We start from the raw sequence: 52,949 nt of genomic DNA on the forward strand, positions 1-52,949 counted from the left end.
CCGAGCTTGTTCATTGCAGACAAGGCGATGGTAGAGGTGCTACAAAAGGCCTCAGTGTCCCTGAGCTAGGGAGGAGGGGAAAACATCAGCCAGGGTTTCCACCCCAGATCAATATCCAGTGACTCCTTTATGTGGAAGTCGGATGAAGACTGGATTGGACTTGGTTGTGATGCTGTCGCCCTCCATTGTTCAATTGCCTTCCAATACACTGCTTAAACTCACACGTCCAGAGCAGCAACATGGATGAGATATGGGAGGTTTCACAGCAGCCAGCTACATAATCAAGCAACAAATCAACATCTCCCAGGGAGAAATTTGGAGGGGTATTTTTTCCACAGTGATGGAGGATACTGTGTTTTTGAATTAAGTTACAGGTACAGGACTAATCAGGAGTTTACAACTTGCCAAGGCTTCTTCGACTGCACCTCCCAAACACTCGACCTCCACCACCTAGAAGGACAAGGGCAGCAGGTACATGGGAACAACACCTCCAAGTTCCCTCTGGGTCACACACCATCCCGACTTGTGCATATACCGGACGTTCCTTCATGGTCGTTGGGTCAAAATTCTGGAGCTCCCTACCTAACAGCATTATGGGAGAACCTTCACCACACGGACTGCAGCGGTTCAGGAAGAAGGCGGCTCATCACCACCTTCTCAAGGGGCAACTAGGGATGGGCAAAAAATGCCAACCTTTCCAGCAACGCCCATATCCCGAAAATGAATCTAAAAAAGCATTAAAGCAATATCACTACTAGTGCAATACTCTTACCCTTGAATTATTTGTGACACTTTTACCCTAACATCTTACCTCAAAAGAAAAGCAATCCCATCACTGGTTGAATTCTTTCTTCTGCTGCTTTGCTTTCCACAGTTACCACGATTATTGATCCACCCACGTGACCTGCATTTTGCAAACATTGCAATCCATGCCATAAGGCTAAAGGGCTGAAGCCTTTGGCATCTTAAATTGAATTTGGGAGTGAGTGGTTATGAATAATCAATGGCTGGTTGATGTCATTCTTTTCTCCTGCATTAACTAGAAGGTCTAGCCTCACGACTTCCTGCCAGTGTTGTTTTGTTGGGCCCTGTGACATTTCCAGTAGGCTTTCTTACTCATTCCTTAGAGCATGAAGTAAATTGAGAATCGAAGGAATGGCCTACGCCCAAGTAAATTTCAGCTTATTAAATAGAGTCAAAGGGATCCCAGGTGGGCTTGTAAAACACCACTCAGGAAATTAGTGGGTTACCACTGTCCACCTGTCTCAAGGATGCATTGCCCAGGCCGACCTTAAAAAAGATAAACGGGTTGAAATTGGTCTCAAGCAATAGTGCAAAACGGGCAATAGTGAATCGGCAGCCTCGAAGTCAATGGTGTATAAATCAGGCTGCCGATTCACGATAGGCCATTTTGCGCTATCCCTGAAGCCAATTTCACTCAACTAACAATTTGCGTTTATATGGCACCTTTAACGTAGTAAAACACCCCAAGGGGCATCACAGGAGCGATTATCAAACAAAATTTGACACCGAGCCACATAAGGAAATATTAGGACAGGTGACCAAAAGCATGGTCAAAGAGGTAGGTTTTAAGGAGCATCTTAAAGGTGGAGAGAGAGGTGGAGAGGCGGAGAGGTCTAGGGAGGGAATTCCGGAGCTTAGGGCCTAGGCAGCTGAAGGCATGGCCGCCAATGGTGGAGGGAAGAAAATCGGAGGGATGCACAAGAGCCCAGAATTGGAGGAGCGCAGAGATCTCGGAGGGTTGCAGGCTTCTAACAAAAGTTAACTGGGGGGGGACAGTTGTTGCCCCAGAAAACTAGTGGTATAAATTCATCCTGGGCGATAGATAATCGGCAGCCGGTTTTGCACTCAATGGAAAATAAATTTGAAGTCAATGGAAAAGAAAACCAGACAGAGTGTAAAACACCCTCACTCCCCGGACAGATTTATACCCTCTCAGAGCAAGGGTAGGCTCAAAATTGCCCAAGCTGACCCAATGCTTCATCTGGTATATACTGTGGTACTGAACCGTACTAGCCAGGACGTTCTTAGGTTCAGTCCCTGATCTGCCGTGAGTTAGCTGGTCTCATCCAGGGTAATATAGGGGATGCTACAATTGTCATCAGTCCCTGGGCTGGGAGGGAGAGAAATCAATCTAATTGCTGTACGGCGAGCCCTGCTGGAAAGTGTACATGGGTAGATTATCGATTAACCTGAAACTGTCAAACAAATTTCTGGAATATGGATACTGGAGTGAAATTACATCATCGCTGCTTTGGTCTAAGCTCTCATACTCCTCAGCTCCACAATCAGACCATGATATCATTTTTCTGCTCGGGGAGTGGTGCTAATTAACACTGTGGTTTGATTCTGGGGAATTGAAAGTCTTCTCTCACCAAGCATTAATCACTAATCAAACAGATTTTTCAGCCAGCTGATGGGTTTGTTCACTTCTTAATGGGCCAGAATCTGCTGTCAAAATAACGGTGAGGCCAATGGTGCTCACTGTTATTTTTGCGTAAACGGTACAGCAACTTCGGGGAGGAGCAGATGCGCAGTTAAATGCGAATATACAAACGTTACTGTCCGAGTTGCGCCGCTCCACCGTTAGTTTTGCAAAAACGGTATCTCGCTGCCTGCTTCACCATTGAATGGCGTGAAGTTGCTGTATTTGCACGGTAGATATGAACTAAACCCGCCGCAGATATTCAGGGCTAGTAATTAGTTGCATAAGTACCCTTTTAACGTTGTGTTAATTGTCCATTACTGCCAAACAACCTCTCTGGCACCGAAAATTAACTATTTCAAGTGTGGAGTCTCATTCCTTCAGGTTTTGAATTTTTCGGAGAGATTTTAAAAATGTCAAATTTTAAATTAAAATATTTTTTTCCTTATTTTTCCTTTCTATCTCTTTTCTCTCTCTCTCTTAATCCAATCTTTCTTTCCCTCTCTTTATTTCTCTTTCTGTACCTGATTTGACATTGAATTCACCCCCTTTAATTCACCCTCCTTCTCTGTCCTTCCTGTGTTTATTTCCCAATCCGTGAATCTCACTGGTTAAGGAGGTTGCCCTGTTCACTCAGGTCCCAGATATCTTGTTTCCCTCGCTGCGCCGTTATCAGCTCATACCTTCAACAATTTTGTCGACAACATTCGTTTGAGCTGAAGGGTGCAGGGGCAAGTCTAACTAACGGCAGACACCATTAGATGCTCTGCTACAACAAAATCTGGCCCAATGCTTTTTTTCTTGTGTGATTTTTTTCCCTGTTTGAGTTTGATGTCCAATTTAGTGCCATTTAGAAGCAGTTGTGTGCTGTGGGCTCATTGCCCAGTAGGAATTGGGTTGAGCAGAACCCAAATTTATTTCACATTGGGGATTTTCAAACGTGGAACGTTTTTGTCCCATCAGTTTAGGCTGCATTTGACACCAGATCCCCAGAGGTGAAAGGTTAAAAATCTAACCTGCAACACCACCAATGGACTCGTACAGAACCCAGAGCTGAAAAGTTCAAAATCAAGAATGTGCAGCCCGCACACATTAAAATTACAACATTCCCCTCTCTCCACGCACACTGGTTCATGGGGTGATGTTGGACAGATAATGCAAGGGACTTGGCTGAGACTGAATGAGTAACAATGATGTAACTCCCCTCTGGTACCAGGGCAAAGCAATTCAGCGTTAAATTGGAAATCGGACACAGGATGCCTGGTGTGGGCGATGGTGACATTGGTGCAGTAGGATGCTTATCTGAGCTCCAAACTGAGGTGAATTATGGGGGCAAAGTAGAGGGAGCTTTACTGTACCTGCCCTAGGAGTGTTTGATGGGACAGTGTAGCGGGAGCTTTACTCTGTATCTAACCCGTGCTGCACCTGCCCTGGGAGTGTTTGATGGGACAGTGTAGAGGGAACTTTACTCTGTATCTAACCCGTGCTGCACCTGCCCTGGGAGTGTTTGATGGGATGGTGTAGAGAGAACTTTACTCTGTATCTAACCCGTGCTGTACCTGGCCTGGGAGTGTTTGATGGGACAATATAGAGGGAGCTTTATTCCGTACCTGCCCTGAGAATATTTGATGGAGCAGTGTAGTGGGAGCTTTACTGTGTATCTCACCTGTGCTGTACCTGCCCTGGGAGTGTTTGATGGGACAATATAGAGGGAGCTTTACTCTGTACCTGCCCTGAGAATATTTGATGGGGCAGTGTAGTGGGAGCTTTACTCTGTATCTCACCTGTGCTGTACCTGCCCTGGGAGTGTTTGATGGGACAATATAGAGGGAGCTTTACTCTGTATCTAACTTGTGCTGTACCTGACGTGTGAGTGCTTAATGCTGACTGGGGTGCCCAAAATGTTGCATTCCCCAGCACTGATATCCCTCACCCTTCATTCTTGTCTCTCCAGTTTTCCCTTCTATTTTCTCTCCCCCACTCCTGAAGGCGTTAACTCTCACTAGGAGCTGGGAGTCCTCTGGTATCTCACCCCAGTAGCCATTAGTCATTGTGAGTCTCGACAGGAGAAATCAGGTAACTACCCATCAGTTTAACATCAATTGTGGGGAAGTTAGTAGAATCTATCATCAGAGACACTGAGCACTTGGACAAGTATCAGCATGGATTTGTGAAGGGTAGGTCATGTCTGACTAGTTCAATTTTTTGAGGAGATCATTAGCATGGTGGATAGGAGAATGTCGACGGATGTTTTCTATATGAAAGCAGTCAGAATTTGTTTTAATGGTGAGAGACTAGGAACTGTGGGGGAGCAAAGGCATTTAGATGTCCATGTACATGAATCGCAAAATGTTAGAGCACACAGGTACAAAAAGTAATCAAAAAAGCTGATAGAATGTTGGCCTTTATCTTAAGGGGGTTGGAATACAAAAGTGAGGAAGTGATGCTTCAGTTGTACAGAGCCTCGGTCAGACCCCACCTGGAGACTGCATTCAGCTTTGGGCACCGCACTTCAGGAGAAATAGATTGACCTTGAAGGACGTGCTGCGCAGATTCACCAGAATAATACTGGGATTAAAGGGTTAAATTATGAGGACAGATTGCATAAACTTGGCTTGTTTCCCCTTGAGCTTAGAAGGTTGAGAGGTGATCAAATTGAGGTGTTTAAAATCATTCAATGGGGTGGATACAGAAAAACGATTTCATCTGGTGGGGGAATCCAGAACAAGGGGGCACAAACTTAAAATAGAGGTAGGCCATTTAGGAGTGAAATCAGGAAGCATTTTGTCGCACAAAGGCTAGTGGAAATCTGGAACTCTCTCCCGCAAAAGATTGTGGATGCTGGTGGTCAGTTGGAGCTTTCAAGACTGAGATGATATTTGTTAGGTGAGGGGTATCAAGGGATATGAGCAAAGGTGGGTAAATGGGGAGTAGAGGTAAAGATCAGCCATTATCTAATTGATTGGCAGAACTGGCTTAAGAGACTGAATGGCCTACACCTGTCCGTAAGTTCCTCTCACAGTGAGTGCCGGCAAACAATTTGATTATGTTTGGGGAGTAGAATTGTGGCACATGTAAACTTCCAGTCGGGATTGCTATGTAATTCTATGTAAAGGAGCAGACTTTATACTAAAGGTCTACGTGCCAGGTTGAGGGTAACCCAGCAGTGAATGATAAGAGCAGAGTGTGAATAATACAACTCTGGATGAAAATGGCAATAAATTGATTCAAAGACAAAAATTAATTCAGAAAATTCTAGCAGGTTCGGTGTTTATTAATGCCAGATGTACAGGTTGAGGTGCTGGTTTATTTTTCTCTTTCTTCCTCCTTTTCCTCATTGCTTTCCCCCGACCTCCTTCCAGCCTCCCTTCAGCCAGTGCAGAGAGCGATTTGAGATGGCCCAGGCCAACAAAGGTGCCAGTTGTGTTGACCATGAATGAGGGGCCGATGCCAATATTTTACCCCCACCTCTTTGCGATGGAGCATGTTGGTTTCGCTTGGTGAGGTCCAACTAGAAAACAAAGCAGAAAAAAAAGCCGCTTCAGTAGGGTTGCCAACTCTGGTTGGACGTATTCCTGGAGGTTTCATCACATGACCTTCCACCTCCAATTGCCGCGTCCAGTAAAACAGCCTTTCCCCCGTCTCCAATATTATTTATAACATATAAATGAAAGCGTTCAAAGAAAATGAAACAAACACACCATTGTTTTAATGCCCCTATGATTTTTCTCCCTGAGGTTGCTCGCAGCAATGTCCTGAGATTAATCTTTAATTCCTGGAGACTCCAGGGCAATCCTGGAAGATTGGCAATCCTACTCTTCAGAGACAAATTAAAATGACAGACAGGTCTGGGACTTTAACCCACAGCCATCTGGTTGGGATTAAGATGTTTAAGTGAACTCATCTTTTAAACTAATAATGATTGGTAACGCTGTGTGTTCGCTTCCGATAATCCAGCAGCATTTTATCTCAAATCCTTCCCTGCTGGTCTAATAAACCGAGACAGGAAGCTGCTGATTGCTAGGATGTGTTTTATTTGTGTGTGCCAGGCATACAGTCCTTCAGATCACCTCATTACTGTTCTAAAATTGAGGAAGATTATTGCAAAATCAGAATCTTCAGTCAGCAGCACCAGGTCTACTCACTGTGGCCTAGCAGTTCCTCCCTTTTACACTAATCGCATCGTATCCTAACTTGCACTAAGTCCCATTCACCCATCACCCCTGTGCTCGCTGACCTACATTGGCTCCCGGTCTGGCAACGTCGCAATCTTAAAATTCTTTTCCTTGAGTTCTAATCCCTCCATGGCCTCGCCCCTCCCTATCTCTGTAACCTCCTCCAGCCCTACAACCCTCCAAGATCTCTGTGCTCTCCAATTCTGGCCTCTTGTGTAGCCCTGATTTTTATCGCTTCACCATTGGCAGCCGTGCCTTCAGCTGCGTCGGGCCTAAGTTCTAGAATTCCCTCCTAAATCTTTCCATCTCTCTACCTCTCTCTCCTCCTTTAAGATGCTCCTTAACAGCTACCTCTTTGACCAAGCTTTTGGTCACCTGTCCTAATATCTCCTTATGTGGCTTGCTGTCAAATTTTGTTTGATAATCACTCCTGTGAAATGCCTTTGGACATTTTACTACATTAAAGGCGCTATATAAATGCAAGTTGTTGTTGTCGTTACTGGTGCGCAGCTGGTACCCAGGCAGACTGCAAAGTCACTCCAGAAATTTTAGATCTGACAGAACGAGCCACACCAGTTGGGCCCGATGGCTTTGCCTTGTTCTTGAAAACTCTTATTTAAGGGTAGGAGAAAGATAAATAAAATGAAAAAAAACAAACCTAAGCTTGGGAGAGAAAAATAATCTGCCAGGATACCCATTCCTAGTCTTTCCCGTTACAAAAACCACGTGTGTGGGCAGGTGCAGTCTCGGCTGTGATGTCCATCATGGTCAAATAATTTGCCGTTACTCACTGTGTAAGCTCACACATGAAGAAAGGCCATTTTGGCAACGTACTGGCATTGGGCATCACCGGTGGCAAGGTACCCCAGCAAGACCCAGCACCATCGGAGTGGGGTGGGAGGGGGGTGGGGGGTGTAGGTGGAGGAGGAGATTGCCCAGATAAAGGAACAAGACACTAAGTAAAAATAGAGAATAACTGGCTTTCTGATACCCGGTTAGTGTTGGTAAAGGGTGAGAACCTGTGGTTACCAAAGTGACAGCAGCATTGTGCACAGGGAGCAGCGAGTGGTTTTAAACAGGAACTGTGTCGTTATCTCATGCTCAACAAATGGAAAAATAACTGTCCCTCAGGGAAGGCAGCCTGCCGTCCTCACCCGGTCTGGCCCTGCATGTGACTCCAGTCCCACACTGACGTGGTTGACTTTTAACTGCCCTCTGTAGTGGCCCAGCAGGCCACCCAGTTGTATCAAACCTCTACCAGCGGTTCAAGAAGGCCCACCAGCACCGCTCAGGGCAACTGGGGATGGGCAATAAATGCCGGCCTTGCCAGCCATCTTGAGAATGCATTAAAAAAAACTCACTAATTGTTTAAACATACTTCTTTTTGAAACCAGATACATACTTCCTGAAGAAGGTTTTGAGTGCAGGCACCTCAGGGAGTAATTTAATTTCTATTTACTGATTAATTTTCCCTCTTCTCTTCTGAAGGCACTGACTCTTTCTGGTTGATGGTTCCACGAGTATCCGCTCGGTGCCTCATCCGAGTAGCCAGTCTTCACACGCGAGCCTGGACCATGCGCGCCAGCAGGCTATTCCACTATATGGGGCATTGCAGCTGAACTCAATCTTTTTCTCTGTGACAAAGAACAAGGTATTTTTGGTTATGTTAGAATTAGTCTCTTGATGGTCACAAGGTTATGGGCAGTTACTGCTAGCTGTTTCTGCAAGTTGCAGAGCAATATACATTACAGTCTGAAAAACATTCCTTGCCACCTTTAGGCTTATTCAGTTTGGTCAGCTCGATAGTTTGGTTGGGGATGGACAAACAGACTGAGAGACATCTTTGAACTTTACTGTAAATGGCAGCTGTACTTGTGGGGACAAACATCCTACATAATTGATGACCCCCCCCTCATGTAATTATGAATGATTCAGTTTTCAAAGGTCTATGTTTCTATGTGTCTTCAAAGGTTTGTAAATGATATACCTGCTGCTGACAATCTGAAATCATCGGGGGCACAAATCTATGGTGGTGAGTAACCATATTAGAAGCAAGTGAGCGCGTTTTAATGTACGATGTCAGTCTTCTGCACGGTGTTAATGCAGGAGAGGTACTTTTGTTGTTTTGACATTTTGAGGAGAATAGTAAAACTTTGTAAGTGTGTCGTTTGCACTGGGTTCTGTTCACTTACTTGTTTAATGTTAAATGTCGGCTTTAGGTGTCAGTTGTGGCTCAGTGGTGGCAATCTCGCCTCTGAGTCAGAAGATTGTGGGTTCAAGCCCCACTCTTGAGCACAAAAGCTAAGCCGGCACTCTCAGTGCGGTACTGAGGGAGTGCACCCCTTTCAAGGCCAATATTTCCTTCCTGAGGTTCGGTGCCCAGAACAGCACGCAGTACTCCAGATATATCAGGTCCACGTACTGAGGCCCATTGTAGTGTCTCAAACTGAGATAGGAACTTCAGCACAGACTGATAACCGAGCGTGGGACCTTTTGATCTGTATGGCTCAGTCTGCACTGGGTCTGGCTTCACCCACCAAGGCCTCCAGGGAGAAAAGCTTCAATTTCTAACAAACTAAGGAGATGGCAGCTCACACATAGCTGACAAGACCATCGTGAAGTGTGATTACAGCTCTGCCGTGTTGCCATGGTCACAGCTATTAGTTAGGCCTCCCTTCACCCAGTCCACAGCAGAACTTATCCCTTTTCCTGCTCCCTGGGATAAGTGACTTTAATCCCTAGCACGTTCATTCATTGCTTGATTTACACTTTCTTTGTTAGCCACGAGCAAAAAGCAGCTTACACTGATGCCAATCACAAGCTCCAGTCTCCAACACGGTCAATTAGTCTGAAAGGCCTCCATCTGTCGGTGGGTCCCCGACTTGGCACTGAGAGCCTTCTGTTGAAAGATGGCAGGCGTTTATTCTTTTCTTTACAATGACCTTCAGGTCCGTCTCTTCCCCATGCCTTGTATCCCATCAAGAATCGACGCCTTTAAGAGAGGAGGGAGAGAATGAATAGGGTTTGAAAGTTATTTTCTGCTGTAATTCATGACAGGTTGAATTCTATACACAAGTGCCCTAGCCCAATCTTCTAAATGTCTGTATGTTTTGACAGAGATTGAACTGTCGGCAGCTTCTCTCGAGTACAGGCCTCCTTTCCCGGCTGTGCCCGATGTCTGTGAGCTGCTGTGTTTTAATGAGGCACATTAGCCTTTTAAAAAAATTTATTCACGGCTGGCATTTATTGCCCATCCCTAGTTGCTTACTTTGTAGTGGTTTGATACAACTGACTGTTTTGCTCGGCCACTTCAGAGGGCAGTTAAGAGTCAACCGCGTTGGTGTGGGACTGGAGTCACATATAGGCCCAGACTGGGTAAGGACGGCAGGTTTCCTTCCCTAAAGGACATTAGTGAACCAGTTGGGTTTTTACGACAATCTGACAGCTTCATGGTCACTTTTCTTTAATAACTTTGAACAAAGCAAAGGGAAACTCTAAACTAAATTATAATATTATTTCCGATATCCACAAAACACTCTACTTATACCGGCTTTTTATTTCCAGACTTTTTTTTTTAACTGAATTCAAGTTCTCAAACTGCCATGGTGGGGTTTGAACTCACATTCTCTGGATTACTAGTCCAGTAACACAACCTGTAATACTGTCCTTTCAAAATAGTTTGAAACTTCCATTGCCCACAGCACTCTATGTGACTCTGATTAAAAATGGCTGCAGTTTTTGGAGCTGGCACACATCTGGCTGGCACACACCTGGCTTCCCTCAGGGCTCACGACTGAGCCAGCAGACTCAGGGAGATAGATCTTGACTTTGAGCGATAGTGTAAATCGGGTGATAGTGAGTCGGCAGCCCGTTTCACATCTCTCCCCATTGAAGTCAGCGGCAATAAAAATGGTGGACAGATGTGAAACGTGCTGCCGACTCACTACTACCCGTTTTACACTATCGCATAAAGTCAAGATCTACCCCAGTGTATGCTCCTCCAAATTGACAATTAAGCGATCATGCCGACTCAGAAAATACCTGTGTCAGATTCTGAAGAGAAAGAAGAGATAAACACAACAAGCTCTAGCCTCCTGTAGCTTAGACCAAGACCCATTTATTCATATCAATTATTTAGACAAGTGCGATACATTTCTATTTAAAGAAGAATGCAGCTGACGCATATCGATGGGGACTGGGCTGCGTGTCCACTGATGGTTTAATAATAGATCTGACAACCCACTCACACAGCAAACATTGATGTGTACAAGGAACCCATCCAGTTTGAACCATCCCACAGCAATCTGATACCTTCACTGGGACGGACCTTGGATTTTAGCTATAGACCTCACACAGATCCGGTCTCCAGCGAAAACTTGACGAGCTGAGGAGGGATCAGGGAGGTTTCCGAAATCCTAAAATTCCTAGGACCTTAAAAATGTGCAAGTCCTTAGCTTCCTCAGTCTTACCTTTTACCTACAAAACAACAGTGACTACACTTCAAAAAGTTGATGGGGTTAGATGAAGAAGGGTGGAAGGAGGCTCATGTGGAGCATAAACACCAACATGGACCTGTTGGGCCAAATGGTCCATTTCTGGGCTGTACATTCTAGGTAATTCTATGTAGTCTGGTCATTTATTTGCCATTTGTGGGATCTTGCTGTGCACAAATTGGCTGCCGTGTTTCCTACATTACAACAGTGACTACACTTCAAAAGTACTTGATTGGCTGCGAAGCGCTTTGGGACGTCCCGAGGACATGAAAGACATGAAATGCAAATTCTCTCTTTCTTTTCCTGTAATCTAATAGTTTTCAAGACTCAAGCTTGGTGTCAGCTAATCATTACATCATGATTTGCTTTGTCTTTTCTCCTACTTTTTTCAAACTTGGTGTTGTCATTCATCCAGGTCAATTACCCCCCCCCCCCATACCCCGCACACACACCCCCCTTCCCAATGTAGGTAGCAGATGGTTGCCAGATTTCCGACTACATTGACCCGACCCAGGCCCGCACTCCATGTGAATCTTTAATTCTTCATCCACTTCAGACTGTGTCTGACTAATAACACCATCTGCTCTGCTGTTTCCCAGTTTCTAGGGCTTATGGTCAAAAAGCTTGCACCAATTTGCATTGAACAACAACTTGCATTTATATAGTGCCTTTAACTTAGTAAAATGTCCCAAGGCGCTTCACAGGAGCGATTATCAAACAAGATTTGACACCGAGCCACATAAGGAGATATTAGGACAGGTGACCAAAAGCTTGGTCAAAGAGGTAGGTTTTAAGGAGGCCCTTCAAGGAGGGGAGAGAGGAAGAGAGACGGAGAGGTTTAGGGAGGGAATTCCAGAGCTTAGGGCCTAGGCAGCTGAAGGCATGGCCGCCAATGGTGGAGCGATGAAAATCAGGGATGCGCAAGAGGCCAGAATTGGAGGAGCGCAGAGATCTCGGAGAGTTTTAGGGCTGGAGGAGGTTACAGAGATAGGGTGGGGTGAGGCCATGGAGGGATTTGAACATGAAGATGAGGATTTTAAATTCGAGGACTGGGAGCTAATGTAGGTCAGCGAGCACTGCGGGTAATGGGTGAACAGGGCTTGGTGCGAGTTAGGATACAGGCAGCCGAATTTTGGATGAGTTCAAGTTTACGGAGGGTAGAAGGTGGGAGGTTGGCCAGGAGAGTATTGGAATAGTCGAGCCTGGAGGTAAGAAAGCATGGATGAGGGTTTCTAGCTAATCTCAGCCAAGACAGGATATGGTGTGCTACCATTGGCTTCAGTGCATCCTGCTGTGAAGTGCGTTCGTATGAGTGTCAGGTGATGACAGAATTGGGCCCATCAGCCCTCGAATCCCTGCCTCTATGCTGCAGACTCACTGCAAGGAAAACAACCACCACCTGAGACCAGAAACGAAACCACCAGCTCCACAGCCAGACGCCCACTGCCGGTCTGTGCAGAGTCTCTGTGTTTATCTGCAGGTTTCTGTGTTTTGTAACCACACCCTCGGCACAGAGAGACGTGAATAACACGTGTGCAGGAAATAGAAACATTCAGCAAACAAACGATGTAAATGGCGCACAACTGAATCCATATTAACCCTTTGAGGGCTGCAGGCACAAATGGTAAAGTTTTAAATGGAATAGAGAGACATGGGGGGTAAAATTCATAGAATCATAGAACCTTACAGCCAGTGTTAGTGACTGTATCTCTGCTAATGTTAATCTAGCTCCCTCACACTGTCACTCGGTAACCCCCTCCCCCAGGACCCATTACAACCAATGATGTACTTTTTGAAGTGTAGTCACTGTTGCAATGTAGGAAACGTGGCAGCCAATTTGCGCACAGCAAGATCCCACAAACAGTAATGTGATAATGACCGGATCATCTGTTTTTAGGTGTTGGTTGAGGGATAAATATTGGCCAGAACACTGGGGAGAACTCCCCTGCTCTTCGAAATAGTGCCGTGGGATCGTTTACATCCACCCACATGAAGCCACATCCCACACCACCTACAATATACCGACACCTCACTGCCCTAGTTTTAAATCTTCTAACCATTTAATTTTGGTGATGCAACTCTGTAGATTTCTTTTAGATTGTGTGAGCTTGAATTAAATTAAAAAGTGATGTTATTAGTGCCTCAAAGAAATTCACAAATATTTTCCTGTTGACATTTGAGTGGAATTTTCTCAGAGAATGGATATGTTGATAAGTCATGCACTAAAATCCTAAAGGTGGTGACATCTTATCAAGGAATGGGAAATGTGCTGTCAGATGTCAACAGTAGCAGGCATCCAACAAGGCTAGTCTCGTGTATATTAAAGAGGCAGACGTTTGTAGAATCTGTAAGAATTAATTCTCTCTTTATCTAGTGAATATTGAGTTACATGGAGCAAAAAGATCGCAGGTTCAAACCCTGAATGGTCCAGAGTTGGCTGGTCTCACCCAGGGTGTTATAATTAGCCCCAGTGCCCCGGGCAATGGAGTGAAAAACTGGCCTGAGTTTCCACTCCTGATTGTTGTACAAACGGCGTGAGTGTGGACATTGGATAACAACAGGATTGAGCCTTGGCGATGATGCTTTCCACAGTAGAATTGCCCACTAAGACTCACTTTCAAGGCCAACACACAAAGAGCAGCCAATTGGAAGAGATGTCATTGGGCAACCAGCCCAATCAGTAATTTACACCGTCACAAATTTGACAAAATGATTCCCGTCCTCCAACTGCTTCACTGAAAAGGTACAGAAGTGGAGTTGGTGTTGGGTACTCATGGACCAGCACTCAGTACCAGGGAGTGGAGGATGCAGCTTTGGTTCCATGGGAATTGTTCTCCTTAGATCAGAGAAGGTTAAGGGAAGATTTAATAGAGGTGTTCAAAACCATGAAGGGTTTTGACAGAGAAAATAAGGCAAAGTTCTTTCCAGTGGCAGAAGGGTCGGTAACCAGAGGACACAGATTTAAACTAATTGGTAAAAGAACCAGAAGCGATATGAGGAAAAAAATTTTTATGCAGCGAGTTGTTATGATCTGGAATGCGCTGCCTGAAAGGGCGGTGGAAGCAGATTCAATGATAACTTTCGAAAGGGAATTGGATAAATACTTGAAGGGGAAAAAATTGCCGGGCTATGGGGAAAGAGCAGGGGCATGGGACTAATTGGATGGCTCTTTCAAAGAGCAGGCACAGGTACAATGGGCTGAATGGCCTCCTTCTGTATCATTCTATGATTCTATGATTCTGTAGCAGATGTGAATAGTGTGACTCTGCTCCTGGCATGGAACCTCGCTCGACAAGAGCACAGCCCACTGAATCAGGTGTGGATTAAAACTAATGGCTGGAAAGCAAAGAGCAGTGCAAATTGAGGGACTTCAGCACAAAATCTAGGCTGACACTCCCAGTGCAGTACTGAGGGAGTGCTGCACTGTTGGAAATGCTGTCTTTCAGATGAGACGTTAAATCGAGGCACCGTGTGCCCTCTCAGGTGGACGTAAAAGATCCCACGGCACTATTTCGAAGAAGAGCAGGGGAGTTCTTCCTGGTGTCCTGGCCAATATTTATCCCTCAGCCAACATCACTAAAACAGATTATCTGATCATTTATCACATTGCTATTTGTGGGATCTTGCTGTGCGCAAATTGGCTGTCGCGTTTCCTACATTACAACAGTGACTACACTTCAAAAGTATTTCATTGGCTGTAAAGCGCTTTTGGACATCCTGAGGTCATAAAAGGCACCGAATAAGTGCAAATTCATTAATTCATCATATGTGCTTTACGCCCTGATCCCAGTGAGCCTCTATGCTGGGAATGGAGTCACAGAATTTCAGAGCTGTGTCGTTTTATGGTGGGAGGGGAATGTTGTTCTATGTTTTTTCTGCTAGTCGAGGAGATGTAAGGAATGGGTGTTATGGTTGAGTATCCAACAATTTATACAGACCTAACTTGGCAGCATAATTGCATGAAACAATTGACAACAGGGAAAGAAGGGGTGGGAGAACATGATCTGTCTAACAACAGCAGACAACACTGTTCTCAACCCTTGGGATCTGGGCTTCAATCCAGCCAAGCCAGATGGGATGAAAGTCTGTACCTATCACCTTACTGTAAAGTGCGAGCAGGGTTAATGATAGTTTCAAGACAAACCCCTGCCTCTCGTCTAGTTTTCAATGCGTCGTGTAACCATGATTCATTATGAATTCTTTGAGTACTGTTGCACCCAGCTAGGATGATAAGAACACCAACTGCTTGTGTGAGTATAAATCATGAAAGCATTAGGATTTTTTAAAAAAATGTTCAATCTCGGGATGTGGGCATTGCTGGCAAGGCCGGCATTTTTTGCCCCTTGAGAAGATGGTGGTGGGCTTTCTTCTTGAACTGCTGCAGTCCATGTGGTGAAGGTGCTCCCACAGTGCTGTTAAGCAGGGAGTTCCAGGATTTTGATCCAGTGACCCCATTGACTTTCACTGTCCAGGCTCACACTTGAAGAATGGGCACCTCAGTGAGATACCAGGAAACTCTAGTCCCAGCCAGAGTCCGCACCTTCTGGAAGACAATTGGAGGGAAGGGGGAAGGGAGACCAAATATATCAATTTTTTGTGGAGAGGGTTTCTACTCTACAGTTGAAAAAGAACTGACTAAGTCCCCTCCTCCTGTATGTGCAATCGATTCATGCTCTACGAGGCCAGTTATTTGAGTATCTGCTGCTGGTTGGGGCCTCATCCATTGCCTCCGGAGATCAGACAGTTGCGCCCCTATCTCCCAATATTCATGGGCAGTGGGGGAGGCTGGTAGCAGAAGTTGGCCCTTATGGGTAAACCCATACATGAAGATGGAGCACAAAGATTATCTTAAAATTTTCTTACAAGAAATTTGCTTCTTTGCAATGTTTTTTTGCTCTATGAGTTTCACAAAAAAAAACCAAGGTGAGCAGAATCCTTCAACAAGGCCCGAGGCCCTGTTACTAACTTTTATTCACAATTCCAGCTGACGTTTTTCTCAAAAGTCTCTCTCTGGAAAGCGGTGGGACAGATTGACAGGACATGGGTCAGACGCTGTGATTCCCCAACACATTCATAGAACCTTAGAATCATAGAATGATACAGCAGAGAAGGAGGCCATTCGGCCCATCGTGCCTGTGCCAGTTCTTTTAACGAGCTATCCAATTAGTCCCACTCCCCTGTTCTTTCCCCATAGCCCTGAATATTTTTCCCTTTCAAGTATTTATCCAATACCCTTTTGAAAGTTATTACTGAATCTGCTTCCACCGCCCTTTGATAAAGGCAGTGCATTCCAGATCATTGCAGCTTGCTGCGTAAAACATTTTTTCCTCATGTCGCCTCTGGCCTTTTGCCAATTATCTTAAATCTGTGTCCTCTGGTTACCGACCCTTCTACCACTAGAAACAATTTCTCCTTATTTACTCTATCAAAACCCTTCATGATTTTGAACACCTCTATTAAATCTCCCCTTAACCATCTCTGCTCTACGGAGAATCTCAGCTCTCCAGTTTCTCCACATAACTGAAGTCCCTCATCCTTGGTACCATTCTAGTAAATCTCCTCTGCACCCTCTCTAAGGCCTTGACAACCTTTCTAAAGTGTGGTGCCCAGAATTGGCCTCAATACTCCAGCTGGGACCTAACCAGTATAAAGGTTTAGCATAACTTCCTTGCTTTTGTACTCGATGCCTCTATTAATAAAGCCAAGGATCCCGTATGCCTTTTTTAACAGCCTTCTCAACTTGTCCTGCCACCTTCAAAGATATGTGTACGTACACCCCCAGGTCTCTCTGTTCCTGCACCCCCTTTAAATTTGTACCATTTAGTTTATATTGCCTCTCCTCATTCTTCCTACCAAAATGAATCACTTCACATTTCTCTGCGTTAAATTTCATCTGCTATGTGTCTGCCCATTTCACCAGTTTGTTTATGTCCTTCAGAAGTCTGTTACTATCCTCCTCACTGTTTACTACATTTCTGAGTTTCATCTGCAAACTTTGAACTTATGCCCTGTATACCCAAGTTCAAGAAATTAATATATATCAAAAAGAGCAGTGGTCCTAATATGGCCCTTGGGGGACACCACTGTACACTTCCCTCCAGTCTGAAAAACAACCGTTCACCACTACTCTCTGCTTTCTGTCCCTTAGCCAATTTCGTATCCATGCAACCACTGCCCCTTTAATCCCATGGGCTTTAATTTTGCTAATAAGTCCATTATGTGATACTTTATCAAACATTTTTTGAAAGTCCATATACACAACATCAACCACACTACCCTCATCAACCTCTCCATTACTTTGTGATTTCAATGATGATGGTTTGGAGAGTTGCCAATCAGAGGCTGGTTACACAGGAAGAGGGGGGAGAATGTATGGGGCCAATATTGTGCTCAAAATTATGAGGGGTTGTGATAGAATAAATAATGAGGAACTATTTCCACTGGTGGGAGGATCGGTAACCAGAGGACACAGATTTAAGATAATTGGCAAAAGAACCAGAGGGAACATGAGGAGAATCTTTTTTATGCAGCGAGTTGTTATGATCTGGAATGCGCTGCCTGAAAGGGCGGTGGAAGCAGATTCAACAGTAACTTTCGCAAGGGAATTGGATAAATACTTAAAAAGGAAAAATTTGCAGGGCTATGGGGAAAGAGCAGGGGAGTGGGACTAATTGGACAGCTCTTTTGAAGAGCCGGCACAAGCACGATGGGCTGAATGGCCTCTTCCTGTGCTGTAAGATTCTATGATAATAGTTGTGTTTTGTACACCAGCCGAGCTACCCCTGCCTCCTAACAGTATTCTCCTGCCTTCTTTTGCTGGAGAGCAACAAAAGGAGAGAGATCTGAGTCCCAGTTCAGGCAATGTCCCACAGCAGGGCAAGTATGGATAGCACCAAGTCTACCCAGCATCACCTGTGAAGAGGAGGTGGGTGGCAATCGGTCCCCCAGTCATATTCTGGTCTAGAGTGGTCTAGAGTGTGACCAGGAGATGGAAGGTGCACTCATGCTGGCAAACGCCACTTTTTTTTATGAATTCCTCCTCTTATTGAAGGTTCCCTATTGCACCAACAACATGGACATACACAGCATCTTTAACATAGCAAAACAGACCAAGAGGCTTCACAAAGAGGAACCTACAACAACAGCTTGCATTTATATTGTACCTTAAGCGTAGTAAAACATCCCAAGGCACATTGCAAAAGCGTTATCAGACAAAAATTGTCACTGAGCCAAAGGAGGAGATATTAGGACAGGTGACCAAAAGCTTTGTCCAAAAGGTAGATTTTAAGGACCGTCTTAAAGGAAGAAAGAGAGGTACAGAGGCGGAGAGGTTTAGGGAGGGAATTCCAGAGCTTAGGGCCTAAGCAACTGAAGGCACGGCCACTAATAGTTTGGCAGAGGAAATGGGGAATGGACAAGAGGGCACAGTTGGAGGAGCGCAGAGATCTCGGAGGGTTGTAGGGCTGGAGAAGGTTACAGAGTTAGGGAGGGGCGAGGCCGTGGAAGGTTTGAACACAAGGATGAGAATTGTAAAATTGAGGTGTTGCCGGACTGGACATCGTGTGGAGTTTGGGATGGTCAGGGGAGATAACTCAAGCTGTGGGTTGACAAGGCCTTTGAAAGTGGGGCGAGGTGCCGCAAGGCAGAAAGTTTTGGGGATGGGCGTGATGGCTGAACCAAATCCCAACCGGCAACCTGATGGAGAAGCTCCTCACAGCTCAGGTGACAGGCAGCCTTGGGATTCGATCTCGTATCCATCTGGCAGGGTAACGCTCTGTGTCACTACCAGTGAAGATTTCTAAAGCAGCTTGAACAAAGGCTTTCTGCAGCCGGAAGTCCCAACCTCCACCCCCCCCCCCCTCAATCCCCCCTTCCATGCATCACAAACAGCTCCATGGCAGACCCTGGACTGGTTCCAGCAGGAAATGGAGCCAGTTCCTCTAATTGTGATTCGGCAAATGTGACCAGGCTTTGAGATTTGTGATTTTATAAACACTTCGGCTAACAGCTAGAATATGTGTAGAGAGAGAGAGAGGAACAGCAGTAATCTGTGCAGATATACAACAGAGAGGGGAAGGAGAGAGAAAAATGATTATAATTTGTGCACCGATATACATGAGAGGGAGGAGCGAGAAAGGGAGAGGAGGGGGGAGAAAAGAGGGAGAGAGAGAGACGGTTTGAGAAAAACATCTATAATCTGTTCACTGATAGAGGAGAGAGAGGAAAATAACGGGAGTGACTGATCACAGGAAAATCTCATCAGCTTCTCAATCCAGTGATTTTTTTTTGGGACCAATTTTCTCCCCTCCTGTCCCTAAGGGAACTGACTCCCAGGTCCCAGTCCCACAGGTGCCAATACGAGCAGGCGTTCTTCAGCACCCAGCTCCGAACCCTGAACCATGCGAATCTCTGTCAGTAATGCTCACAGAGGCAGATGCATAATTATGTCCCTCAGTCTTCCCTTCCTCCTACGATCTTCATGCTTTTAAATGCCAAGCTTGCCGTCATCGAATCACTAACTCTTGATTTACCCTGTTTTCTTTCCTATTCTTTACATCTTTAATCTTTATGGTGTCTTGTATTGTGTGTTTTGGACCTTCACCTGGGTTAGTACTTTTGTCCTTCTTTGCACGGAATTACATAGAATTTACAGCACAGAAACAGGCCATTTGGCCCATCTGGTCTATGCTCCACACGAGCCTCCTCTCAACCCTCTTCATCTCACCCTACCTGCATAACCTTCCATTCCTTTCTCCCTCATTTGCTTATCTAGCTTCCCCTTAAATGCATCTACGCTATTTGCCTCAACTACTCCTTGTGGGGAGTGAGCAGGAGGAGCCCGGGGAGGAGGCTGAGGAAGGAGAAGGAGGAGGCCGGGGAGGAGGCTGGGGAGAGAGAAGGAGGAGGCTGGTGAGAAGGCTGAGGAGAGAGGAGGAGCCCGGGGAGGAGGCTGAGGAAGGAGAAGGAGGAGGCCGGGGAGGAGGCTGGGGAGAGAGAAGGAGGAGGCTGGTGAGAAGGCTGAGGAGAGAGGAGGAGCCCGGGGAGGAGGCTGAGGAAGGAGAAGGAGGAGGCCGGGGAGGAGGCTGGGGAAGGAGAAGGAGGAGGCCGGGGAGGAGGCTGAGGAAGGAGAAGGAGGAGGCTGGGGAGGAGGCTGGGGAGAGAGAAGGAGGAGGCCGGTGAGAAGGCTGGGGAGAGAGGAGGAGCCCGGGGAGGAGGCTGAGGAAGGAAAAAGAGGAGGCCGGGGAGGAGGCTGAGGAAGGAGAAGGAGGAGGCCGGGGAGGAGGCTGGGGAGAGAGAAGGAGGAGGCCGGTGAGGGAGAGGGAAGAGACTGGGGAGGGAGAAAGAAGAAGTCGGGGAGGGAGAAAGAGGAAGTCGGGAAGGAGGCCAGGGAGGGAGAAGGATGAGGTCGGAGAGGGAGAGGGAGGAGGCTGGGGAGAAGGAGGAGGCGGCTGGGGAGAAGGGTGGGGAGGGAGAAGGAGGAGGCCGGGTAGGGAGCAGGAGGAAGTCGTGGAGGGAGAAGAAGGAAGGCAGGAAGGAGGCTGGGGAAGGAGAAGGAGGAGGTCTGGGAGAGAGAGGGTGGAGGCCAGGGAGAAGGAGGAGGCTGGGGAAAAGGAGGAGGAGGCTGGGGAGGAGGCCGGGGAGAGAGAGGGAAGAGGCTGGGGAGGGGGAGGGAGGAGGCTGGGGAGAAGGAGGAGGAGGCCAGATGAAGCATGGGGCAGAACATGGTGGCGAGATGCTGTGGTACTTGGTAGAGCAAGGTGAGGGGAAGATGGGGATGGGGCTGCATGTTAGTAATGGTGTGTGAGGGTCTGAATACTTGAGCTGAGAGTGTTTAGGACATAAAACAGCACCAGGGACCAATGGGAACAGTGAGGAAGCCGAAATAACACTGACTTGTTCAAGTTACATTGTAATTGTTCGTCATTTTTGTTTCGCTTCAAATACAAGAATGAGGGATTAATTCCCACACAACACATTCACTGAGTAATTATATTTACACGGAGATTGGTATATACCATGCAGCTAATAATGGTTTTATTGGATTAAAAAGGGTCCCTGGCCAATGTCCCAAGGGGGAAACTGAGTGTAAAGTGAAGGATGGCAGGAAGCTGAACTAATTATAAAAGATTATTTAATGCCCAGAGTCTCCCCTCCTTTATTGAACAATATCCTGGAAATAACTCTACACAGATGGTCCTTTTTTTTTAATATAGAAAGAATCCTGTTCTGAGGGAAACATTTAACCCAAAATGAGACCCTAACGGTTTCAGAATAGAAAGTTCAATTTTGCCTCCCCGACCTCCTCCTGGAAATTTCTGGAATCCGACTTTAATGTTGATTTTTCTAACAAAAGTAATTTTTTCCTCTCTTTATTTCCCAGTCTTATTATGAGGTGATATTAGCTATTTAAGATTTTCAATGAATTTCCATCAAGAACAAACCTTAATCCCACCGCACCCTTGTTCTCCCCTCTGGTGAAATGTGACTTGTGCTAATTTTTTGATGTGTCCCTTTAAGGAGCGTGCAGAGCGAGCAGACAAAGAAACTGCTTGTCTTTGTCTCTGTGCTGGCTCTCAGCTTTCTCCTGGTGCTGCACACTCACACCAATTACAAGCCCAACAGCAAGTTGCCATGGTGATTGAGGGGTCAGTCATAACTCTGAAGGCTTCACAAAGAGAGAAAACGGCACGTGTGAGCCCGTGCACTCGCGTGTCTGCTGCATGTCAATCACATGTATGTGTTTGTATGTTTGCATGTGTCTATGTGCATCTGTGTCCCTCTGTCTGTGTCCATGCCTGTTCAAGTGTGGGTGTCTGGGCAGGTGTGAGTCTCTTTATTTATCTGTGTTCATCTGTGTATTTCTGAGTGTGTGTGTCTTTCTCAGAACGTGTGCATCTGTGTATCTCTCCGTGTCTAAGTGTGTCTCTCTGTGTCTGAGTGTGTCTCTGTTTATGTATCTCCTGTGTATGTCTAACTGTCTCTCTCCCTCTGTTTAAGTATTGTGTGTCCCCCTCTGTTTGTCTGAGTGTGTGCCTGCCTCTCTTTCTCTCTCTCCCTTTGTTTATGTATGTATGTCCCTCTTTGTTTGTCTGAATGTGTGTCTCTCTGTGTGTCTGTCTTTCTCTCTCTTTGTGTGTGTCTCTCTCTCTCTTTGTCCCTCTGTTCATGTATGTGTGTCCCTCTCTTTGTTTGTCTGACGCTCTCTGTTTATGGGTCTCTCTGTGTGTCTGTCTCTCTCTATTTGTGTGTCTCTCTCTGTGGCCCTCTTCCCCTCTGTTTATGTATGTGTCCCACTCTTCGTTTGTCTGAATGTGTGTTTCTCTCTGTTTATCTGTCTGAGTGTGTGCCTCTCCTGTGTATGTCTGAGCTTGTGTCTGCTGGAAAGCTAATGACTGTGCAATATTCCAGGGAGGGTTTGTCACAGACGGCAGCTCAAGAATGGGTAGGAACGGTAGGAATCGGAGATCAAACGTGTTGCATTCTTGTTTATGACAGATCCAGCCGAGAGCGACAGGATTAACCCAGGGAACGGTTATGTTCTGTACTTTTAATCCTTTGGGAACTTTAAGCTAATTAGCTTCCTGGCAGAGGAAAAAATTACTAAGGTATTAATATTTTCATTTTGTTTTACTAAAATGGCACCAATTAAAAATGCAAATTATAAAAATGCAGAAGTACAGACTATGTACAATAAATCTCAATCCAAATTAGGACTAGTGTTGCATTGCTGCAGTTGCAAAGCAAAGGGTTTAATATCCTTTAAATTTATTGTCTCCAATCAAAAATAAATGTCATCTTCAGCACTGTGGAGGGGACTTAAAAAAAATCCATCTCCAGTTATCTCCTGAAGATGCTGACGTCTTGCTTGAGTATGGCACCGCGTCCTTTGGTACCTCATCCAAAAGTGTTTGTTCTGCAGACATGAACCTAGACATCGAGCCTCCGCAGGCTATTCAACCATGGACAGCACCACCGCCGCGCCTGATCCCACCCTTCCCCGACATCCACACGCGAAGCACTTTCCAGCCGGGGACACTCATCAGCGAGCAGCAGTGAGAACCCCAGGATGATCCCCCACCCCACATCACTAGGCAAAGAGACCCAAGGCCAATTTTACCACCCATCTGAGATTAGAACTTGGGACCTATCTGCTCTGTGCCACATTGGCAAAAAATTTACCCAGTTTGGGGGGGGGGGCAAAAAGAGGGTAGGAAGCAACAAAAAATTTTTAAGAAAGAACTTGTATTTATATAGCACCTTTCAAGACATCCCAAAGTGTTTTACAACCAAAGTACTTTTGAAGTTTAGTCACTGTTGTAATGTAGGAAATGCGGCAGCCATTTTGAGCACAGCAAGGTCCCACAAACAGCAATGAGATAAATGACCAAATCATCTGTTTTAGCGATGTTGGTTGAGGGATAAATATTGGCCGGGAAATTGGGGAGAACTCCCCTGCTCTTCTTCAAAATAATGCCAAGGGATCTTTTATGTCCACCTGAGAGGGCAGACGGAGCCTCGGTTTAACATCCATCTGAAAGACATCTGACAGTGCAGCACTCCCTCAGCACTGCACCGGGAGTGTCAGCCTTTTCTAGAGATAGAACAGTAATCAGAAGGTACAACAGTTAAGTTGGGGAGGGGGGGGGGGGGGGAAACTGAAGAGTTTTTAAAAGGGTGAGGGGTAGCTAGATGGAGTGGTTTGGGGAGTGTGTGCTAACTAGGGTATAGTGACGAGATAGTGTAAGACGTCTCCTGAGTCTTTCATCACCTCCAACAGCCCCGCCCCCACCACGTCCATCCTCACAACGCACCCCCCTTCCCACGGCCAATTGGAATGCGATCTGACTCTTCATTACCTGATTGGAGGATTCTTGACTTAGTCAAAGAGCAATTTTTCCCCCATTTCCAACATTTTAGAACAAAAGTGTCCTAAGAAAATTAAAACTTTTTTTTAATGCCCCAATGATTTTTTTTCCCAAGGTTGCTCGCAGCAGTGTCCGGGAGATTAATCTTTAATCAAAATCCTGGAACTCAGAATCCTGGAACTCTCTCCCTAACAGCATTGTGACGAACCTTCATCACACGGACTGCAGCGGTTCAAGAAGGCGGCTCACCACCACCTTCTCAAGGGCAATTAGGGATGGGCAATAAATGCCGGCCTCGCCAGCGACGCCCACATCCCATGAATAAAAAGAATTAATTCCCGAATCCCTTGATTAGATTCCAGTCTGTAACTCACTCCCGGGTTCCTGTTATTCTATATATAAACCACCCGACGCCCTTGATTAGATTCCAGCCTGTAACTCACTCCTGATATCAAACAACAACAACTTGCATTTATACAGCGCCTTTAACGTAGTAAAACATCCCAACACTTCACAGGGGCGTAATCAGACAAAATTTGACACCGAGCCACATAAGGACTGGTGACCAAAAGCTTGGTCAAAGAGGTAGGTTTTAAATTCCATCCTGTAGCTCACTCCTTGGTATCCGTTATTCCATGTTCATATCCCAGTTAAGTTTCGGAGCAGGTTTGTAACGAATTCCAGCAGAGTCCAGAAAGCAGAATAACTGCAGCAAAAAAAAAAGCAGCATATTCACTGCTGTTGCTAATTGGCCAGGTTCAGTTTACAGGTAGGCAGCATGTGAGCTGCCTGGAAGTGAGGAAGAGTGGAGACAAACAGAAATGTCCCTGCCCAATAATTCCAAACACCACCCCCAGGTTACTACTGAAATCTCAACACAACCAATGAGATAACTTGGTTGAACACACAGTTAATGAACACCCCAAGGGCCAAGGTTAGTTTTAACCAGTAGTATATAGCGCCACCTTAGGGTGTGCATTTTTCTGCAGGATGAAATTAAAGGGGGAAGTGTATTGCACTGAACTGTCCCAACGGCAAGGTCTCATGTATTGTAAAGGGAGATTTCTGTACACTTAACCAAGGTGTCTCACTCACCCCTAGGCTGAGAGTGTTTCAAATTATCTTGACATGGTCACTTGCACCACTTATCCTAACTTGCACCAAGTCCCATTCACCCATCACCCATGTGCTCGCTGACCTACATTAGCTCCTGGTCTGGCAACTTTTAAAATTCTCATCCTTGTTTCCAAATCTCTCCACTGCCATGCCCATCCTGATCCCTGTAACCTCCTCTGGCCCTACAACCCTCCGAGATCTCTGCGCTCCTCCAATTCTGGCCTCTTGTGCATCTCCGATTTTCTTTACTCCACCATTGGCGGCCATGCCTTCAGCTGCCTAGGCCCTAAGCTCTGGAATTCCCTCCCTAAACCTCTCCGCCTCTCTCTCCCCCCTCCTTTAAGACACTCCTTAAAATCTACCTCTTTGCCCAAGCTTTTGGTCACCTGTCCGTTGAGAATTTGAATTCGGTTTAAAAAAAAAATCTGGAAATAAAAAGCTGGTATAAGTTCAAGTGACCTTGAAGGTGTCGGACTGTCGTAAAAACCCAACTGGTTCACTAATGTCCTTACCCGGTCTGGGCCTATATGTGACTCCAGTACCAAATCGATGTGACTGATTCTTAATTGCCCTGAAGTGGCCTAGCAAGCCTCTCAGTTGCATTAAAAAGTTAACAGCAGTTTAAGAAGGAGGCCCACCGCCATCTTCTCAGGGTTACTAGGGATGGGCAATAAATGACAGCCTTGCCAGTGATACCCACACCCTGAGAATGAATAAATAAAAGTCTCACCAGGTCACATTGGAGAATCTAATTCGATAAGTCTGGTACACAACCATGAAAGCTGCCAGATGGTTGTAAAAAACCCAACTGGTTCACTGATGTCCTGCAGGGAAGGGAACCTGCCGCCATTACCCAGTCTGGCCTACATGTGACTCTAATCCCACACTAGTGATTGACCTTTAATGCTCTCTGAAGAAGCCACTGAGTTGTATAGTCACTGAAAAAGGTCACCATTTCCTCATGGTAACCAGGAGTCAAGTCCCCTCCTCTCCCTCCCCAACCTCCCCTCTCAAGGTAAGCTGGGATCGAACCCCTGGGGCCTGGTTTTGCTCAGAAGTTTCAAACCATTAAAATACAGATATCCAACTTCAGAATTTCCAGCATTAAAATTACATTTAATCAAATGTTAGTAAAAGCAGCCATCAGGTGCAGTTCTTGTGTAGAAGCAGCAGGCTGCGCAGTTCTGTCCCAGTCACTGCCGGAGGGAGCAGTGAAATCCCAACAGTACTTGAGAAATCTGCAAACGATACTCCGATAAAACACAGGTTGGGGTTATATCTCCCTACCTTCCCTCAAAGCACCAGGTGGGGCCACTCTCTGTTCCGGGCCTTAGTTTCCATTTCCAAAGACCCACCAGAGATCCTTTCCATAAATATGCAGTTTTCTACTGTAACCATGGGCCAATGAAAGCACAGGAAGATTATATTCCTCCCCAGCCTCCAACACACTGACTGTTCCTGGGCTCAGGTCCTCGAGTATCAACTCCCCTCCAGTGCCTGCATTAGCCTGGTCTGGTCTGGTCCGGTCCTGCTCATGTCCATGCATGCCAACATTAGCCTGGTCTAGTCTGAACCAGCTCAGGTCCATGGCAGGACATTGTGTGGGGGGGCAGGGTAAAAAGGATCTGATTATTCTATAGTACCTAACCCAAGGTATGCTTCGCGACTGAGCTTAGACAGCAAGTGTCGGCAGACTATTCGAGCGTAGAGGGCATCACAGCTGAGCCCAATCCTGTCATCACCTGATGTCCACGCATGCAGAATTTCCAGCGGGGGAGGGGTCACCGAAATATGATTTGGGTGGGGGGGAACAAAGAACTCCTGGCTGATTTTTCTCCTCCTCAACTCAGGGGAATCGATTCCCTACCACCTGCCCCATACCCGAGATTTGCCAACTCAGCACAGATCAGTGACTGAACCTGGGCCCGTCTGAACTGTACGTCTCAGTAAAACACTGGGAGGTGCATTTATTCACTGTGCCTTTGGTGGGAGGTGAGTCTGATGTAGTTTGCATTCCACTCACTCACTCACCTCCCCCGAAACTCGGAAAATAAAAGTGATGTTTTTAAGTACGTGCGCAGTTGCCATTTGTTCGTTACATGCCGGGATTTTGATTCGAGCATTCGAAAGGGTAACGATTGCATTGGTTTAGATGCAGGCCGCTTGCTAATTTGCATTAGTGACAACGATGTTGCGTGATACATCATTTAGGATCCTCCGCTCTAGGTACCACTATTTAACCCTTGGAGACCCAGTCGCTGGCGCACAATCTCATCAGTCTTCACATTAAGAACCAGTTGGATTCCATGTTGAACTTCTGCACAGTTAAGTCTGAAGACAAGGCTCACATCACGGGAGCCTCGGCAACCACATGATCCCCACGACCTTCCACAAGGGCGTCCCATTGGTCAAAATCCTTTTGTAGATCTAAAAATCAGGACAGAAAAAGTGGAATAAATTCGCCAAAATATTTTCCAACAGATTCTCTCGCACCAATGGGTGTCAACTGGCTAATCAGTCACATGGCTTAGCCCCACTCCGTGCTCCCCCCGACATCCACTTTCAGGCACTTTCCACTAGAAGTCACTGGGCAGTAACCTGAAGCAGGAAATCCAGGCCGATTTTTGATGGCTGCATGCAGTTACACCACTATTCCCGGCCAGAATGGAGATGATGGGGTAATTCCCCCGTCAATCATGCCTGGAGACCGCACTGCAGTAAGTGACTGGGATTGATTTTACGCACATAATTTGTATTATGTAGCTAGCCATTCATTGCATTTTGCAGGAGAAATAATCCTGCTTTTATCGAGAGAAGTTGCTGTAGTTTCAGTCATGAGTTCTGTTTGCTGTAATTGGTAGAGATTCTTTTTAAATAGTGTCAGTTTGCTGAGTAAGTATTATGTTTGCTGTAAAATAGACTGTTTGTTGTGAGTCCTGCCGTAAGTCCCAGCCCACCTCAAACTCATTGGCTGACAGCAGTGTCAATAGTCACTATGGATTCTTTCCCCTCTCTCCTGGCCAAATGTAGCATCTCAACCAGAGATCAGCTGACTCCACACCCATTTCTCAGGACCAAACCACTGCAGTTACCATCGAGTCATCAGACTTAAATGGCATTGTTGAATCTTGTGTTGTGAGGGTTTTAAAAAATTGATTCTCAGGATGTGGGCGGCATTGGCAAGGCCGGCATTTATTGCCCATCCCTAGTTGCCCCTTGAGAAGGTGGTGGTGGGCCTTCTTCTTGAACCGCTGCAGTCCGTGTGGTGAAGGTTCTCCCACAGTGGTTAGGGAGCGAGTTCCAGGATTTTGAGGCAGTGACGATGAAGGAACGGCTGATATATGTCCAAGTCAGGATGGTGTGTGACTTGGACGTGGTGTTGTTCCCATGCACCTGCTGCCCATGTCCTTCTAGGTGGTGGAGGTCATGGGTTTGGGAGGTGCTGTTGAAGGAGGGGTTTTGATGGAGTAAACAAGCAGAAACTGTTTCTACTGGCAGGAGGGTCGGTAACCAGAGGACACAGATTTAAGATAATTGGCAAAAGAACCAGAGGGGGGATTTTTTTTTTTACGCAGTGAGTTGTTATGATCTGGAATTTGCTGCCTGATAGGGCGGTGGAAGCAGATTCAATCATAACTTTCAAAAGGGAATTGGATAAATACTTGAAAAGGAAAAATTTGCAGGCTACGGGGAAAGAGGAGGGGAGCGGGATTAATTGGATAGCTCTTTCAAAGAGCTGGGACATGCACGATGGGCCGAATGGCCTCCATCTGTGCTGTAAGAATCTATGCGACGTTATTTTAGGACTGTCCTACCCAAGTGTCTCTGCAGGAAGGCCAGTGCTGCCTTGTTGGTGATATCGAGGCCCTCTACAGGATCTATGGTTCCCTTCGTTTCAAATGCCATGCTGAGCAACTGTCCAGTCAGGAAGGTGAAATCCGTCTGGCTCTGATGTACTGACCCTCTGAAAAGAAAGCATCGACGGAGCAATTACTGAGGACAGAGGAGCCTTTAGGATCAGCTAGAGGCCGAGAGGACCAGCAATCCCCTCTCTTTTTGACCAATGCCAAACCCAACCTTCTCATCACATCCCAACAACCCCCCCACCTCTCCCTCTACAAGCACAATCTAATTGTCTAATCACTAATTCACACTGCCCATTTCAGTGGCCTTGCCTGGTACTGATCAGCTGCTCAATTTATCTCTTTGCTGTTACTGGGATCTTGCTGTGCACAAAACAGCTGCTGCATTTACCCACACAACAGTCGCTGCATAACCAGCACTTTGAGACATTTCTCGGAGAGGTGAGAAGGGGCTAAATAAATGGAAGTCTGTCATTCTTTCCTTATTCCACAACTCAAGCACCCTTTGGGTAGAAGCTGCTACTATCCTTCCAACGCCTAACTTTCAACTTATGTCCCCTGATACTTGAACCCTTCTCTATGGTGAACAATTTGCCCGGATAAATCCTCTCCCCAATCCTGAAAACTTTAATTAAGTCTCCTCCTTTCCAAAGAAAACCTTTCCCAAGTTCTTGATTCCATGACCCACTATCATTCTCTGAAAAGACAAAATGCAGTCTTTGGTACGGTCACCAGATTCTGACACATTTCCCTCTTCCATTGTGTGGGGAAAAAAAAAATGCTCACTCATGGAGGAGACTGAAAATGAGAAGCAAGGGAGTTGGGGAAGGGTTCAAGCAGAGGCCAGATGTTGGGGATTGGGGGTAGGGGAAGAGGAGGGTTAGAATCATCAGAGGAAGGCTCACCTTGGTCAGCTCTTGTCCTGGACATCCACGCTCCAAGTTCCCCGCTAACGGACACCGCACTGTTCTAAATCTCCCGCCCTCTGTTCCAAACCTCTTACATTTAATCTTGAACCTATGGCCCCTCATTCTTGACCCCTCAATTACTGGAAGCAGTCTGATTCTACCTAACCTGTCGTTTAATAATTTTAAACACTTCTATTATATCTTCCTGTGATCCACTTTGTTTTAAATGAAAAAAGATCCAATTTATTTTTAAGTCTTTCTATTTCCTCAAACTAGGCAGCATCCTAGTGAATCTGCATTGTGCCCTCTCTAAAGCCTCGATACCCTTTCTATAGCGTGTAACGCAATATCGCATTAGATCTCTCCTCTCTGTACTTACAATATGGTGACGATCTTGATCTCGTTGCTAGTGGAGTACAGCCTCTTCATCTTACTGACGCTGTCCTGGGTCTGGAATTTCTCAGAGTTCATGAAGAGCACAGGCCGCAGGACCTCGGAATAAACTTCATCCATCAGCGGGAACATCCAGCAATCCAGGGCCACCGCACACCTAAAGGGAACGAACGGGGCCATGGGGAGCGAGTGAGACGGACAAAGAGCGAGGCCACACACATCCCACAGATAAAGAGGGCCATTCAGGGCCCAAAATCTAGCTTTGGACAGAGTTCTTAATGCTGCCGTTGGTTAAGAACATAAGAAATAGGAACAGGAGTAGGCCAGACGGCCCCTCGAGCCTGCTTCTCCATTCAGTCAGATCATGGCTGATCTTCGACCTCAACTCTACTTTCCTGCCCAATCCCCATATCCCCTCGATTCCCCTAGAGTCCAAAAATCTATCTATCTCAGCCTTGAATATATTCAATGACTCAGCATCCACAGCCCTCTGGGGTAGAGAAATCTCAAGATTCCCAACCCTCTGAGTGAAGAAATTCCTCCTCATCTCAGTCTTAAATGGCCGACCCCTTATCCTGCAATTATACTCCCTAGTTTTAGACTCTCTAGCCAGGGAAACAACCTCTCAGCATCTACCCTGTCAAGCCCCCTCAGAATCTTATATGTTTCAATGAGATCACCTCTCATTCTTCTAAACTCCAGAGACTATAGGCTCATTCCACTCAACAGGCTGTGTGTGAACGATTGTCAGTTATGGAGGGACACTGAAGGAACAGCACTCACTTCTAGTGTATCTGTCTCCAGGTCAGAGGTCACCCTGCACTTTGTGTATTTTTGTGAATTCCTTCATACTTCCACTGTCATGCGACGCACTAGCCTCACCACCTCTCATATTCCAGCCACCCCACTCATTGTGGTTTACGAATACCATCGGAGTTGATGTATTCCCGCTTTAGTGACCACGCGGGCCAATTTCCCCAACGCTTCCCTAAGCTCCACCTCCGCTGGGATTGTGACCCAGCGACCATGAAGGAATGACCAATATATGCCCAAGTCGGGATAGTATCCGACTTGGAGGGGAAGTTGGAGGTGGTGTTGTTCCCATGCACCTGCTGCCCTTGTCCTTCTAGGTGATGCAGGTCGAGGGTTTGGGAGGTACTGTTGAAGAAGCCTTGGCAAGTTGCTGCAGTGCATCCTGTAGATAGTACACACTGCAGCCATGGTGCGCCGTGGTAGAGGGAGTGGGTGTTTAGGGTGGTGGATGGGCTGCCGATCAGGCAGACTGCTTTGTCCTGGATGGTGTCGAGCTTCTTGAGTATTCCATTACACTCCTAACTTGTGCCTTGTGGATGGCGGAAAGGCTTCGGGTGTCAGGAGGTGAGTCACTATTGAGTATTGAGTCCAATACGGCACATAGTACTTTAAGTGAGGTTTCATACAGACTCATGACCACCTCTTGGCTTTTAGATCCTACACTTCGTGAGACTGATGGTACTGTGGAGATCACAATCTCACCTGGTGTGAACTCACAGGCTGTCCCACAGCATTATGTCGACACACCTCATCACGTTGCTGCATTATTGGGTGACATATTCCTGGCACCAGCTTTCCTCAATTACGACACGGTGACTGAAACCAAATTACACACCTGAACCGTGGGTCCTTCGCGACAGCCAGGATCGACGTGCTGCCTCCAAACGAATGGCCCATCACCGCGACCCTCTGCAGGTCGATGCAGCCCTGTGGGAACAAGGACTACTATCTCAGACTCTTTGCATCCTCATTTGCTCCCACCCATGGCTGAGCAACGTACCCCCAGTGTGGGACTGAGCGAGGGTCCCTGAACCGGGCTGAGTTTTTTAAAAATTCGTTCATGGGATGTGGGCGTTGCTGGCAAGGCCGGCATTTATTGCCCATCCCTAATTGCCCTCGAGAAGGTGGTGAGCCTCCTTCTTGAACCGCTGCAGTCCGTGTGATGAAGGTTCTCCCACAGTGCTGTTAGGAAGGGAGTTCCAGGATTTTGACCCAGCGACGATGAAGGAACGGCAATATATTTCCAAGTCGGGATGGTGTGTGACTTGGAGGGGAACGTGCAGGTGGTGGTGTTCCCATGTGCTTGCTGCCCTTGTCCTTCTAGGTGGTAGAGGTTGCGGGTTTGGGAGGTGCTCACAAAGAAGCCTTGGCGAGTTGTTGCAGTGCATCCTATGGATGGTACACACTGCAGCCACGATGCGCCGGTGGTGAAGGAAGTGAATGTTTAGGGTGGTGGATGGGGTGCCAATCAAGCGGGCTGCTTTGTCCTGGATGGTGTCAAGCTTCTTGAGTGTTGTTGGAGCTGCACTCATCCAGGCAAGTGGAGAGTATTCCATCACACTCCTGACTTGTGCCTTGTAGATGGTGGAAATGCTTTGGGAAGTCAGGAAGTGAGTCGCTCGCTGCAGAATACCACAGTATTTATGTGGCTGGTCCAGTTAAGTTTCTGGTCAATGGTGACCTCCAGGATGTTGATGGTGGGGGATTCGGCGATGGTAATGCCGTTGAATATCAAGGGGAGGTGGTTAGACTCTCTCTTGTTGGAGATGGTCATTGCCTGGCACAAATGTTACTTGCCACTTATGAGCCCAAGTCTGGATGTTGTCCAGGTCTTGCTGCATGCGGGCTCGGACTGCTTCATTATTTGAGGGGTTGCGAATGGAACTGAACACTGTGCAATCATCAGCGAACATCCCCATTTCTGACCTTATGATGGAGGGAAGATCATTGATGAAGCAGCTGAAGATGGTTGGGCCTCGGACACTGCCCTGAGGAACTCCTGCAGCAATGTCCTGGGGCTGAGATGATTGGCCTCCAACAATCACTACCACCTTCCTTTGGAGAGTTTTCCCCCTGATTCCCAATGACTTCAGTTTTACTAGGGCTCCTTGATGCCACACTCAGTCAAATGCTGCCTTGATGTCATGGGCAGTCACTCTCACCTCACCTCTGGAATTCAGCTCTTTTGTCCATGTTTGGACCAAGGCTGTAATGAGGTCTGGAGCCGAGTGGTCCTGGTGGAACCCAAACTGAGCATCGGTGAGCAGGTTATTGGTGAGTAAGTGCCACTTGATAGCACTGTCGACGACACCTTCCATCACTTTGCTGATGATTGAGAGTAGACTGATGGGGCGGTAATTGGGCAGATTGGATTTGTCCTGCTTTTTGTGGACAGGACATACCTGGGCAATTTTCCATATAGTCAGGTAGATTTCAGTGTTGTAGCTGTACTGGAACAGCTTGGCTAGAGGCGCGGCTAGTTCTGGAGCACAAGTCTTCAGCACTGCAGCCGGGATGCTGTCGGGGCCCATAGCCTTTGCTGTATCCAGTGCACTCAGCTGTTTCTTGATATCACGTGGAGTGAATCGAATTGACTGAAGACTGGCTTCTGTGATGGTGGGGATATCTGGAGGAGGCCAAGATGGATCATCCACTCGGCACTTCTGGCTGAAGATGGTTGCAAACGCTTCAGCCTTGTCTTTTGCACTCACGTGCTGGACTCCGCCATCATTGAGGATGAAGATGTTTACAGAGCCTCCTCCTCCCGTTAGTTGTTTAATTGTCCACCACCATTCATAACTGGATGTGGCAGGACTGCAGAGCTTTGATCTGATCCGTTGGTTGTGGAATCGCTTAGCTCTGTCTATAGCATGTTGCTTCTACTGTTTAGCATGCATGTAGTCCTGAGTTGTAGCTTCACCAGGTTGGCATCTCATTTTTAGGTACGCCTGGTGCTGCACCTGGCATGCTCTTCTACACTCCTCACTGAACCTGGGTTGATCCCCTGGCTTGCTGGTAATGGTAGAGTGAGAAATATGCCGGGCCATGAGGTTACAGATTATGCTGGAATACAATTCTGCTGCTGCTGATGGCCCACAGCGCCTCATGTATTGAGCTGCTAGATCTGTTCTGAATCTATCCCATTTAGCAAGTGGTAGTGCCACACAATACGTTGGATGGTGTCCTCAATGTGAAGATTGGACTTTGTCTCCACGAGGACTGTGCAGTGGTCACTCCTACCAATACTGTCATGGACAGATGCATCTGCGACAGGTAGATTGGTGAGAACGAGGTCAAGTAGGTTTTTCCCTCATGTTGCTTCTCTCACCACCTGCCGCAGGTCCAGTCTGGCAGCTATGTCCTTCAGAACTCGGCCAGCTCGGTCAGTAGTGGTGCTACTGAGCCACTCTTGGTGATGGACACTGAAGTCCCCTACCCAGAGTACATTCTGTGCTCTTGCTACCCTCAGTGCTTCCTACAAGTGATGCTCAACATGGAGGAGGATTGATTCATCAGCTGAGGGAAGGCGGTAGGTGGTAATCAGCAGGAGGTTTCCTTGCCCATGTTTGACCCGATGCCATGAGATTTCATGGGGTCCAGAGTCAATGTTGAGGATTCCCAGGGCCACTCCCTCCTGACTGTATATCACTGTACCGCCACCTCTGGTGGGTCTGTCCTGCTTTTGATGGAAGAGTCTGGGGCGTTGGCTGAAAGGATGATTTGCCTGACTAGTCTGTGGGACAGCTCTCCCAATTGTCCCCAGATGTTAGTGAGGAGGACTTTGCAGGGTCGACTGGTCTTGGTTGCATTTGTCGTGTCCGTTGCCTAGTGGTCCGATGTCGGGTGGTCTGTCCGGTTTTATTCTTATTATGACTTTTTTTTAAGCGAGATTGTACAACTGAGTGGCTTGCTCGGCCATTTCAGAGGGCGATTAAGAATCAACCACATTGCTGTGGGTTTGGAGTCATGTATAGGCCAGACCGGGTAAGGACGGCAGGTTTCCTTCCCTAAAGGGCATTTAAAAAAAAATTTGTTCATGGGATGAGGGCGTCGCTGGCGAGGCCGGCATTTATTGCCCATCCCTAATTGCCCTTGAGAAGGTGGTGGTGAGCCGCCTTCTTGAACCGCTGCAGTCCGTGTGGTGAAGGTTCTCCCACAGTGCTGTTAAGAAGGGAGTTCCAGGATTTTGACCCAGTGAACCAAATGGGTTTTTACGACAATCCGGTAGTTTCATGGCCACCATTACTGATACTATTTTTAAAAATTCCAGATCTTATTAATTGAATTTAAATTCCCCAGCTGCCGTGGTGGGATTTGAACTCAAAACTCCGGATTATTCGTCCAAGCCTCTGGATTACTGGTCCAGTAACATAACCACTATGTTACCGTACCCAGTAGGAGTTAGCCGATCTCAGCCAGTAGGGGATGCTGCAACCTGTGGGTTGCCGAGGGTCCTTATTACGGGTACCCATACTGCACGCTTGTCTACACCGAAAGCTATTGGCCAATCCCCAATCCCCAATCAATCCAAATCTATTTGTAATCCGTCCCCCTCTTAAGGTCCGGACTCTGTGACACAATATAATGTCATTGGTACATTGAATTACTGTGCTGTATACATCTTAAGGAACAGAAGGGTCCCACACTGGACCCCAGGGCACCGTTCCCCTCGATGAACTCGCACCACCTCGCCACCCCTTCAAAAACCTCTCTTCTTTGGACCATGCCTTTGGGTTCACCCCAGCCCAACCAACTCTCAAAGTGTCAGCCGTGGTTCAGTGGGTAGCATTTCGCCTCTGAGGCAGTAGGTTGTGAGTTCAAGTCCCACTCCAGAGTCTTGAGCAGAAAAATCTAGGCTGACACTCCCAGTGCCAGTACTGAGGGAGTTCTGCACTGTCACAGGTGCCGTCTTTCGGATGAGACGTTAAACCGAGGCCCCGTCTGCCCTCTCAGGTGAACGTAAAAGATCCCATGGCACTATTTCGAAGAGCAGGGTTCGATATTTATCCCTCAGCCAACATCACTATGACAGATTATCTGGTTATTATCTCATTGCTGTTTGTGGGACCTTGCTGTGCACAAACTGGCTGCTGCTTTTCCTACATTACAACAAACTTACTTCATTGGCTGTAAAGCATTTTGGAACGTCCTGAGCTCATAATTGGTGCCCCCTATTTTATCCTCCTAATGAGACATCTCCCTGTACGTGAGGAACGCATGTTGCTGCTGGTTGGGGGGGGGGGGGGGGGAACAGCTGGCAGTCCCAGAGTCTGCACTCAGCTGAGAGGCGACTGACTCTCGACGTACCTACCTTCAGAACGGAGAGGTCAAAGTCATCATGAAGGGCGTTTTTGATGGGCTTTCCGTCATCAATGTCTGTCAGAAGAGTCAAGGCCCGGCTGCATTCCTCCGCTCGCTGACTGACCTGGGGGGGTGGGGAACGAAATAAAATATATATAACGACCGACTTGTCCTGGAACAGACAACATTCGTTACATCTAATTTCAATGCTGCATCTTAATTTCTTCTTAAGGGTGAGAGACTAGGAGCTGCGGAGAAGCAGTGGGATTTGGGTGTGCATGTGCATGTATCACAAAGCTGGTGCACAGGTGCAAAAAGTAATCAAAAAGGCTAATGGAATGTCGGCCTTTATCTCAAGAGGGTGGGAATACAGGAGTGATGACATGATGCTTCGGTTGTACAAAGCCTTGGTAAGACCCCCATCTGAAGTACTGGGCATCTCTGGAAGGACATATTGGCCTTGGAGGGGGCGATGTTTGCTTAAAAATTATTGAAGTGTCTGGAGAATGAGGAGAGTGGGATTAGACTAGGTGGCTCCTGTGGAGAAAACACTGATGCAGACTTGATGGGCCAAATGGCAATCTTTACATCCAGTAACATTCCATAAACGTTCCTTGTTTCATTGCACCGCTGCAGTGCTGGAATTAGCCACCAGAGGTCATGGGTGCTGCATTTCCCACAGACTCCAGGTCCCGTCGATCGGCCTGATCTCTGACTCGGGGAGATGGCCGAGCCTCCAGCTTTCTTTCCTAGGTGTATGGTGCTTAAGAATCATAGAATTTACAGCACAGATAGACGGCATACATCAGAATGATACCAGGGCTTAAAGGCTTAAATTATAAGGACAGGTTGCATGAACTTGCTTTGTAATCCCTTGATTTTAGAAGGTTGAGAGGTGATCAAATAGAGGTGTTTAAAATGTTGAAAGGATTCGATAGGTTAGATACAGAGAAACTATTTCCTCTGGTGGGGGAATCCAGATCAAGAGGGCACAATCTTAAAATTAGGAAGCACTTTTTCACACAAAGGGTAGTGGAAATTTCAAACTCTCTCCCCCAAAAAGGCTGGGGGGCAATTGGAGCTTTCAAGACTCAGATCAATAGATTTTTGTTGGGTAAGGGTATCAAGGGATTTTAAGCAAAGGCGGATAAATGGAGTTGAGGTACAGATCAGCCGTGATCTAAATGAACAGCGGAACAGGCTCGAGGGGCTGACTGGCCTCCTCCTGTTCCTATGATCTAATAAGCTTGGCACTTTTTCAGAGATCAATACCAGCTTCTCAACATATCCTCCGACCTCCTCTCTCTCCAGAAACACGTCAAGTTGTCTCTTGAACCCATTTGTACTGTCTGCTTCGATGATCTTCTCGAGTGATGTATTCCACTACTCTATTAACCTTTGTGAAAACATTCCACCTGACTGCACACTTCTTACTCCAAACTTACTAATCTTTAACCCGTGTTCTGGTGTTTGGAGCTGTCACTATTGGTTTTATAAACACCTACATCTTTATTAAAGAGAAGGTGAAGAAAGGGGAAGTTAACAGACCTCCTGCAAAATCGCACACAATCTCGAACAATACGCGGGGTTTTTTTTTTTAAGGACGGGAGGGTTAGACCACGTAACACAGAATGGGGGTTGACCAATTCTCGCCTGGGCCGACCGTCGGTTGAAATATCTGTGGGGGGGGCTGTCACCTCCGCATGAGGTAACTTGCTTTTTTTTAAAACTCCTTTTTAATGATTGTTTTGTATCCGTTACAAAGGTCTGGCATTTGCCTATTTTCCCTTTTCCTCCCCAATTTTTAATACATTAACAAACTAGTCTCAGCCGTGGCTCAGTGGGTTTCTCTCTCGCTTCTGAGTCTGATGGTCGTGGGTTTAAGTCCCACTCCAGAGACTTGAGCACAAAATCTAGGCTGACGCTCCCAGTGCAGTACTAAGGGAGTGCTGCACTGTCAGAGGTACCGTCTTTCGGATGAGACGTTAAGCTGAGGCCCCGTCTGCCCTCTCAGGTGGATGTAAAAGATCCCACGGCACTGTTTCGAAGAGCAAGGGAGTTCACCCCAGTGTCCTGGACAATATTTATCCCTCAACCAACATCACTAAAAAAACAGATTATCTGGTCATCATGTTGCTGTTTGTGGGATCTTGCTGTGCGCAAATTGGCTGCTGTGTTTTCTACATTACAACAGTGACTGCACTTCAAAAAAAAACTTAATTGGCTGTAAAGTTCTTTGGGACATCCTGAGGTTGTGAAAGGTGCTATATAAATGCAAGTCCTTCTTTCAAACCTCTGCCAATAAGTTACAGGATGCAGCGTTTTATAGGCAGTATTTAAACACAATGCGTCGTTCTTCTGCTAAATTCTGGGTGCGTGTCCCTTTGAGGTCCCAAAGTCTAACTTTCTGTTAAGTAAACATTGGCTGAGTTCTTAGACGATAATTGAGAGGCCACCGACAGTCTGGCTCTGTGTGTTTCTCGATGTTTAAAATTACCCTCAAAATTAGCTGGTAACCGGATTGAGAATTGCACTCCTGTTTGGAAATATAACCAGGAGTCAGGGAGTAAATTCCCGACACACTCTGTGCCGCTCCCCCACCTCCCCTAATCCGAAACAGGAACGTTCAAGGGTGCAAGTCCGTCCAAGGGTGAATCGCCGTTTTAATTCCTGGATCTTAAACACACCTGTTTATTCCGGAGGGAGAAATCATCCTCAGCCGTCTCCAGTTTCCTGTACGGAAGCCATTCTTCCTCCAGCACAGGCGGGGAGCCCGTGGGTAAAATGGGTCCCTCGGGGGTTGGTTCCATTACGGCCGTGGCCACAATCTGCTGCTGAGGTTCCTCAACAGGAGACTTGAAAAAAAAGGTCGTGGAAGCCGACTCATCTCTGATTAAAAACAAATAAGCCGATAAATTGAAAGGTGGGAAATAATCTCAAAAAACTGTTATGCTCAGTGTGTAGTTCACACCCGTCAAACACTCCCAGGGCAGGTACAGCACGGGTTAGATACAGAGTAAAGCTCCCTCTACACTGTCCCATCAAACACTCCCAGGGCAGGTACAGCACGGGTTAGATACAGAGTAAAGCTCCCTCTACACTGTCCAATCAAACACTCCCAGGGCAGGTACAGCATGGGTTAGATACAGAGTAAAGCTCCCTCTACACTGTCCCATCAAACACTCCCAGGGCAGGTACAGCACAGATTAGATACAGAGTAAAGCTCCCTCCACACTGTCCCATCAAACACTCCCAGGGCAGGTACAGCACGGGTTAGATACAGAGTAAAACTCCCTCTACACTGTCCCATCAAACACTCCCAGGGCAGGTACAGCACGGGTTAGATACAGAGTAAAGCTCCCTCTACACTGTCCCATCAAACACCCCCAGGGCAGGTACAGCACGGGTTAGATACAGAGTAAAGCTCCCTCCACACTGTCCCATCAAACACTCCCAGGGCAGGTACAGCACGGGTTAGATACAGAGTAAAACTCCCTCCACACTGTCCCATCAAACACTCCCAGGGCAGGTACAGCACGGGTTAGATACAGAGTAAAACTCCCTCTACACTGTCCCATCAAACACTCCCAGGGGGTGTCACAGGGAGAGCGTCCCACCCCTGGAACAATCCTTGATAACTGAGCTGGAACGAACTGGCAGGCCAGCAGGCCCCTCGATTGCATTTTCAAATATTGCAACAGTGCCATGGCTCCCCCAGAGACACTAACCTGTGCTCGACAGCAGCGACTACAAACCCCTGGGAAGCCATCTCGATGCAGACGGCGGAGTAAACGGTCCTGTGATAAGGAAAAGAACGCAACAATGAGATACATCAATACCGAGACCATCGGCCCAGGTCCCAGTAGATCAGTCCTGGACGACCACTCGATAATAATAATAAAGAACCATAGAAACTAGGAGCAGGAGTAGGCCATTCGGCCCTTCGGCCCTTCGAGCCTGCTTCGCCATTCAATATGCTTATGGCTGATCCTCTATCTCAATACCATATTGCCGCTCTCTCCCCATACCCCTCGATGCCTTCTGTGTCTAGAATAACACAGACACATTTAAGGGGAAGCTGGATAAGTACATGAAGGAGAAAGGAATAGGTTATGCTGACAGGGTGAGATGAAGTTGGGCCATTCAGCCCCTCAAACCCATTTTCAATTAGATCATGGCTGATCAGTACCCCAACTCCATTTACCCACCTTGGATCCGTAACCCTTAATACCCTTGCTTAACAAAAATCTATCAATTTCAGTTTTGAAATTTTCAATTGACCCCCAGCCTCAACAGCTTTTTGGGGGAGAGTGTTCCAGATTTCCACTCCCCTTTGTGTGAAGAAGTGCTTCCTGACATCACCCCTGAACGGCCTGGCTCTAATTTTAAGGTTATGCCCCCTTGTTCTGGACCCCCCCCACCCCACCTGAGGAAATAGTTTCTCTCTATCTACCCTATCAAGTCCTTTAACCATCTTAAACACCTCAATTAGATCACCCCTTAATCTTCTATAGTCAAGGGAACACAGAATTCAAACAGGAGGCTCGTGTGGAGGATAAATACTGGCACAGACCAGTTGGGCCGAATGGCCTCTTTCTGTGCTGTAAATTCAATGTAATTCTATGTAAGGATTCGATCGCCCACTGATCTGAGTCAGGGTCGCAGTGAAGATGCTACAATTGCACCAGAGAGTGGGAAAAAACAACCAGGTTCGGATGTGGACCCCACAGTTGAATATTCCATTGATACTTTTTGAAATTCGAATGTGAACAATGGGTACTGGGCGGTGGGTGCCTGAGGTACAAAAAGTAGCAATTTCAAATTAGGAAATGGTGGGCAGGAAGAGAGAACATAAGAAATAGAAGCAGTAGACGACCATACGGTCCATCGAGCCCTACTCCGCCATTCATGGCTGATCTTCAACCTCAACTCCACTTTCCTGCCCGATCCCCACATCCCTTGATTCCCCAGAGTCCAAAAATCCATCGATCTCAGCCTTGAATATATTCAATGACTCAGCATCCACAGCCCTCTAGGGTAGAGAATTCCAAAGATTCACAACCCTCTGAGTGAAGAAATTCCTCCTCATCTCAATCTTAAATGGCCGACCCCTTATCATGCGACTATGCCCTCTAGTTCTAGACTCTACAGCCAGGGGAAACAACCCCTAAGCCCCTACCCTGTCAAGCCCCCTCAGAATCTTATATGTTTCAATGAGATCACCTCTCATTCTTCTAAACTCAACCTCTCCTCATAGATCAACCCCCAGGAATTAATCTAGTGAACCTTCATTGCACCGCCTCTAAGGAAAGTATATCCTTCCTTAGATAAAGAGACCAAAACTGTCCGCACAACACTAGGTGAGGTCTCACCAAAGCCCTGTACGATTGTATTAAGACTTCCTTGCTCTTGTACTCCAATCCCCTTGCAATAAAGGGCAACATGCCATTTGCTTTACTAATTGCCTGCTATACTTGCATGCTAACTTTTTGTGTTTCTTGTACCAGTACACCCAAGTGTCTCTGCACACGAACATTTAATAGTTTCTCACTATTGAAAAAATATTCTTTTTTTCTATTCTTCCTACCAAAGTGAATAACTTCACATTTCCCCACATTATACTCCATCTGCCACCTTCTTGCCCACTCACTTAACCTGTCTATATCCCTTTGCAGACTTTGTGTCCTCCTCACTGCTTACTTTCCCACCTAGCTTTGTACCATCAGCAAACTTGGATACATTACACTCGGTCCCTTAATCTAAGATATAGATTGTAAATAGCTGAGGCTCAAGCACTGATCCTTGCGGAACCCTATTATTTACAGCCTGCCAACCTGAAAATGACCCTTTTATCCCTACTCTCTGTTTTCTGTCCTTTAACCAATCCTCGATCCATGCGAATATATTACCCCCAACCCCATGAACCCTTATCTTGCTAACAACCTTTAATGTGGCACCTTAGAATGCCTTTTGAAAATCCAATTATACCTCATCCACCGGTTCCCCTTTATCTACCCTGCTACTTACATCCTCAAAAAACTAACAAATTTGTCAAACACGATTTCCCTTTCATAAAACCATGTTGACTCTGCCTAATCATATGATTTTCTAAGTGCCCTGTTACCACTTCCTTAATAATGGATTCCAGCATTTACCCGATGACTGATGTCTGGCTAACTGGCCTGTAGTTCCCCGTTTTCTCTCTCCCTCCTCTGTAGTATAGCGGGGTTACATTTGCTACCTTCCAATCCACTCGGACCGGTCTAGAATCTAGGGAATTTTGGAAGATCACAACCAATGCATCCACTATCGCTGCAGCCACCTCTTTTAGAACCCTCGGATGTAGGCCATCAGATCCAGGGGATTTATTGGCTTTTAGTCCCATTAGTTTCTCAAGTACTTTTTCTCTACTGATATTAATTACTTTAAGTTCCTCACTCTCATTAGACCCTTGGTTCCCCACTATTTTTGGTATGCTTTTTGTGTCTTCTACCGTGAAGACAGATACAAAATATTTGTTTAATGCATCTGCCATTTCCTGATTCCCCATTATAATTTCTCCTGTCTCAGCCTCTAGGGGACCAATGTTTACATTTGCTAATCTCTTCCTTTTTACATACTTGTAGAAGCTTCTACAATCTGTTCTTATATTTCTTGCTAGTTTACTTTCATATTCTATTTTCTCCCTTTTGATCAATTTTTTGGTCATCCTTTGCTAGTTTCTAAAACTCTCCCAATCCTCAGGCCTACTACTCCTCTTGGCAGCATGTTAGGCCTCTTCTTTTAATCTAATACCGTCCGTAACCTTTTTAGTTAGCCACGGGTGGATCACTTTTCCCGTGGAGTGTTTATTTCTCAACGGAATGTGTATTTGTTGAGAATATTGAAATATTTCTTTAGATGTTTGCCATTGCTTTTCAACGTAATACAGAGGCTGTGTCACTTTGATGTTTTAGAGAGAAAAATAAAGAGAAAAAAAAGAGAGAAAGACAGAGAAATAAAAGAGATAGTGAAAAAAAAGAGAAAAGAAAAAGGGAAATAAAAACTGAATGCAGGTCATTGAGTCTATGGAAAGAGAAAACAGGGTTCACACATCAGGCCAGGCCCTTCATCAGGCCTCGAAGACAAGTTGGAGAAGCCCTTTTGTGGAACAAAACAAGGAGTGGGAGGGGGGAAAACCATCAGAGCTTGAAGTTCAGATATGAAAACTAGTTGTTCCCGTTATCGACACTCTACCTGAAAGCCCCTAGGCCGTGGGAAAATACAATCAGCGGGTATTTCTCGAGAGCTCTGAAAGGAGCATTCCATCCCACCGGGACTTCATGATAACCTAAAAGGATTAAAAAGAGTGCATGAACCTCTTACGCTGGTTATTAAGATGTAGAATTCCATTATTAAAGCTTGTTCCTCTGCCAATTTTCCAAAATATCCTATTGGTCAGTGGGATGAATACTTGGGTCCGTATTGCAGTTCCATCTTAAAAATCACAAAAGTCAAGATGGATGATGTTTTGAGCCTAATTTGTGGTAATTTGTACGATTATAATGAGGCTTCGACCCTATGTTTGGTCACCAGACACGAGTGGTTCTTGTAATATGGCTCAGCCTCCTTTCCCGTGGCCCTGAGCGAGACCTGCTGCTCTCTAGCACTCCATTTACAGCCTACCCAACCGTTCACATTTCCCAGACCATGTATTTTCTCGCTCTCTCACGCGCTGTCCAGTGCGGGAAAGCTATCATCTCAGCATCTGTGCTGCAAATTAAAGGGCGCTGTCAATATTGCAGGGCTGTAGTTAGAATGGAGACACCTAGCCTGCCCAACTCTCAAGCATCCTGTCTAGACACTTGCACCACCCCCCGCCCTCTCAGCCATGTAATCTCCTGGGAGAGGAAAAAACACAGAAAAAAACCCAGGGCCATTAAGGGGGCTCTCGTTCTTGGGCAGCCCCCCATCCTTGCGCCCCCCCCACCCACGTGCCCCAGTTTGGGAACTTCTGCTGTACTCTGTTGATTATGTAGCCCATCGTCCCACTGGCTTTGCTTGAGCCTCTCTCACCGAACGCCAGGCTGAGTAGAGGGGCACACCACCTCTTGCTCCTCTCCAGGAAGTCCGCGAGACCCCCGTAGTACTCATATCGGGGAATCCACAGCGGCTGCTTTGGATGTCCACCGGCTTCGCAGGGATAGTATAAACGGAAGAAACTTCCCTGAAACAAATAAAATCATTTTCCGCTTTAAAAAAAACAAGAGTTGATTGTAAGGCAAGTAATAGAAAGAAAGAACTTGCATTTTAATAGACCTTTTATGACCTTGGGACGTCCCAAAGTGCTTTACAGCCAATGAAGTACTTTTGAAGTGTAGTCACTGCAGTAATGTAGGAAACACGGCAGCCAATTTGCACACAGCAAGATCCCACAAACAGCAATGTGATAATGATCAGATAATCTGCTTTTAGTGATGTTGGTTGAGGGATAAATATTGGCCAGGACACCAGTGAGACCTCCCCTGCTCTTCTTCGAAATAGCGTCAAGGGATCTTTTACATCCACCCGAGGGGGCGGATGGGGCCTCGGTTTAATATTACTTCAAATTAGGCCATGAAAATAGGATCAGAGGAATCTCCCCTTTCTCTGATATCCTTACATCGGGTCTTGAGTTGGTTAGACATCAGATCTATAATCTCACCCAACAAGGGCTGTTTCTCCACATTGCATCCTGTATTGTGTGTTTTTACCACTTCATCACCAAGCTGCTCGTGTGCCTAATCTCTTCCATCTGTGTCAAAACAAGCAAGGTCCAACCCTTTAGAGAGAGCACAACTCCCTTCAGAAACTGATAAAAGTGATAGCCTACCACGTCCTTCATGTTTTGCGCAAATGTTCTGTCGAAAACTTCAGACAGCTAAGGGATGATTTCTTAACAAGTTACCTTAAGACCATGACAATGGATGTCACGATCCAGGGCCAACAGTGATCAGAGGGGCAGCTCCTTTTTACTAAGATTTGTGATTTACAATGCTTCACTTTTCTGTTTGCTAAATTTTGTGCTTGTCAAGCTGAGCAATGTCAATGTCCATTTTAGGCACCCAGCATCGGCATGAAACACTCAGTCAGTTACAGCATAGGGTAGAGAGAGTGTAAAGCTCCTTCTACACTGTCCCATCAAACACTCCCAGGGCAGGTACAGCACGGGTTAGATACAGAGTAAAGCTCCCTCTACACTGTCCCATCAAACGCTCCCAGGGCAGGTACAGCACGGGTTAGTTACAGAGTAAAGCTCCCTCTACACTGTCCCATCAAACGCTCCCAGGGCAGGTACAGCACGGGTTAGTTACAGAGTAAAGCTCCCTCTACACTGTCCCATCAAACGCTCCCAGGGCAGGTACAGCACGGGTTAGTTACAGAGTAAAGCTCCCTCTACACTGTCCCATCAAACGCTCCCAGGGCAGGTACAGCACGGGTTAGTTACAGAGTAAAGCTCCCTCTACACTGTCCCATCAAACGCTCCCAGGGCAGGTACAGCAGAGGTTGTATAGAAGGAGCATCATCTAAGGCCTGAGTTGAAGGTCATGTGACACAGCTGAGAAAAGAAGTTGTCAATCTGGTCTAGCAAGGCATCATGTTTGGGTTAGTCAACTCTACCCACAGATATTGCAACAGCATAGCCTGAATCTGCTTGTGCAGGCCACAAACCCATTTCAGCCTCGTGAGAGCCTGTCAAATAGAAATTCTCAACAAATAGCACGTTTCATTTCCCTCACCAATTTTCTCCTCCGGCCCGAAGGTGCTGACCAGTCCATAAGCTTTGATTGCGCTTCAGTACGTCAACCACTAGGCTATTCTTCATGTGAGAATCTAGGCAGTGACTGGTCAGCAAATTATTCAACTCGAGGGAATTCTACCCACTCCTCTCCCCTCTACACACGTGCACTTTCAGCAGGGGTCACTGGGTAGTGATCGGAATCCCTGGCCGATTTTCCTGTCCCTAACTCATGGCACTGAGGCCAACTTTAGTCCCTCTGGAATCCTAGAATTTTACAGCACCGAAAGAGACCATTCGGTCCATCAAGCCTGTTCCACCTCTAGTTAGTCCCATTTCCCTGCCTTTTCCCAATACCCTTTTTCCTTTAAAGTATTTATCCAGTTCATCATAAGTACCTTGTGATCTTTGGTTTTATACTCTACGACCCTATTAAACCTAGGTACCCTTATGCTGTGTTTTGTTTTACATTTCCTCCCCCTTTTGAAGATGTGTGTATGTGAGCCCCAGGTCTATCTCTGCTCCTCTACTTCTTTGAGACGTTTTCCCATTTAGTGTATATTTCTTCTCCTTACTCTTTCTACCAAAACGTATCACTTCACATTTCTCCACATTAGGTTTCAGCCATCATCCAGCTGAGATTAGTTAACCAGGCCCAGACTGGAATGGAACCCAGAAATGCTCAGTCTGTACTGTTTAGTACAATGGGCAATGCATTTAGCAACTGAACTCAGCGATTTCATTTACATGAACGCTCTGAGCCATCAACCAGCACAATAAGCATTTGCAGCTCACGATTCTGACACAAAATGTTCTGTTCAGCATTACTGTCAAGGCAGCAAACTCACAAACCACAGAGCCACAAGGTTACAATACAATGACTCAACCCACTGCCATGCAACCAAGGCACCCCTGTTGCATAAGTTAGGTTAGTTGATCTAGAAAAATATATCCCACAGTCACCTTTGTTCTCCCTGGTATCTGAGTGGCTCATCCCAAGCCCGTTCCAAAAACTTGCAAGCTCACAGTTTTCCAGGGAATTATTTTGATGGTTTGGGATACTGGACATGCTACATATCCATAATATTATCCCATTTTGCGGGATGTGCGGTGAGAACATCAACTTTTAAATTATGTTTACTGCAGTTTCTTTCCTTAGGGTGTTTTAAGTAAATCAATCTTGCAGTACACAATATAAGAATCAAGGACAGGAAAAAGCCATTCGACCCTCTAAAGACCATCCCTCTGCTACCCCAACTCTCCCATCAAAGTCCATCCCTCTAGTACCCTAACTCTCCCATCAAAACCCATGCCTCTAGTACTCTAACTCCCAAAGCTCATCCCTATAGTGCGGTCAAATAGCTTGCTGCCGTACACTGACCGGGGTCACTGGTGAAGAATGGGCAACATTGGACGAGGGATTAGAAGGCAATGCCATCAGTAGGACCTCATTCCTAGAGTAAGCGGTTTCAGGGGAGTAGGGGGTAAAAACAGGTTGGTGAAAGGGTCCTGCCCAGCCATACCTCTATATTACTCTGTTTCCATCCCAACAATTGGAGATTTGTTGGGGCTCTACTCTGCCAAGTGATCGAGGCCTTGAACCCTGCCGCTACCAGTCAGCAAGCAGGGCCCGGATGGGTGCAGGGACCATTATTCACTCAAAGAGGAACAAGATCCCGGGAACTCCAACAGGACGCGCGTGTGTGTGAGAGAGAGAGAGAGAGAGAGAGAAATGTGCATCTCACCACATCCATGCAGCATGGCAGGGTGCTGCTACACAGGGCACAGGGTGGGGTGCCCAGAGGGTACCTGCCCCTGGTCACCCATTACAGAAACAACATTAAAGGCAAGCGATTTCAGATAGTGCAACAAATCCCAGCATCCTGAAGGTCACCATTGACCAGCATCTCAACTGCACCAGCCACATAAATGCAGTGGTTACTAGAGCAGGTCAGAGGCTGGGTATTCTGCGACAAGTGACTCATCTCCTGACTCCCCAAAGCCTCTCCATCACCCACCTACAAGGGACAAGTCAGGAGTGTGATGGAATACTCTCCGATTGCCTCGATGGTGCAGCTCCAACACTCAAGAAGCTCAACACCATCCAGGAGTAATCAGCCCGCTTTATCGGCACCCCATCCACCACCTTAAACATTCACTCCCTTCACCACCGGCGCACTGTGCCTGCAGTGCGTACCATCTACAGGATGCACTGCAGCAACTCGCCAAGGCTTCTTCGACAGCACCTCCCAACCCGTGACCTCTACCACCTAGTAGGTCAAGGGCAGCAGGTGCATGGGAACAACACCACCTGCACGTTCCCCTCCGAGTCACACACCATCCCGACTTGGACATATATTGGCCGTTCCTTCATCGTCACTGGGTCAAAATCCTGGAGCTCCCTCCCTAACAGCACTGTGGGAGAACCTTCACCACAAGGACTGCAGCGGTTCAAGAAGGCGGCTCACCACCACCTTCTCAAGGGGCAACTGGAGATGGGTTAAAAAAAAATGCTGGCCTTGCCGAGAATTAATAAAATGAAGAACGAATGAGAATGAATTAAGAAAAATCCCATGTATTTCTACACTTGTGCATAGACATGTTGCTGTCCCAGTACCACAGCTACGAACGGAAAGCCTCAGGAGCAGTGAAAGCAGCAGCTTCTCAGCTAATAACTCATTTTCCATCACCAAATACTACACAACAAAAATGCATTAAATTACACTCCTCCTCCCCCCCCCCACCCCACCCCTCTCAAACATATTGCTTCACCTTACCTGTCTTGTGTGATCAGCCATGATGTCTGTGCAGCCCACTTTATGGGGTCCTTTTGCAGTAGGCAGTCCCAGCGATTGCCCACTCCCCATGTTCCAGGAGCGTAGGATCCACACCGTAGAATGCACTGAATAAAACAAAAAGAGCTTTGTTGTTCACCCCTCCTTGTTCAAGTGTTGTAACTAACTATGAGAGAGAGATTGAACCATTCCAGACTTGGACTCAATCTTTTTCCTATTTTGTGTGACTAGGCACTTTTTGCAACATGTAATTTTGCCCATATACACAAAGGATTTGAAAGCCCTCGTGAGCCTGGTCACCTGAAGGACTGAGTGCAGCTTCTAACAGCTTCCTTGCACTCCTGAAAAGGCAGAAAGCCTTCCTCAGCTCTCTTCCACTCTCCTCATCTTTAGCCTCCTAACTCCCGCCCTCCCCCCCACCCCCCATGGACATGGCTTTACTGTCTCCCTTAATTTACGACCATGATCCGTGCTCCTAAAAACCTTCCTCTCTGGTTCCCCAAAATCTTCAAATACAACCCGAGACTGTCTCATCCATTTGCTCGCCTCTTCCCCGAGGCATTGATCCTTGTGTGGGTCTACTAGTATCATGTTCACGTGCCAGTCTACACTGCAAGGGTTGGCAGGATATTCAACCATCAGAGGAAAAAGAGCCGAGCCCAGTCCCGTTCCCCTCACAACATCCACACACTTTCCGGGATTATCAGATCGTGATCAGGAGTGGGAACCATGACTGATTTTCCCTTCCCAACCCAGTGAAACTAAATGCAGCCACCTTACAGTCAAAGGTCAGCTAACTTAACACAAATCAGGGATCAAACTGTGGGCTTTTCTACTGGGGTTCAGCGAATCACTGGATAAAGTCATCATCAGAGGAGGCGAGAGTTTGAATACAATGGAAGGCGCACTTCATTCACTCAGAGCAGATATTCTTTATTCTTGGTGTGGAGTCTTCACACTAAAAATAAATACAGTAGCTCTATAATCTCCCATCCCAGTTCCCCAGCAGAGATCTTCAGGGCAAAGCCTTGCACCAGACATCGCTGGAGTTCAGGGCTCCTTCTGTTCTCTATAAACCATTCCTTCTCGGTGAATAAAATGACATAATGTTTGTTCTGTTAATTGTACTCTTAGAATCGTTCAATATATAGCCCTCAAATAAGGTATTTGTCTCACTGTGTCCCTGCACTTAGACCCATTCCTCATACCTTGCTGAATTTCTCTTTTTAAAATATTTATCCATTTCTCCTATATAAAAAAGAAACTACTCTGGATTCTGCTCCCACCACCGTTTCCTGTTGGGCATTCCACATCCTTACAGCCCTCTGTGTAAAAATATTTCTCTCAAAGAAAGAACTTGCATTTATATAGCGCCTTTCACAACCTCAGTACGGCCCAAAGCGCTTTACAGCCAATTAAGTACTTTTGAAGTGTAGTCACTGTTGCAATGTAGGAAACGTGGCAGCCAATTTGTGCACAGCAAGATCCCAAAAACAGCAATGTGATTACGGCCAGATAATCTGTTTTAGTGATGTTGGTTGAGGGATAAATATTGGCCCAAGACATCGGGGAGAATTCCCCTGTTCTTCTTCGAATAGTGCCACGGAATCTTTTACATCCACCCGAGGGGGCAGACGGAGCCTAGGTTTAACGTCTCATCCGAAGGGCAGCGCTCCCTCAAGTACTGCAGCAGAGTGTCAGCCTAGATTTTGTGCTCAAGTCTCTGGAGTGGGACTTGAACCCACGACCTCCTGACTCAGAGGCGAGAGTGCTGCCAACCTCTCCCTTCCTGTGCTGAGGATATTTGCCGTGCCAAACCCAGTAGACCAAAAAGTTATTCGCTTCTTTATTTTGGAGAATCTGCTCCAATTAGTGAAGGTTTGATTGTTAATGGTCGCATTGAGCTATAAAGTCCGGAGCTCCCACTCAGCACAGAAGGAAAAACTTTGAACAAAATCCCAACAGTTGGGTTGATGACGTTCCAGTGAATTGGCAAACAGACGATTTTCAGCACGTTGCGAAAATGTTTCACTTAGTTGGCTGCATTCGACATTTTAACCACGACTTTACCCAATGCAGCAGCACCGTGGGACCCACTCCTGACACTGAAGAATATAATTTTTCTTACAATACGAATATATTTATGATTTATTTAAAAAAAAAACTGACAGTAAGGACACGCGAGTGTGGGCAAAGGCCAGTTCCTCACTCCTTCGTTCCCTTTTAGAGAAGTACCACCGTCATCATAATAGTGCAACAAGTAACGTAACATTCTTATAACACAGATGCTGTCAAGTCAAAACTACATCATTGTTGTGAAATGACAGCGATAAAGAAAAAAATTCGGCCCAATATTTCTTAGAACTATTTACTTGTGTGGAGAGCAAAGCAACAAAGTTTGGGCCGAATGGTCCGTTACCATGTTGTCATTTCTCTGTACAGACTGCACTCTTTAAAGGGCGGCATCCGTACGGGTTTGGATACAAAGACCCACGGATAATTCTGATCACACTGAGCAACATACAAATAAGGCAATGATGCAATGATGCATTTATGGCCCCTGCAGCGAACATTCCCTCCACTCTTCCGAGGCTGGACTACTAATGCTCCCTTCCCCTCCTCTCCTCGGTGACATGGGCTTCAACCATCACACTCTGGAACTCTTTCCCTACAACTTGATCCAACTCTCGCCCAGGTCGCTTCCAGCCACCTCCCCTCACTCTTCTCCCAATTCCTGTTCAGTGGCCAATCCTGCCCCTCTGTAAAGTGCCTTGGGAAGTTTGGTCCCATTAAGGCACTATACACGAGGGCAATTGTTTGCACACAACCAGGAAAACCTTGGCCAGACAGGTTCTTGCTGAAGTCACTGCGCTTTTAAAAACAAATAGCTAAAATAAAACAAGCGGCGCTGTGTTCAAATATGTGAAACAATATTTAGCTTGTTAAAGTTCCCCTTCAGAGGAGAAAGTGAAAGTTTCCTCCAAGTTCTCGCTCCACAAAACTTCAGCCAACTTTTCCCAAAGTTAACTTTTTGGATGTTGTTGTTGTTGCTGGGAGACCCCCCTCTTCCCCCTGGCTGGTGCCGGTAGTGCTGTTCTCTCCCCTCCCTCTCTCCTCTCTCCCCTCCCTCTCTCACTTTCATTTACCTCCAGACAGCGATCTGCAGACCTGCTCCTCCCCGCTGCGAACTCAGCACTCCTGCCCGCGCGGGGCACGCCGGGACTTGTGGTTCTCTGGCCGCGGGGTGGGGGGGGGGGGAGAACTACAACCCCCAGAGTGCACCGCGGCCTCGCCCCGCCCACCGGCCGTAGCAGCGCCCTCTACCGGCACCGTGCGCGAACTGCCTGCTTCCCCATTGTGTTTCTCTTTGCAATTTAAAGTTTTTTTCCAGAAGAGAACCCCATGCTTAGATATAGACACAGCTTTAAAGTAATGGGTAGAAGGATTAGAGGGGAGTTGAGGAGAAATTGATTCACCCAGAGGGTGGTGGGGGTCTGGAAATCACAGTCTTCAGTTCCATTCGCAACCCCTCAGATAATGAAGCAGTCCGTGCCCGCATGCAGCAAGACCTGGACAACATCCAGGCTTGGCCTCATAAGTGGCAAGTAACATTCGCACCAGACAAGTGCCAGGCAATGACCACCTCCAACAAGAGAGAGTCTAACCACCTCCCCTTGACATTCAAAGGCATAACCATCGCCGAATCCCCCACCATCAACACCCTGGGGGTCACCATTGACCAGAAACTGAACTGGACCAGCCATATAAATACTGTGGCTACAGGAGCAGGTCAGAGGCTGGGTATTCTGCAGCATGTGACTCACCTCCTGACTCCCCAAAGCCTTTCCACCATCTACAAGGCACAAATCAGGAGTGTGATGGAATACTCTCCACTTGCCTGGATGAGTGCAGCTCCGACAACACTCAAGAAGCTCGACACCATCCAGGACAAAGCAGCCCGCTTGATTAGCACCCCATCACCCACCCTAAACATTCACTCCCTTCACCACCGGTGCACCGTGG

General features: G+C 46.7%; 1 protein-coding gene and 1 long non-coding RNA gene across 3 annotated transcripts; both read right to left on the reverse strand.

Moving 5' to 3' along the window:
* Positions 1-5,708: 5,708 nt before the first annotated feature.
* Positions 5,709-9,609, reverse strand: LOC137342875 (uncharacterized). The gene is made up of 3 exons (XR_010967383.1): positions 9,425-9,609; positions 8,024-8,255; positions 5,709-5,957 (listed from the first exon to the last, which is right to left on the reverse strand). It is a non-coding gene; the product is annotated as an uncharacterized lncRNA (long non-coding RNA).
* A 16,582-nt stretch (positions 9,610-26,191) lies between these two features.
* LOC137342732 (platelet-activating factor acetylhydrolase 2, cytoplasmic-like) lies at positions 26,192-52,154 on the reverse strand. Of its 2 annotated transcripts, none has more exons than XM_068006890.1 (11): positions 52,073-52,154; positions 48,909-49,033; positions 44,430-44,580; positions 43,611-43,704; positions 40,103-40,171; positions 39,062-39,263; positions 36,385-36,498; positions 31,909-32,000; positions 30,247-30,417; positions 28,912-29,060; positions 26,192-27,523 (listed from the first exon to the last, which is right to left on the reverse strand). In XM_068006890.1, the coding sequence occupies exons 2-11, from the start codon at positions 48,996-48,998 to the stop codon at positions 27,441-27,443; spliced, it is 1,215 nt and encodes a 404-aa protein (XP_067862991.1). In that variant the 5' UTR covers positions 48,999-49,033; positions 52,073-52,154; the 3' UTR covers positions 26,192-27,440. The 2 variants fall into 2 exon arrangements, with proteins under 2 accessions (XP_067862991.1, XP_067862990.1); XM_068006889.1 differs by lacking the exon at positions 52,073-52,154 and adding an exon at positions 51,451-51,683.
* Between the last annotated feature and the right edge of the window lie 795 nt (positions 52,155-52,949).

Source organism: Heptranchias perlo, chromosome 26 (genome assembly GCF_035084215.1).
Source record: "Heptranchias perlo isolate sHepPer1 chromosome 26, sHepPer1.hap1, whole genome shotgun sequence".
Taxonomy (NCBI): domain Eukaryota; kingdom Metazoa; phylum Chordata; class Chondrichthyes; order Hexanchiformes; family Hexanchidae; genus Heptranchias; species Heptranchias perlo.

What these genes read in the sequence shown, in the direction of transcription:
- LOC137342732 (XM_068006889.1), bottom strand. Translation starts at nt 51,499, where the DNA reads ATGTTCGCTGCAGGGGCCATAAATGCATCATTGCATCATTGCCTTATT. An exon ending in ATTGCATCATTGCCTTATTT is followed by an intron (nt 49,034 to 51,450) that starts GTATGTTGCTCA and finishes TGTTTTATTCAG; the next exon opens with TGCATTCTACGGTGTGGATC. An exon ending in CACGGCCTAGGGGCTTTCAG is followed by an intron (nt 40,172 to 43,610) that starts GTAGAGTGTCGA and finishes TCCTTATCACAG; the next exon opens with GACCGTTTACTCCGCCGTCT.